The sequence below is a fragment of the Sciurus vulgaris genome, assembly GCF_902686455.1.
Source record: "Sciurus vulgaris genome assembly, chromosome: 5".
Classification (NCBI taxonomy): Eukaryota; Metazoa; Chordata; class Mammalia; order Rodentia; family Sciuridae; genus Sciurus; species Sciurus vulgaris.
In genome coordinates, this window is record NC_136465.1 from 7,942,016 (window position 1) to 8,011,638 (window position 69,623).

General features: G+C 56.2%; 2 protein-coding genes across 2 annotated transcripts in view; one reads left to right on the forward strand and one right to left on the reverse strand.

Annotated features, from left to right (window-relative positions):
• Positions 1 to 8,242: 8,242 nt before the first annotated feature.
• Positions 8,243 to 27,365, reverse strand: LOC306661185 (uncharacterized protein C8orf74 homolog; the record flags this gene model as incomplete). Its single annotated transcript, XM_079140016.1, has 4 exons — positions 8,243 to 8,479; positions 10,450 to 10,859; positions 26,037 to 26,229; positions 27,318 to 27,365. The coding sequence occupies 4 exons, from the start codon at positions 27,363 to 27,365 to the stop codon at positions 8,243 to 8,245; spliced, it is 888 nt and encodes a 295-aa protein (XP_078996142.1).
• Positions 27,366 to 60,196: 32,831 nt separating this feature from the next.
• The window catches only part of RP1L1 (RP1 like 1), a gene marked incomplete at both ends in the record, with an annotated part of 13,029 nt that continues 3,602 nt past the window's right edge, over positions 60,197 to 69,623 (forward strand). Inside the window, 3 exons of the mRNA XM_079141827.1 lie at positions 60,197 to 60,793; positions 66,361 to 66,502; positions 68,322 to 69,623. The exon at positions 68,322 to 69,623 is cut by the window's right edge and continues 3,602 nt beyond it. Of these exons, the coding sequence (XP_078997953.1) occupies positions 60,197 to 60,793; positions 66,361 to 66,502; positions 68,322 to 69,623 (2,041 nt within the window). The remainder of the gene's footprint in view (positions 60,794 to 66,360; positions 66,503 to 68,321) is intronic.

Below are 69,623 nucleotides of genomic sequence, written 5' to 3' on the forward strand. Positions count from 1 at the left end.
CTGAGCTGTGTCCCTCGCCAGTGGCACAGCCACCCCAGGACGCTGCTGTGCACCTTTCTGTCACCAAGAGGTAGTGGAGCTTTCTCGTCAAGTATGGGCTGTGCAGTTAAGCAGGCGGTTTTCGCTTTCTGAGTGCAGCACTCAGGGGATTTTCTACAGACTTGTCCCTGCTCCCTGGCCTCTCCCCCTCAGTTACCGCCAGGGAGTCAGCCCTGCTTAGAAAGGACCTTCTGGTAGTCCAGCCTCAGATCCGGTGGCCAGGGACACAGGGATGCCCACTTTCAATTCCACGCTGGGTGCCAGGAGGGAAGTGACTCGTCTGAGGGCTGCAGGGTGAGTCAGCAGCTTGGCCCGGCTGCCCCAGAGAGCTGGGAACCAGCCCTGGGCCTGGGGCTGCTGCCCGACGTGCGCTGTCTTGCTCAGGAGGAAGCCTCTCTTCCCAGGCAGGAGGGGCAGAGACCCTGGGTGCCGGCTGGAGATGCTGCCCCAGGGCACTTGGGGGGTACTGTCCTGTGTGTCCCCTCTGTGCAGCGAGGCAGGCTGTGATCGTCCAGGGACAGGCTCTGTGCAGGGGCTCGGCCCTGGGTAAGCAAGCCACTTCAGAAACCTGAGGGCTCCTGACGCAGGCACGCTCTCAAGACAGGCCCCCTGTGTCTCTTTTTGGAACCTGGAGTACAGGATTCCCAACCCCCTACCCACTGCCCCAGCCCTTCTGCACCCACTAGATCCCACCAGCCAGCCCTAGAGGACCACCACACCCAACACACAGCCGCAAGTCTCCACCCAGGAGCCTTGGCTCAGCCTCCGGAGGCCTCCCCACTCAGCCTCTCCTGGGCCTCCTGACCCAAGGCCAACCCTCCTCTGCCCTCCTGTGGTCCTGAGGTCCTCGTGCGTGTCGGGGACCGCCTCCCTGCTGGCTGAGTGGGAGCTGCTGTGGCTTCACCTCTAGACCTGGTCTTCTGCAGGGGCAGTAGTGATTTGGGGATAGCAGTGGATGATGGGCCTGCGTTTGGCCCCAGCAGGTGAGGTTTTGCTGAGGAACCAGAGCTGAACTACCCAGCTTCTCTGAGCCCGTCTCCTGACGTGTAGGGTGGGGAGAATGATGTGCGGCGCTCGCCTTGGAAGGTACGCGCCACAAGCCAGAGACCGAGTTTGTCGTCTCATGTTCACGTTTTCCTCTTTGCCCTGCACATTGCCGAGGTTTCACAAGTGTCCATGAAGTGTGTAGTAGCACGCTGTCCTTGCAGCGGAGGACCACATGACCCTCAGGCCGGTGGCCATGACTGGCCATGGGTCACCCTTGGCACAATGTGGAGCTGGTCAGGATGCATGGCAGGGGCTGCCCTGGTCTGAGCAGCTTCCCTCTCTGGCACCCTCTGCTTACCTCCAGGGTCCCCTTGGGCTCCTGAGAATTGGGGCAGCAGCATTTCTAGGAGCTAAGATGGAAAAGGCACTGGAAGGGCAGTTCCTGTGGGGCAGGCAGCCGTTCTCACGCACCTTCAGCATCCCTGGGTGGAGAAGGCGGGTGGGATGGGAGCACTGGGCTGGTGCTTGTCCTGCCAACAGTCAGGACAGTGACTTCGACAAGCCCCTTCCCTGCTTCCTTGTCTCCAGCTGTACTATGAGGTACTAAAGTGGATTACCACACCTCTTGGATCTCTTCAGCTTGAACATTTGAGGTCTTGGAGGTCAAAAAACCCTCTAGTCTCAAAATCAAAGTAATAGCTGATTCCAGGAATTCAGCCACGGTGGCAGCAGCTGAATAGGGGAGGGTTACTGTAATTTCCATTCATTAATTGATTCATTACTCAGTTAATTGTAGACAGATTAAAGATGGCTGAAATGCCTGCCTCTCCTGCACTGAAAGCCCTGTCTTCTTTCCTGCCGCCTTGGTTCTGGTCAGCCTGACGCCACCTCTGTGGATGGAATGCAGCAGAAGTGAGACCTGTAGAAGACTGCCTACTTCCTTCTCCTCCTGAGGGAACCCAGCTGCCATGTTGTGAGGAAGCCCAGGTGGCCACCTGGAGAGGCCCCTTAGGGAGAATCAAGGCCCTGGTCAACAGGCCAACCGCCTTGGAAATGGATCCTTCAGTCCCATGGGATGTCCCAGTGGCTGCCACGTGGAGCAGACAACCTATCCTCATTTTCAGATAATCTGCCTGAATTGCACAATAGTGATTACTGTTTGAAACGTCTGAATTTTAGGGTAGTCTGTTATGCAGCAATAGAGTATGTGGGGTAACAAAGGTGGAGCTATGTGACTTTGAGAAGTGACCTCAGAGAGCAGGAGCAAGACCCAAAGGGAAAGCCAACCTGAGGTGTGGGGTCAAGTTGTCCACCATTGTGGGTGACCAGTGCTTGATTCCCTGGGTCCTGCAGAAGACCCATGGAGCTCTGTCTCAGAATTGTTCACCCCAGGCATAATTGGGAGAAGCATTGGCCATGGACTCTGTCTCCCGTTAGCTGGGTTAGGCACAGGTTGTTCTGACCATGCACCTCCAGGGTGTGCATGTGTGGATCCTGAAGACCCACTGCGTGACATCAGAGAAGACCCAGGACAGGAGACAGCAGACACTTGGCATAGGCTTGAGAGGAGGTGCCTGCATGCATGTGGAGTGAACTGGAATCTTGTGACATGGTTTTCTGTAGCCTTGGCTAGAATCAGAGGAGAGGCCAACTAGGAACTAGGAAGTGGCCCACAAGAGGGATGACAGGGACACTTGCAGGTCCATGCCTCTGTGCAGAGACTACTCCACGAGCCTACCAACTACAAATGGCAGCATTCCTTCTACAGATCCTGTGAGCCCCTCTACTGTTGTTCTGGAGACTGCGGCTGCTGACCGTAATCAGTGCTTCTGGAAGAATCTTGGGTGGTGCTGCCAGCTTTCACTGACAGCTTTGTCCCTTTGCTACAAAAGTTCCAAAGCCTTTGTTGACCTGTCTAGTCTACCCCTACTCACAAAAATAAACCCAGAGGCATTTGAGTCCTCTGGAAGAAAATAGGAAGGGTGGTTTACACAGAGGCTATGGGCAATTCAGCCGTGCCTCTTCCTCTGCTTTGAGGGTCAACGGAAAATGCATTTCCAGATTCTGCTGGAAATCTGAAACCCACAGGAAGGACAACCTCCTGAGAGACACTTCCGGAATGATGGGGCCTGCAAAATGTAGTTTCATCATATTGGAAGTCTGGTTCAGGCTTAGAAAACCCATGTCCCAGTTCTCTGCCTGGCCCCAATGCCTGAGAACCATGGCTGGGAGCCAAGCTCTCAACATGTGGGAGGAGGAAGTGGCCTTAGAAAGGACACAAAGATTGCCTTGCTTCTCATTTCAAAAACGCAGGTGCTGCCAATGACCTCCATGCCTCATCCCTTTGAGTATGTATAAAGGAACTTTAGAGTTTGGTTCTTTGGAGGATATTTTACAAGTGACGGTGTGAGAAACTGTAAGGGTAGGATGTTAGCGGTCCCTGAATCAGGACTCATGCAGCTGACGGAAGATGGCCCGTTGAGTGACTAGGTGGCGATGCTGCAGATGGAGTAGACAATTTCAGAGGAAGGAGCACGACGGTGACAAAGCAGTCTGTTCCATTTTGTTCCTGACCCCACTAGACTTTGGAGTGCAAGTTCCCAGAGGAGAGGTTCTGCTCCTAGGCTGAGTGGTTTTCACATGAGTAGACGCCGTGGTCGCCCTCGGAGTCCAGAATAAAAGGGTGGCTTTGGGGAAACGGCTCACCTGGGCACGTGGTGGTCCTGGGGATAGGGGCCCGGCTCTCTGTGGCAGTGGACGGGACTGGAGCTCTCATCTAGGTGGTTCAGAGTTTGGTTGCCTCTGCTTGACTTCACCCTCAATTAGTCAAGTGCTCTTGAGCAATAATTCCACCTGTCTGAGCCTCAGTTTCTTTATCTGTCATGGATGAAGCAGCCCTTGCCCTTCCTGTCTCACTGACCTCAGTCAAATAATGGGTGTGTGCATGTTGGCTCAGATAACCAACTTCTGGATGGCTGGGTGGAGCTGCCTCCCAGGTGACTGGATTAAGGAGGCAATCTCTCGATCTCTCCCCTGCTTCTCTTGCCCTGTCGTCTTCCTTCTCTTGGACTGGAATCTCAGCGGCAGGCTGTTCTGGCCTCCTGGTGCCTATGGCCTCACCAACAACAAGAAGGGGTTCCCGTCAGCCTTAAGTAGGAAAATTCCAGAATCAGTCGTGACTGAGGGTGTAGCAAGTGGGGGAGGATGGGGTACTTCAGGTGGTTCAGTGTGGGTCCTGTGCCCAGGACTGGCCCAATCCCTGTGGCCCATGACAACGGACTATCATGACTGGTTCCTTGGGACTGGGCTCATCCTTTGGCCCGGGAGGGAAGCACTGTGGCTGGGAACCCCCACGAGAACCCCAGGCTGTGCGCTCTGGAGGGCTCTGTCTCTTTTCTGTCTTTACATTTGAGGCCTTTTCCAATAGGCTATTTATCGAGTGCCTGTTGTATGCCTCAAACATACAATTGGCACTTAATAGCCTGGCAATGCAGTCACTGCCACCCCAAGGCCGCCCGAGATCTGTGCCTGTCCCAGCCGCGAGTATCTTGTTTACTTAATCACTGGCATCCTGCATGAGAATTCAGGCTCCTCAAAAGTGGGGGACCTCGTCTGACTTGTTTACTGTTGAATCCCCAGAGCCTAACAGTGCCTGGTACAAATAATTGGTCAATTAATATTCGTGAAATGAAGGAATGTCAACTGTCCCTGACGCACAGTGCCTTTTTGGGAGGAGTCCCGCTGCCATTTCAGGTTGCTCATCGCCTTCTCCACCCCTCTTACATCCTCATTTCTGCTTTCTGTCCCTCTGGGTGCAGCTGTGACTTCTGTATGCCCATCAGACAATTCTAAGTACATTTCTTCTCTGGAGGTCTGTGCAGTTGTTTTCTTAAAAAAAAAAAAAAAAAAAAAAAAAAATCTAGTGAGAATGTCACTTTCCCAAGGAGCATTTGTATTTGTATTATCACCTCAAAAGCAAGTACTTTTATCTTTGATGTCGAGTTTTTTCATTGGATTTCTGATAGCCTTTGCAATATTGAGAGGTATTCTGAACCCTGCCACAGAACGAATTTCCAAATGCCTCCCTTGGCCTGCAACAGATAGAAACCTGCACTGTATTGTAACCCACTGTTGTGCTGGATTCTACACAGAACTGGCATCTTGTAACCAGGTGTGAAATTCTTCCACAGTGTTGGCATCCACAAGCAGCTGTCACTGATCTCCGGATCATGTGTCAGAAAACCTGGCCGTGATGGAGAACAGGACCGCCTGGACTGCAGTGGGCACACTTGTCCCGGGGGAGTCCCGGGTTTCAGGGGGTCTGCTGAGTTCCTGCCGCCCTCTGGCAGATGCTCAGGCCTCTCGGGCAGATTGCTCGCTCTCCTTCCACCGTCGATGACAAGGCCGTGGCTCGCGTGGTGCAGGGCCCGCGCACATTACGGCGTTGTCATTAACTTTCCCAGAAAAGAGAGCGCAGAGATGCGTACAGTTTCACCACTCTTGCGCACTCTGCTTTTGCTAAACTCCTTGTTGCCAAAAGGGTTTATTGAAAAATGACAGCAACAAGCAGACACTAAGGTAACCAGCTGCAGAGTCACACTACTGCTTGCCGACGTCCTGCCTGCCAGCTCCCGAGCCGACTGAGGGGCTCCTCTTAGGTGTGGCTCACCTCTCCTGCTATTCCCACTGGCTCCTGAGACTCCCAGTGGCACACGAGGCTAAGGCCTGAGCGGCTGGAGTCTTTCCCAGCACCACCCAGGTCGGGGAGGTGGCCCTCCTGGGCCACTTGTGTGCCTGCATTCCATGTCTCAGGGAGGCCTTGTGCTGTCCCCAAGAGGGTTCCACTGAGCGGGGAAAGGGCTGGTGGAAAGGCAGGCCCGCTCCAGTGTCTCCCCATCCAGCACCGGGTGCAGGTAAGAACTCGCCACTGCACCCGGCGGGTGCTCACGTGCCTAGACATTCACACCCCACCAGATGCAGGGGTGGCCGAGGCAGGGAGTACCAGCGAGGGCTCCCAGCTGGTCCTACCTCCTTTCAAGCAGGACTAAATCAACTTCCATTCAGTGGTGACAAATCTGGCAGACCCAGCACGGGGACAACAGCTGTCACTCAGGACTGTCCCCAGCAAACCAGGAGAAAGGTCCCTCACTCCTCCGCTCTAGTGAATGTCCCGGCCTCACACTGATGTTGGGCCATGTCTCAGTTCATGACCTTCGTGCTGCCTGGTGGAAGTGTTTAAGCCCTGCCTGTGCATGAGGCACGGGGAGCCTGGCATCCCTGGGTAGCTGTGGAGTTCACTTGGCTCTGCAGGAAGACAGCTGCTCAGTGCCCCAGGCCTGACATCCGCAGAAGGCCCAGTTTAGCCCATTGTGCCTCAACTCCTGCCGGAGGGGCCCGGAGCCACTCCGCAGTGGCTTCCCCCTATTTCAGGCCCTGGTGACCCCCCAACCACCATCTTCATAATGCAACTCAGCTGCATGTGAACGTGTATTTAAAACTCTGGCCAGGCCTACAGGTTTGACTGGGAGCTGGGGAGAGAGGGCCTCCCATGCCAGCTCAGAGCCCCATAGCCTGGCATCTGAACTTCTACCTGCCAGTTAGTTTGCTTAGGGGCTCAAAAGGGCCTCGAGATGCAGCAGGCTCTCTTCCCCTTAGACCTTGCCCCTCAGATGCCGAGTGCCCAGGCCTCTTCCGCTTGGCCTTGAGTAGAGGTCAAACAGTGTTGGAGGCCAGCCCAGGGTGAGTGAGATGGTGAGGGCAGAGCCTGGTGACCCAGGGTTGTGCCCTGCAGAAGGGTCCGCAGGCAGGGCAGCACAGGCCGATGGCTCATCTTCCCCCGCTGTGCTGGAACCTCCAGCTGGTTAGAGGCTGCAGCCTTCTATACCTGAGAAGCTTGGTGAGCTTCCTGAGACCCCTTGGGTCAGAGGCAGGAGATCCGAGCTGCTGGTTCATTCTTGCTCAGTCCGCAGGCGGAAGCCCCAGCTGAGACCCACCCTCCAGGCAGGGGAAACTCGGCCCGGGGAATGCAGGAGTGCCTTGCCTGCCGCTGCGGACACAGGGCTGAAGAACCCCTCTTCCCTTTGAGCCCTGCAGCATCTGCCCCCTTGGGGTGGCTTGGCTGGTGTGAAGAGGACAGACCCGGCCAGGCTGGGAGTCCACCCAATATAGGTGGGTCTCTGCGGAGGCCCAGGTGTCCTGGAGTGGACAGTGCGAGTAGCCACTGTGCACAGCCTGGTCTGGTGGCCTGAGTGGAGAAGGGCTCAGCCCTCTGGGGTCCTTTGGTTGGACTCGGGAACACTGAAGAGGTGGGGTATGGATGGAATAAGTGAGCCCCCAACTTGGGAGAGAGCCCAGCAAGAGAGGGCTAGTAATTGCATCCTACTTGAGGGCCAGCCAGTGTTCTGCGGCTACTTCCAGTGCCTCTGTGGTGGGCAGTGCTGGACCCAGGATGCAGCGGCAGCCAGGGGCTCCCTCTCTGGCAGTGTGTGGTACAGGAGTCCTGAGGCCTGGGGTCTGGCCTGGTGCTTCAGCTCCCTCGATGGGTGGCTTTGAGAAGGTACTGACCCCCTTGAACTGTGCAACCCTTGGCACACAGGAACAGCAGCCTGGTCTTGCCTGTCGCCTAGGATGTTGTGGGAATGGGACCTTAGCCACGCCTACACACCTCCCACCTGACAGCAGGGGCCAGAGGCAGAAGGGACACAGGCAGAGTGACACAGCTGACCAGCACAGAGCAGGGCTTGTGCCAGGTCTCTGACCTCCTATGGGGTGGCGCTTCCTGGAGGTGTGCTGTTCTGCAAGTCCCCCGCCCCATCCGTCCCACCTGCGCCCGTCCTGCTGTGAACGCCTGGGTAAGAAGCTGTTCCTCAGCTAGGGGAAGCCCTGTGCCTGCTGCTGGTGGTGCTGGGCTCCCTGACCCTTCCCTGCCCAGGCGCACCCTGCTTCTGTCTTCAGCAGGCTCAGGCTCCGCCACCCCTGCGTGACTCCCCACCAACAGGAAGCCCTGTGCCCGTGTGGAGCTGAGGCAGGAACCCTTTCCCGTCACCAGGGGATTTGGCTGGGGCTGGGTTCGGGTGCTAGAAGATGGTTTCCAAGGTGAGACAGGATGCGTTTTGCTCCTCTCTTTTAATCACTAGAAGCCTCTGATTCCCTGGGTCCTGAGCACACCACATACCACCCCTCCCACAGTCGCCTCTGGGCACGGTGGGCAGGAACTTTACTTCTTAGCTTTGGCTTTCTTTCCTTTGTTCCCTTTGTTGGACTTCTGGTGAGTGTCCTCTCGTCCCAAATTGCCGGTGATGGGGGGGAAGGGGACAGGGGCATTGAGACTCATCGTCTTCTTCTGGAGCTTCAGGTCCAAGATGTCGAAAGTGACCTGGATCTCATGCTGCAGCAGCTCCTGCAGGCACTGGATCTGGATGTGGATGGCCTCGCTGACCAGGCGCTCCAGAGCCTGTGGGGGCAGATGCTGGTGAGCGGGGCTCTGTGGAGGGCTGAGGACAGGGCCTCCCAGACGGCCCTTCCCCAGCCCCATCCTGAACCAAGACGTGTCCACTGTCCTCCTCTCCACCCACCGCCGCACTGGAGGCTGCAGGAAGGGCTGTGTCAACTGCTCACTGCAAACTCCCTTTGGGCAGCCCCTCCCCGCCCACTTTCACATCTCAAAGTCCCAGGCACAGGCTTCACGGGACAGAAAGGGAATTGCTTCAGAAAGTGGCACGTCCTGTCAGCCAACCATGGGAAGAAGGAAAATGGAGCCACAATCTGCCATGCCACCAGGAAACCCTTTCTGTCATCTCCTGGCACTATAGCATCCTGGAGACAGGGACATGCAACTGCTTGCTCCAGTTTCCTGCCCGAGCAACCAGCCAGTGGAGGAGAGGTTATGCCTATCCAGCGATGCAGCGGGAGATGCTTGAATATCCCATTGCTGTAAAAAACCTGAGATTACATGGTTTAGCTTAAACACCACGCAGAATTTTACATTTGCCTCAAAATGTCCCCCCCTTTTTTTAAAATAAAAATGCTGCTCTTCCCATGGGTCCTGGGGAAGACGGGCTCCAAGTGGGTGCTCCAGGCCTTTTCCATGGAGTTGAGGGCCTCCAGCTCAGGCATACTGCCAGGGCACACATGGAGGGGCCTCGGGTTCATGAGCCCTGCCAGACGGGACCGGCAGCACAAGGAGGCTGGAGGGGGCTGGGAAGAGTGGGTAGGAGTGGCCACAGGGTGGGGCAGGTCTCCTCCAAGGGCCTGGCCCAGTATTCTACAGCGAGGCCCCTGGAGGGGGCTGAGACAGGCTGGTGCTTGGTTTTAGTGCGTCTCCATTGGATGCCTGTGTGTGTGGTGCTGGGGACTGTAGTACTCTACCATGGAGCTCTGGCCCCAACTCCATTCTTCTGCTCTGAGACAGGGTCTCACCAAATTGCCCAGGATGGCCTTGAACTTGCGATCCTCCTGCCTCAGCCTTCTGAGTTGCTGGGACCACAGGCATGCACCACTATGTAGGCTGCTGTTGGATGACGTCATGCACTGAGGTTCCATGGCATCTGGCTGGGCTGTTTTTCTAGAGACTTAGCCTTGGATGAGTATCATCTATTCTGTTGTATTCAGTTTCCTTAGAGATTTTCCAAATACAGTTTTGAATTTTAAGGGAATACTTCCCTCTACAGTTGACAATTCAGAAACCAAAAATAAATGACAAATAAAACCCCTTGGGAACACACAGCCCTCCCCACCCCTAGTGCCCACAACCCAGGCACACACCAACACACACATGTGCTTGTCTCTGTGTACAAAGACCGGGTGACCAAGACAGTGCCAGGGCCTGTGTACACCTAGAGCTGGCTTAGAATCTGCCAGGCTGGTCACCGGAGGGCCAGAGCTACCTACGGAGGTGCTGGCAACGGGGGGCCTGGGGTCTTTGTACCCATCTGTAGGGCAACCTGCTGTCTCACATTTACATGCCAGACTCTGCTGGTCCTTGTCTGGCCACACCCTCAAATCCCCCTGCCTCCATGCCCCTTCCTCCATGTCCCCTGGCCTCCACGTTCCCTGGCCTCCACGGATGCTGGCTCTGTGGGAAGATGAGGACGTTATGAAAATCTTCAGCTCCTCAGAGCCAAAGACCCACAATGACACAGTGAGAGAACTTGGACTTAGGGTCAGCCGGACCCTAGAACCTCTGTAAACTCTACCACGTTAGGCTGGGGACTTCAGGCAAAGTTCTCTGAGCCTCTTTTGTCTCACATCAAAATGGGGATGTGCGTTTCTGCCCCGCAGGGAGTTTCCATGGTCCTCTGCTTGCACAGCCTGCAGGAGGCACCAGGTCCCTCTGTGCCTTCCGTGTGGAAGACGGGGCCCATCTGTCTGAGTCCAGCCTGGCTGAGCCTCGTGGAGGCGAGCCCGCGGGGCGGGGAGCCTCACCTCTCTCCTCAGGGTCTGCTGTGGCTCTGCAGGGGCCACCTCACCCCCAAAGGCCTTCTGCAGCAGGTGGGCCTGCTCCAGTCGCAGTGTCTCCTGCAGCAGCAGCATGCTGGTGCGCCTCTGCACCTCAGCCGTCTGCAGCTCAGCCACTTGCTGCTCGTGCTTCCACACCTCCCTGTCCGTGCCCTCAGACAGCGGGAGGGGCTGGGGCGGCGCGCACACCTCCAGGCGGGCCACCGTCAGGTTGACCTCCTGGTCCTGGCCCAGGACGTACTGGTAGAGTCTGTAGTGGCGGATGAAGGTGTTGTGGAAGTAGTCGCAGAGGGCCAGCAGGTGTGTGGTGTTGAACTGCCTCTGGTAGTCTCCGAGCTTGTTCCCCAGAATCGTCACGGCCTCAGTGATGGAGCAGCCTGTGGGCACAGAGGGGCAGGGACAAAATCACCCGATGGCCCGATGGCAGGGCAGTCCGCCCTCAAAGCCACGACAGCTTTGTTTCTGTCTGCCGCTTGTTCTCTCTTGAGAACAGTGGAGCAGACAGTTTCCCTCTTACTCTGGCTTCCATATAGATAGATAGATAGATAGATAGATAGATAGATAGATAGATAGATAGATAGATAGATAGATAGATACCACATACATCATGTGTATATTTTTATATATACATATTTATATTTTTTGGTACCAGGGATTGAACCCAGGGACACTTAACCATGGACCCACACCCCTGCCCTTTTATAGTTTTTATTCTGAGACAGGGTCTCACTCAGTTGCTGAGGCTGCTTTGAACTCTTGATCTTTTGCCTCGGCCTCCCCAGCTGCTGGTGCACCACTGCGCTGGCCTGGCTTCCATGTCATCTTCCCCGCCTCCAGTGGTCACCTGTCGCTGCCTGTTTTGTCTTGGACTGTCTTAAGTCTTACTTAGCTGGCTTCAGTGCTCCCGCTTGAACTCTCTAGGAAGGAGACGGGCTGCTGGAGGAATTGGTCAGAGTGGGGCATTCGGGAGGGCGGAGGCCCCGGCAACCGCTGCCTGGTGGCTGGGGGGACAGAGTGGGGCAAATGTTACTGATCCCAGGAGAAGGACAGCTCTGAGGGTAGCACCTGGCAATGCTCCTGAGAGGGAAGCATTGCGTCCTGTCCCCTCCTGTCCCCTGCTGCTCTCGACCCTTCGGGAGTTCAGGGCAGCGGTCATGAGGTCTGTCTCCAGCTCAGCTGTGGTGGAGACACACAGAGTCAAGCCTGTGTGGGGGCAGGCCCGTTCTCAGGGACGCTGGCCCCGGGGTGCACTATGAGCTTGGCCACAGCCTTCCTGCACTCCACGCGTGTCCTCTGCAGGAGCAGCTGGGCCAGGTGTCCATCAAGTCACTGCTTTAACGCCTTTGGAGCTCCAGGGCCACTACGGAGGATGCAGTCCAGCTTGGAGCTGGGAGCTCACACACCCCTTCCCGGCTCCCGCAGACTCCTTTCTTGTTCACGCTCGGTGCCTCCCAGGCCGCCTGGGCGGTGTGGGACTATCCATCTTCCTCTCCCCAGAGGCCTGGGGCAGGGCTGCTGTCTTAGTGGTCAGCCGCCACTCTACTTTGGGCCTCGTTGGGATGTGCTGGAGGGAGTCCTGGATTCTCAGACTGCGTCTCCCCACAAGAGAAAGAGGCGACCTCTCGCAGGCTTGGACCCTGGTGCAGGGTTGGTGGTCCCTGGACTGGGCCACCCTCCTCTCAGGGCAAACCAGCAGGCTCAGACCGTCCTGTGCCGGCTGTGCTCCTGTCTCAGAACAGGGTCCTGGGTGTGGAGGGCTGGGCGCTGTCCAGCCTAGTCGTGACACGGGGCCTTTGCCTGCTCACATGTAAAAGGCAGAATGACCACAATGAGTCACAGGCTGTGGAGGACCAGATGGGGCCATGGGCCCCAGTGCTTTGCCTGGAGCCTGCCAGTCAGTGGTCAGCAGGTGTGTAGGAGAGAAGAGCTCGTCTGCCTCTGTGGAGAGCCCCCGGCCCATCTAGCCACCAGCCCTGCCGCCCCCTCTTCCCTTCTCCCTTCCTCCCTCCCTTCCATCCAAGCTTCATTTGCCAGCCCGCTGCTGAGCCTCTCAGCGGCGGCAGCCTGTCAATCACTTGGCACTGTGCTAGGTCCTGACAATGCTGGGTACTTCAGAGATGTCCCCTGCCCTTAGTGTGCTTGCCAGAGAGACCAAAGCAGATAATCATGATGGCTGAGGCCCAGGGGTGCAGCTCAGTGGGAGCATGCTTGTCTACTGCACCTAGGCCCTCTGTTCAACCCGTCAATCATGATGCCCAGAAAGAGAAGCAGCACTGCGCGGAGGCGAGCCCAGCTGCGGGCCGGGTCCTCCTGGGGAAGGTGGTACGCAGCTGTCCCCCAGAGGCCGCCAGGGGCTGGCCAGCACCCAGGGCCAGGAGGTGGGAGGACAGAGTGGGGCTAGCAGCAGCATGGCCTCCAGCAGGGCCAGACCAGGCGCCTGAGGCCCAGGTGGACAACAGGCGATGGGAGGGACATGAAGGCCACGCCTGGAGCCAACGCTTGTCTTCTGGGGGCTGGGGCAGGAGCAGGTCTGGGTGGCAGGTATCAACAATTGTCATGAAGCAGCCCGCGCTGCACCCAGGACCTTCTGCAGGAAGCTTGGGCTTGGGACTGCCCTGGGGGCCTATCACAAGGGCCAGCGCTGGGACCATGTGCCACAGGGGCCTGGTAGACATCTCATGGGCAAGTGCAGCAACTCCACTGTGCGGAGTGCAACCATGAGCTGCTCATTCATTCAGCTCCATGCGCAAGCGCTCTTCTTCCAGGCCCTTGGGAGGCGCGGAGCCTAGGGAGAAGCCGCACAGATAGTCTAGCTCTGCACAGCGCACCGGGAGCTGGGAGGGCACGGTTGAAAAAGCAGATTATCTGGATAGTCAGGGGGGGCCCAGATGGGTTATGTCAGAGTCATTTCTGGGCAGAGAGAGGTGGAGGAGAGAGAGGCAATGGGAGGCAGGAGATCACATGTGCAAAGGTCCCGTGGTTGAAGAAAGCCTGGCCTAAAGAGGGGCTGAAAGGCCTGAGAAGGGCTGGAAATGAGCAGGCCAGAGTGAGTGAGGCCGGCAGGCAGACAGGGGCTCATAGACCCCTAGGATGCCCTTCCCATCATGGGTCTCACCCCCAGGCTTGCCCCATCCCCCTCAGTGCTGTGGTCTCTCTCTGTAGAGCACCTGTCACTGCCTTACATCTGCATTCCACCTGCGTGCGTGCTCCTCGTCCCCTGCACTGGAACGTGGGCTCCCGAGCGGGCCACCGCAGCGTCCCTTTGCAGCTGGGTGAGGAGCTTGCCCGGCCCCTCTCCTGGACACAGGGAAACTCGCTGCAGGCATAGTGGACTTCATTCTAGAAGCATCACTCAGCGAGTGCCCCCACATGCCAGGCGTGGGGCAGATGAGGCCCAAGGGTATGACAGTCACCCGGTGGCTGCCGGGCGGGAGGAGCTCCTGGGTGGGTGGGCAGCAGGGTGCAGTGGGGCTGTGAGGGGCCACGTTGACTCCAGTTTCTGGAAGGCAGAGCTGGGTTCTGGGGGACCTGCTGGGGACGGAAAGGCTTGGGGTGGCAGTTTGGACAGAACTTGGGAGGAGCCTCTAGGCCACACCAAAGAGTTGGCCTCTAGGACATCCAAGGAGGAGCTTCAGGGCTGCCTGGGAGCCCCAGTACTGCTTCAGGATTCTGCACGCAGCTTGCTCTGGGTTGAGCACGTGACAGGTCGTCAAGTTCCCCACGTGAACACCTGCCGTGGAACTGCCCAGCCTCAGAGGCCTGGAGGCTGGAAGCAGAGGCCAGGTGGGGTTTAGAGGGAAGGTGGAGGCTCTGTGGAGGGGGCAGGAATGGCCAAGGGAGGGATCTCAGAGATGGGAATGAGGACCTCGCTTCTGACCGTCAAACCTGGACCACGGGCCAGAAGCTGCTGTGTATGAGCTTCACCAGGTGACATCCTGGGCTTCTCCAGAGTCCTTGGAGCTGAGTGTGCCAGAAGCTGCCCTACTTGTGTTCCAGACTGGCCTGGCAGCACATGGAATGGGGTCTCTGTCCCTCCAAGCGAGTGGCCGTGCCTGCCTTCTGCGCCAAGGCCAACCCTGCCTTCTCTGTTCCTCCTGGAGGTTATGCACTTGATTCAGAAGCCTCCGAGGCACGGTTGTGCTGGGTGCTCAAGCAGACGTGAGCAAGTACTCCTGGTGGCTTGCCACGCTCGTGGGTGTCCTACAGCAACCAGTGTGGACCTTGTCCTGAGTCAACAAGGTAGTACGGCCCCTGGCTGGATTCTAACCTGCGACCCCCAGACACTCTCTGGGCCAGTTCTGTGTTTCTCATCCAAAGCTGGCCCAGTGACTCAGACAGCAGAAGGATTAAGGCTCAGGGAGAAGCCTCCAGCTGAGCAGATCTGTGCCTGCACGTTGCTCTTCAATAACAGGGAGTGGCCTTCATTTGCATTGGCCGCTGGGAACTTCCTGAAATCCGTCCCCAAGGCCCTGGAGGCCAGCACCTGTGAGGGAAGCTGCGGAGAGGAGGCGGCGAGGAATGCGGAGGGAGGAGCGGAGGAGGCCTGCCGATGGGCAGGGGGGTCTCGGGCAGCAGGCCTGCAGCAAGGAGCCTCCCAGATGGACAGGGCAGGCCATGGGGAAGAGGGGCTGCCCCTCCCAGGTGGCCATGGCAGAAGGAGCCAGGTGCCACCAGTGCCCCAGACCAGCCCGTCTGCTTGCCCTGTCTTGGCTGCAAGGGGAAGAACCAGGTCAGGCCGCAGCCTGGCCGCTTAACTCTTCCCGAACCCCGGCGCCCAGAGCTGGAGAAGGAGGGTTAGCGGCAGAGGAAAGCATGGGCCTGCCCTGTCCACCCAGCCCTGTCCTGGGTCTCCTGACGGCTCTGGGTCCCTTCCCTGCTCTTAGGCAGGGGCTGCTGGAGACCTTGACCAGGTGGCAGCACTGTGACAGCAGGAGACAGGCGTTTCCCTCTGGGTCAGGGGCTCCCGGGGCAACACGCCATGGCTCGGCCAGCCACCCAGGCTCCCAGCCCCTGCCGGCTCAGCGAGGCCAGTGTAGGCACCATCGCGTCTACCTGTTCAAGAAACAGGCTCAAAGAGGCTGTGAGATTTGCTCAGGGGCACACAGCAGGTAAGTGGCAGAGCCTGAATTCAAACCCCAGGCATCTGGCTCCAAGGGGCTTCTTCGTAGGAGGTGGATATGGGAAGGGCCCCCAACACAAGTGACAATCTGCAATGGGTATTGCATCAAGATGCATGTTTCGTGGCCAGAGTCCTTTAAGATACAGGGGATCCTGGGAAATTAAATGGAGTTTCAGTATGGTCACAAGCTCAGCAGATCATCAAAAAGTGCAAAGTAAACAGCAGCGTTTCTCAAATCTCCCGAGGCAAACAGTCTCTCTGGACCAGGGAGCACACTGCAGGAAATACTGAGTGAGTCCAATCCCTTTGCTCAAAGACTGGGAAACTGAGGCCCAGAGAAAGGGCAGGATTTGCTCCAGCACAGGGGTCACCTGGCAGCACCTGTTCTCGGGGGCCGATGCAAAGCGACTTGTGGAGCTGCAGGGAGATGGACTGGGTCACCTGGTGCAGCCAGACATCACTCTAGGGAAGGACCAGCGATGTCCCTCCTGATGTCCTCAGGCCAGCCTGGTGGGTTAAGGAGCACCGTGCTGACCGGCATGAGCCTCCCCTGCACCCCGGGACCGGGCAGGCTGTTCTGGTCTGGACTCTCCACCTGTGTCTCACCATTCTTTGTCATCACTCACTGTCACGAGAAGGCCACACTGATCGTGATGGCAGACAGCCCTGGGGATGGGCATGAACTCAGAGCCCGGCCCTCCACAGCACAGGAGGGTGGCCCTGCTGAGGGGGTGGGGCTGGGGATTCACAGGGATGCTGTCCCTCTGGCCTTGGTTGCCTGGTTAGCTTTGTACTCTGGGGCTCGGCCTTCTGATCTGCACATGGAGGCAGCAGAAAGCTCACCCGGAGGGGTTAGAGGAAAGCCTGTGCATCCAGTGCTCACAGTGGCTTGTACACAGTAGGCACTCAATAAATAAACTTGTCCTTGTCCTCCTCCTCCTCCTTAGGCCTCCACTGGGCGTCCCCCACTCCGGGGAAGTGGGTGGTAATCTGAAATCCCTGGGCTGTCCCAGGGCAAGGCATGACTTTGGGGCTGCGAGTCCTGGAGACGGGATGGCCTCCATCCTAGGTGGTCACCTGGTGGTTCTGTTGACCACAGGGGCAGTGGGGAGCAGGTGAGCAGTGTGCCGGGAAGTTCTTTGTTCCAGGGTCACGGTGACAACAGGAAGGATGGCTGAAGTTGGCTGGGTCCCCAGTTATGGGGCTGGAGGGGAGAGGAAGGGACGGCCTTTCTGGTCAGCCTTTTACTGGGAAGGTGGGCAACTTCCAGACAACTCAGTCTGGAATGGCTGCTGGAGTGAGTGGTAGCAGGACAGGGTCATCAGGCGGAAGTCCGAAGAGATGGGTCAATAGTAGGAAGAATGTTCCAGAAGTGAGAGGCACTCATCCATGGAGTGAGTCTTCTGAGAAGTGAGAGCAGAGACTCACAGCTGTGTGTTCCAGAACGGGAGAGAGAATTCGTAAATGTGTGGTCGGATGGGGAACATAGATCGCGTAACCTCCTGGTCTGTTTCACTCAAAGAAGCTGCAGGGATTTCCATGGAGCTGACAGTCCCGGAAGCCATCACTGAGGTGTTGTGGGTGCCTCCCAGCCAAGCTCTGCTGCTGACTCCGGCTTGGTGAGAGTCACCCTTAAGCCTCGCTGTCACCCCTGAGGTGAGAGCCACCAAGTAATTCCACTGTGGCAGAACTTGGCACTGTGTGAGTCCGAGAGCCAGCCATTCCACACAACCCCTAACCCCCTGATATGGGGCCCCGAGACTGCCCGGAAGTCCAGCTGGCCAAGGACGGACGTGAGAAGTAAGAGGTGAGCAAGTGGTCACACCGAGGGTTGCGGTTCTGGTCTTGAGCATCCTTGCACATCTGCCCACACAGCTCACCCTCTCAGCTGGGCTTGGGACCCTCACCCCATCAGGGCCTTCCTGCCAGGAGCCAGGATCCGTCCTGGCCCCAACTTTTGGGAACTCCAGGTGACCTGGGCACACAGCGTCTGGGTGGCTCCCTGGTCCCTCGTTCTTCCTGTACCCCAGCAGCTCATCCCACGCATACAGGGGCTTCTCCTGGGCTTCCTGCTTCTCAGGTCATCGCCCCATGACCAGGTCCCTGTCAAGATGCAAAGTTGCCAGGTAGGGGTGTACTCTGCCATCAGACGGGTGTGGGTTCGAACCCGGAAGCCCCGACTCCAGGTGTGTCCGTGGCAAGACTCAACCTCCCTGGGCCTCAGTGTCTCCCCTTGTAATTCTGCATGTGATACCAGGCTGTGGCGAAGACAGACAGCATGGGAACAGCCAGACTCACGCCAGGCCACCTGGGAGGGTGGGTGGCCTCGCCGGGAGAGGTAGGGGCCTCCTTATGACATTGTCACCTGGTGAGCTGTGACCTCCCTCCGTGTGTATGCTGAAGTCCCAAATCCAGTACCTCAGGGTGACTTCATCTGGATATAGGGTCTAAAAAGGCTATTAGGGTTATGAGGTCACATGGGTGGCCCTCATCCAATGTCACTGCTGTTCTCATGAGAGGACACGCACAGGGAGCACCAGGTGTGGGCTCCGGGAAGAGGCCATCCGCGAGCCCAGGAGAGGGCTCAGGAGGAGCCAGGCCTGCCAGCGCCTTGATCTTGGGCTGCAGCCTCCAGAGCCATGCAGACTCAGACGCCTGGTGTTGAGTCACCTGCTCTGTGGGACTTCGTGACGGTGGCCCAAGCAGACAAAGGGGCTCGGTTGCCCCTTTGTCCCATGAATGCTCTTCAAAGACCCCAGTCAATGGCCTCTGTGGAGATTTCAGCAAAGACGTTGCCCCCAAAACCCCCCTGGGCCTGGGCTGAGGCTGTCCTGCCCCTGCTGGAGGGAGGAGGGTCCACTGCAGGTGGTGGCGCCTGCTCTTGGCTGTGCTGCTCCTGAGATGCCGGAGGCTCCTGACATGGGGACAAGGTTTGGGGCTGGCCGTGTAGACCCCAGGCACAACCATCCATGTCCCAGAAGAAGAGTTTCCTGGGGGAACTTGGGTTGTCATTGCCTCCTCCAGGCCCAGCTGTCAGGGACAGGTAGGTGGCTACCTCCTCATCCAACGGTGGCCTGGGTGACATTTCCTGAAGAATCAGGAGTGGTTGTGGGCGGAACTGCAGATACCAGGACCGTGATACACTCGGCCAGCCTCCCTGTACCTCCGCCAGCGAGTTCTCCTAGCCGTGGAATTTGCCCACCAGGTCAGCAGGCAAGGGGGTCTTCCTACTCTGGGTGTCTAGGTGGACCCAGGGAGGCCTGTGCCCAAAGTGGTAGAGGCGATTGACTGGGCAGGGTCCTGTGGGTGAGCAGGTGGACGTGGGCCACACCTCTCACCAAGCGAAAATGGAGGCAGGATGTCTGCCCATCCCACCCCCCAAACAACCGCAGGGCCTCCCGAGCACCCTATCTCTCCTCCCCAGCCTCCCCAGCCTAGGGAAGCCTGCCAAATCTGCCACCAAGATGTCCCACACTGGAAGAATTCTGCACCTCTGTGCCATGGCAGGTGACTTAATCCCCCTGGTTCAAGGGACAACTGGGTGTGATCTGTCCAGGGCTTCCTGGAGGCTGGCTGTGAAGTGCCAAGTGAAGAAGTCTTTCTTCTGACCTGGAGTTGAGGCCAGAACATCCTGGTGAGCCCTTTGCCAGGATGGAATCAGCTTATGCTTTTGAATAAATGGCCGCCCTTTCCCTCCCTCCGCTGGGGCCCGATGGGGCGGTGAGATAGGCTGAGCTGGCAGCCGTCCTGGCCCCGCTCTGAGTCACTGTTGTGCAAACATGACCCTCCTTAAGTGCTGTCTGCCAGCCTCCTTATCTAGTACGCAAACAGAGCTCAACCATCCTTAGCCCCGGATTAGCCACAACAGAGCAGCCCTGGAGAAACACCTGCCAAGAGGAGCCGCAGCCAGTGCGGATGCCGGCCAGAGCAGAACTGCCGGAGAGCTGGCCCGTGGGCCCCGGGGTCGGCGGTCTGCGTCCATGCCTGATGAGTTTGACATGCCCTGGAGGCCGGGAGGGAGCAAGATGGGAAGCCTGACCTGCCGGCTCCATCAGCTCCTGCCCTTAACACCAGGGGCCCTGGCCAGGGCGGTGGATGGTTCCCTCTGCTCACGCTGGTGGGCAGCAATGCCTCCTCACGTGTGCCCGTGTGGAGCAGCCGGGTCAGGGCCAGCCCTCAGGTAGCCGGGGCCTCCATTCTGCTGGCCATAACCCCACCCGTCTGCAGATGAAGGGAAGACAAGGAAAGACAGCACCCAGCTCCTCGTCCTGGACCGTGCACATCTGTGGTCCACCCGCCTCTGGACGGGGAGCTTCTGGTACCTAACACCGAGTGAGCGCTCACTGTGTGCCAGTCACCTGCCCTGAGCTTTGCATGCCCTGCCCCGTTTCCTCTTGCCGACTGCCCTCTGGGTCAGAACTGTTATCGTCTCATTTCACAGAGGAGGAGACAGAGGCACAGAGAGATACCCAACGTTCTCGAGGTTAGCAGAAACAGGCGAGGCGGTGGGATTCGAACCAGGCCTTCTGGCTGCAGATCTGGTGCTCTTGGCTCTGCTCCGCTTCCTCTAACACCACTGAGCACAGCATGGCTGGAGCAACCTGATGGGGCGGGCACCCGGCCTTCCCTCCCTGGGGCACCTCGGTCACTGTGGGTATCGAGAGCTACCCATTCATCCTTAATTAATCCAAGTTTTCATTCAACACCGACTGACACCATGTGCCTTGTCTGGCTCTCAGGACAGAGGGGACAAAAAGGAAAAGACGCAGCCCTCACTGGGGGTTCAAGTCTCTCTGGTTCAGCCTTCCTCGCCATCTGGTTGGAGGACTCTGGGGAGTTGAGTTTGAACAAAGCTGGTGGGACGCAGTGTGAACAGGCTCAAGAGGGTGAGCAAGGCCGCGCAGGAGGCCAGGGAGAGTGTGCAACGTCCAGGGCGGGGAGGCCTGGCGTGGCTGCAGGGAGCGCTAAACCGGGAGGCACAAGGCAGGAGGCTCTGGGTGCAGCCCCGACAGCGGAAATCCTGACAGCGGAAATCCCAAAGCAGCAATTCCCACGCAGGAGGAAGGACAGGCTGTCTGTGTGTGGGGACGCTGGGTGCTGGGGAGGGCGGTGGTGTGTCGGGTAGCACAGGACAGGGGCTGGATCAGTCATGTCCTGTTGCGGCTCTGCGCACGCAGCACCAGGCTTGCTTTCCAAAAATGACCTTTGTCAGAGAATGCAGACATCCAAGATCTCGATGACCTTCCAGAGCAAGGGCGTGCGCTGAGAGCCTCCCCCGTGCACAAAGTGCCTTACTGGTGAACCCTTCTGACTTGGGAATTTGCTTACGGATGGAGAGGGACTTCTATCTACTGCGGACGCAGCCTAGCACACTCTTAGGGCGCAGGAGGCTGAGGCGGGAGGATCCCTTGAGCCCAGCAGTTCGAGGCTAGCCTGGGCGCCACAGCGAGGAACCTGTCTCAAGACAACAACAAAAACTAGCATGATTGACTTTGGAAAATGGATGGCACTTTCAAAACCAACCTCATTTTTTTTTTTTTAATCAAACATACAATTCATGCCCCTGTTTATCTCACAATTCTAGAACTTATTTGCAGGCTTATGTATTACAACAGGGAAAAGCAGGGCACTTTAAAAATGCTTATCTGGAGATTTGGTAGACTTGGCAGAAGAGAGTGGATTTCAACTGAATCCCCAAACCCTGACGACATCTGGAATTAGGTGTGATCAAGGCTTCTAAAGGCAAATTTCAAGGTGTTACAATAAAGTTAGTTTTCCCATTCAGCCCAGAGCATTTGGCAGAGAATTCAGATGAGTGGATGCGACGACGATAAAAACTCGAGTTTACAAATGCATCCTTTGTCTGCGTTGGCATTCCTTCCAACTGATGAGCCTCCAGGAGCTTTGAATGAATGAAAGCTGCGTTTGCCCGAAGAAGCCAGTGAAGTTACTGCCTGGTTTGAAAATAATTATCTGCAAGATAGGATGAGGACACACACACAGGTGTCCCTGTTTGGTCTCCAATACTGTTGGCACCCTCTTTGGGATCTGTGCGCGAGTGCAAAGGGGGATGGATTTCCACATGCATGGAAGAATATCCAGCGTGGCACAGAAGATGGGATGGTTTCATAGGGAATGCCCATGTGGGCGAAGCTCCAGCCACAGGAGAATTGCAAAAAGAGCATCAGTCAGTAGAGAGCAAATGTGAGCATGTTCTCCGAAGGGAGCCACGTCCTAAAAGAAAAAAGGGGAAAAAAAATAACTAGGTTCTGACGGAAGACTTTGAAATCTAGTCAGTGATTGTAAAAATCAGCTCTTATACCTTTCTTAGCTCAGATTTTCTTTTGACCTTTTAGAATTTTCCTTCCCTTTTCTTTTTTTTTACAGTTTTTTTCCCCACTGATTTAATCTGTCCATATTAATCTCTTGTGCAGTTTGTCATGCTATTGGATTCTTCTTTGTATCATTTCCAATACAGGAACGCACCGTGCAAAGGCTTTGAGAGAGTCCTGATTCATCACACACAGTGTTTGTTTGTTGTTTTGTAAATTTGACTCCTCAAAGGTGCATTGTTCAATGGAGACTCTGTGTGCATTGCATCATGTAGAAATGTTGGAATTTCCTTAACACAGATGTCTTTTTTTCTTTTTTGTGAGCTGCTGTCTGCATACATTGGCATCCGTGAAGGATGAAATGTCTGGGGATCTCGGCTGTCCAGGCAACTCACACGATGTGGTGACCTGTCGTGGCTCTTGAGAGGTCTGCCCTGGTTGTTGGTCAAGGTGCTTCAGACAACCACAGGTGGAAGGCTGGGTGCACACCTGCCCAGGTGATGCTGGGTGCATCACCAACTGGGACCAGTGCCTCTGCAGGCATTTCTCTTTTGAACTGTTTCTCGTGAATTTGGGTGGTTGGCTTGCAGCTGTTAGACCTGTACTGTTGTCTCTCACATGCCGAGGGTCTGTGCCTTGGAAATGTTGTCTATTTTGTTTTGTAAAGTGGTTTGTCAAGTGTTATCTCACTTTTTTGAAGGGGGACAGGATCTTGTTAGATTGCTGAGGCTGGCCTCAACCCTCAGTCCTCCAGCCTCAGCTTCCTGTGCTTCTGGGATCGTAGGCATGTGCCATGACCCCAGCTCTTTCATGTCTTTGAGTTTCTCAAATTTCCATGCTAAAAAATCTTTCCAATAAATATTTTAAAATTATTTTTTCCAGAATTTTGTCTTCAGAATTTAGAGGTAAGAGATTTTAGACTTTGAGGACTTTTATTTTTCTGAACTTCAACACTTGGGAGTGTGGCCCAAACCCTGTCCTGCGTTCCAGTCACTCTGCCAAGAGCTTCCTAGCAATGAACATAAGCACCCCTCGGCCGTCCCCATTTCACAGATGAGTGATGGAGACAGAGAGGCTGAGGCACTGTCACAGCTGGGAAGTGAATCAGGACTCTAGAAACCCCCAGAACTCACCCTGAGACTGGCATCGACTGTGGAGAAAGCTCTGCCAGGCCTAGGAGGGGAATTTCAGAGGCAATGGAGGCAGCAGGTGGAGTCTAGCCTCTGCCTCTGAGGGAGCTGAGCTTGTGCGGGCTCCCTGAGTGTCTCTGTGGACATGCTTCTGAGGAGATGGCTTCTGGGCAGCCTCCCCATCTCCAGAAGCAGCAGGTGTCATCCCTGGAGACCCTGCTCTGGCAGTGTGGTCTAGTGTGGCTCCGGTGCCCTGCCGGCCCCAGCCAGCCTCAGGTGGCTCCCGAAAGTCAGCTCTGCCACCCAGGGAGAAGCGGGCAGTCTCCTTTCTTCCGACCCTGACTTCTGATGAGTCTGCAACTGGCTTCACCTGTGGGGCACCTGTGGCTAAAGACTCGCCCACCCCGTATCCTAGCCACCACCTGGCCCCACTCCCTGTGTGGCAGGGTCAGCCAGGGCAGCGCTGCCCTGAGGAGAAAGGGCCTGGCTGGGAGTCCGCTGCCCAGGCCTTGTCCTTTCAGAGGCTGGTCTGACTCCTGGAGGTTTGAAACTGGTCTGAGAGGTCACATGGGCCCATGCCACATTTCTGGACCACTCCCTCTGTCTCCAGTCCCTGGTCTTTGTCCCGCAGTCCCCCGAGCATTTATTCAGTGGGCTCCCGGCCCTGTGCTGTGGCTGCTCGTGCACAGCCCCCGCTGACGCGATCACAGGTGGCGCTGGATCAGGGTGCCAGACGATAACAAGGATGGGTGGGGGGGCGGGCAGCAAGGAGCGGGCAGCGGTGGGGAGCTGGGGTGGCGGGGTCTGCAATCACCCTGCCGGGTTAAGAATGACAGAAGTTTCCGGCCCAAGCGTGAAGACGCAGTAGTCACATTAGATAAAGCCTGACGGACACCATCAGGGCCTGTACCCTGCTTCTAGGAGCCGACGAAGGAGAGTCACTCGAGGCAGAAGTAGGCTAGATAAGAGGGAGAACTTCCTCATTAGGAGGGAGGTTGCCTGGGAAGGGGGCAGCTCTCTGACCCCTGGAGACGTCAGCAGAAGCTGGTGAGCCTTGGTGGCCTGGTGAGGGGCCACCTGCAGTAGAGGAAGAGGTTTCCTGCTTTCAGTGAGGTTTCAGCTCTGAGGTCTGAGAGGCCCACGAGACACAGCCATACTGGGCTGACCAGCCACACTGCCCTGAGATGCCCGAAGCTCCAGGGCTCCTGGTCTCCAGGCTGGGAGTTGGGTCTGCATGTCACCCAGGATCTCCCCGGGGCTCGGCCTGCAGAGGGCTCTGATGAGAACTGGAGTCTGATCTCCCACCTGCCTGGGGCTGACATTCTTCTTCCTGCTGGGCAGCGTGGGCTCTGGATACAAACCTCTGCAGAGCTGTACGATGGGCGGATCTATGCCTGCACATGGTGGTGGGCGAGGGAGGTGGGACCCAGAGGGTGCCAGGAAGGACCCTGACGGGAGCTGGGGAGGCCAGGAGTGGAGGCCAGGGCCGAGGGGCTCTGAGCTGGGCCATGGGTAGGGCCATGCTGTTCTCAAGCCCCAGCCGAGGCCACTGAGGGCATGTGGCCAGGCAGAGAGTGAGAGGGAACGTGGGTGTGAGCAGTCAAGAGGCTGATCCCCACAGGCCCAGGACGTGCATGGGAGGCCCGAGGGGCTTCAAGGAGGGACGCGGTGGATGAGTGGGCTGCAGAATTCAGACTCAACAGCAGTGGCCCCATCGAGAGACGGAGGAGGACGCGGTGCCAGTGGGGATGGAGAGAAGCTCAGGGGAGGACACCGCCCAGCGTGCAGGGACAAAGTCATGGCGTACTGAAGACAGGGAGCAGGGCGTCATGTGGTCTGCCTCCGGGCAGCGGCTGATAGTACCCAGAAGGCCCGAGGAGGACCTCCAACGCCCCCTACGTCATCAAAATGGCATTAGACTTTCTCGGGAGATCATTTCAAGATAAAACAAATTAAATGTAAAAAAGTCATAAAAATACCAGGAAGAAATTTTTTCCCAGTCAACTCGGGATACGTGGACCACACGAAGCCCACTCACTCCAGGATCCCTGCCTGGTGCGTCCTGAGGTGAGGACACGCCGGACCCTATGGCCAGAACAGAACGGGAGCCCCGGGGGCCCCAGGGCAAGGTGGGGCGCATCTCCTCGGCCTCGCCAGGGCTCTGTGGCCTTGGGCCGTCAGAGGCTTGCTGGGGAGCCCCCTGGGCGCACCCTGAGAGCGGCTCCCTGGGGAGATGCAGGTGCCGGGCTCCAGCTGCCCCCAACCACCAGGCGGTGGCTTCTTGCTGCTGCCCACCAGGGACGCACAGCTCTTGGGGTGGCCTCTCACTGAGGTCCCTGGGGTCACTTTGGCAGGGAGGAGTCTTTTTCACTCTAGAAGCCTTTTCCATTTGGTCCCCAGTTAGCATGCCGAGGGGGGATTCTCAGAATACCCCATTTCTCGGCAGCCTTCGCCCTCGATTTTGGAACCCCCTGGATGATTCTTGGCCGAGGTAACTGCGCCACGGGCAGCCACGGAAGGGCCATTCTGCGCGTGGTGTTTGCTTCACCAATGAGTCTGCCTTTCGGAGCCCAAGCGGTGGACGATGTGACCACGTGCCATCAGGTTCCTTTCCCGTGACGGCTGTGCACAGGGCAGGGGTGGCAGAGATGTGCCCCAGGTGCACCCCGTTCCTGCAGCAAGCTCAGACCTGCAGGGCCTCCCAGCGTGCTGCACAAGCTGAGGCCCGAAGGCGTCTGTCCTTCAGAGCAGTGTGAGAAGTCCAGCGAGGGCTTGGAGCAGGGCAGCCAGCGACCCCTGATCCAGGTTGAGAAGAGTGAACACCACAGAAGGGAACCTGCCAGCGTGGGCGGGCCTGCAGACCTGAGGTTGTGGCCATGGGGAGTGCCTGGGCAGCACGAGGAGGCCGAATGCTGGCCGGAGGACGGAGGGAGGGCCTGGGGCTCAAGGGTGCCCCCACCGGGGTGCCAGTACCTTTGGTTTCCGTGAGCAGCTCTTCTGTGAACCTGACCACCTGCACCACCTCCACCCACGGGAAGCCTTTGCCCACCGCAAAGATGACGCTGTCGTAGATGGTGTCCAGCAGGATGCTCCTGCGCGCGTCCCTCAGCTCGTCAAACTCCTCCCAGTTCAGGAGTCTCCGCAGGTGCTCCCGACCTTTCGGTTTCTGCAGGACATGGCACAGGAAGTGAGATGCTGTGCTCACGGGGCCAGGTACAGTGGAGCCCATGGGCCTCCGGGCTCTCCTGACCCCTGGGAGGGTGGGGAATGTGGGTTTGCCTGGGGAGAATTCTGCTTTGGTTTCCAGGCAGATTTCTTTCTCCTTTCTGGGAACTTGTTCTCTTTTGTAGAACTTGTTTCCCTGAGAGTTTTCATGCTGGCCTCTGCAGGCTCAGGTTTGTGAGCTCTTCCATGGCTCTCAAGTTCTGAATTATGGTCCTCATCCCTCTTCCCTACAATTCGATTTTCCCCCAAGACCACTTTCAACTAGTTACCCTATGGATCTGATTGTGAAATTCATACTAACATGTAAATGACTGACAGACGAGATGTTTGGCAAGGCGATGTTTTACAGAAGGAATGAATCTTAGTTGATGGGAACTCGGGCACTCTGGCGGACTGGGAGGAGAAGACTGATGGGGTGACTTTTCTCCTAGCTACAGGTGAGAGCACACTACTTTCAAGTTCTATAGCCCTTCCAGAAGGTTCTTACAGGCACATGTAGGAGATGCAAGTGTCACTTAAGGTGGCAGGGTAGAAAAAGTTGTGGGGTTATGGAGACCCACCACGCAAGAGGTGTTCGTCCCCTGGGCAAGGATGCTCTGGCTGGGAAGGCCCTGGGGGCCAGTGTCAGATCTGGCGGCAGAGGGAACCCGGACCCCTGTCCTCAGTCCTAGAAACTCTTCCTCCATGGCCACTGTCCTCCGCTGACCCAGGCGGGCCACCCCTGCACCTCTCCCCTTACGTCAGCAGAAGCCCCTGTTCCCCACGAGCGTGGGCGCACAACTCCTGAGACGCTCGGGGTACAAGATCCCTGGGGAGGTGGGGCAGTCTCCTCCTCTCCAGAACGGCTCCGCCATGCCTGGGGCTGGCCCTGCAAGCCTGACCAACAGTGCCAGCTGGGTGGGCGGCACCCACCCCAGGCAGTGTGGGGACGGGTGGGTGCCCAGGATGTCCCCGGCAGAGACCTGCCCTGGAGCCGCTCCCGGAACCCGCCCCCCACGGGACCCGTGGGGCCGCCTTCTCTTTCTTCACCTGAAATTGGAAGACTTCCTTCACTGCCTGGGGTGTCAGGAGCGCCATGCCTGATCCAGTTGCCAGGAGATGGGCCAGCACTGCGAGTCTGCGGAACCTGGGGAGGGTGGGGCGCGGCTTTGTTGGGTCATGAGGTGCCCCAGCGCCAGGGCTGCTTGCTCTGGCTCCTCCTCCCGCTGCGCCCCAGGTCCCCGGCCTGCGGTCCCCCTTCTTCTTTCCACCCTCTGCCTCAAAGCTGTTTCCCACCAGAGGGAGGCTTGGGCCTCCCCCTTCTCTCCCACGTGCACCGGGCTCCCCTCGGGCTCCTGTCCTAACGGAAGCCCAGGTCCCCTTCCTCCAGAGCTCCAGACGGGTCTTGTAGACGCTGGCTCGTCCGTGTCTTTACGTCCTCGGGTCCTGCAGACGCCTCCTCCCCAGGGCCTGGGGCCCCACTTCTCTACGGGCTGCTGACATCCAGTGTTCCCGGCGATGTGGCTCTGCCTTGGGGTGCGGAAAACTGCTCTGCAGAGGAGCCCCAAAGTTCAACAGCAGGGCGTGGCAGGCTGGGACCAGGGGTTGGCTCCCTCTGCTGCCCGGCTTTGCCTTCTCCACCCTGGAAGTCCCTGGCACGCACGGGTCACCTGGGGGCAAGTCTGTCTCTTCCCTGCCTCAGTGCCCGTGTCCAGAGCCCGCTGAGGAGCCCGGGATGCGGCAGGTGGGTCGCCCCTTGGATGTCCTTTCCTGCTCCCTCCCCAAGAACCCCAGCCTCACCGCCACTCCAGGCCAAGGCCACAGGGCCCGCGCAGCGGCTGCTCTGTGTGTTCTCCAGGTTCCTTCCCTGGCAGAGGGGCGGCCCCCTGAGCTGGCCTCTCCAGCCCCTCTCGACTCCCCTCCCTTCCCCACCCACCTTGTCCCCTAATGGTGGCTGAGTCCTTTCTCCTCCCTGCACCCAGTGCCAGGCCTCAGTGGAGCTGGAGGAGGGATTCTCATCCGGGCTCTGAGCCTGGTTTCTGCCCCTCACGCCCTCCCGGCTCCACACACCAGTGACCACCTGGGACCGTGTTGGCGTCTTGCTTCACGGTCCTCCTGGCTGCTCACAGGGTCAGCCCAACAGTTCCCGTGGCTTAAAAGGCCCGTGACTAGGGTCCTCCTTTCTCCTCCAGCCCCGCCTGCTCACCCCGGGCTCCCTCCGGGACTTGGCCTGCAGCCTGCCCTTCTGGACAGTTCTTCCTTGCTCTGCCCTGTCGAGTCTCCTGCTGTGTCAAGGCTCATCTCTCCCTGGGACCCTCAAGTCCCTGGCACACGCGCCCATAGAATTCAGTTGTCACCTTGTAATCTTCCCCACCTCTGTGATGGTCGTTCTGAGGTCCAATTATAAGTCCAGAGGGAGGTCTGGTTTACAACTATTCTGTTCGGCATACAGTAGGTGCCCAGTGGCTGACTATGGCTCTGGTGATGTGGCATTGGTGTATCACAGCGTCTGACTTGCCTCTGGAGCTCTGGTGCTTGCTGCAGGCCAGGATGGTGGCCGGGACCCAGTGAACGTCGCGGGTCAACAAGGTGAAGTCCACGGAGGAGGCCAGTTCAGACGAGGCCGCCAGTGGGAGCCTGGTGTGGCCATGCCCAGTGATCCTGTGCCAAACACGGGTCCTCAGATCTCACCTGAGACCCGTAAAAAAGCCGCTGGGTCCCAGACTCGAGCCCAGCGCCCGAGGTATCTTCTACTTACTTTTGTGGAGTGAATGGAGTACTCAGCCGGCCTATTCCAAGGCCTGAGTGGTCATGAAAACAAACTGAGCAAGTGTGGACCTCCTGGAATTCCCAGCCACTGGAGGGTCGTAGTCAGTGACCATGGCAGCATCCCCGTAGCTGGGGACACTGCGTCATGATCCTCAGGGTGCTTCTGTAGGATGATGGAATGATCCTCGTTCCCATCCACGGAGGAGGAGGTCGGGGCAGAGGTCTTGAGTATCCTGCAGGACCACAGTGTCCTGGGACCTGGGTACTGGGACCCTGGTCACAACCGGTCATGCCGATGGCCACACTGGGGCATCCTGCTCAGGTGCTAGACTAGGGTTAGAACTAACCTGTTGCTGTCCCCTGACCACATCCTTCACGCTACAATGTGCCCCGTAGTCCACAGGTTTTGGCTGTCCTTAGTCCAGGGCAGATGTGACCTTGGTTTTCTTCTTCCCCCTTTATCAGAATCATCATCAACCTGCTATTAGTCTCCACTCTTCTCCTCGGGAAGCCCCTCCCGAGACATGGGAGGGACTCCAGGGCCCTCTTGCCCAGGCCTTGAATTCCAGGCAATGGGAAGAGACTCAGAGGCGAGAAGAGGCATCACTGTCAGACACTGGATCAGAACTTAACTCAAGCCTCCAGCCCCACATCAGTGCCATTTCACCGACATCCTGTCACCTGCCTGATGGTCAGGTGTACATCAATTTGATCAGGACATAGTGTCCAGGTATTTAATAAAACAGTAAACTAGGTGCTTCTGTGAAGGTGTTTTGCAGATGTGGCTGACCAGTTCATTGACAGTAAAGATGGCCCTTGACATGGTGGGTGAGCCTCATCCAATTGGTTGAAGACCATTGGGAAAATTTTGTACTGACTTCTGCCTGAGTTTCTAGACTATGGACTTGCCCTACAAATTTCATATTTGTCAGCCCAGATGATCAATGAACCAGTGTCTGAAATTGTCATATCTCTCCATCCATCCATTCTTCTATTTATCTATGTGTATATCTGCTTGTCTTTCTATTATCTATCACTTATCAATCTTCTATTGATCTGTCTATCCACCCATCCTATCAGTCCTGTATCTCAGGAGAACTCTAATTGACACATTGTTCTAAAGGAAGTTACATAGCCACATACCTTTTAGTTTACATATACAGATGACATGTGTAAATTTAGAGAAAATACATAAAGCAATAAGATTATCTAAAAAGAATTTCTCCCTACTAAGAATGTCCAAGGACAAAACAAAACAGGCCAGTTAGCAGATGGACTGGGAGGTGCTGGCATATGGTATCAAGAGCAGGGGCTCTGAGAAGGCTGACTGTCCCCAGTGCTCGGCCCCCTTGCCTTGCTGACAGAACCCTGACAGTTTTGCAGGGAGACGTCAGTGTGTCAGTGAGCAGCCACCTGCTGGCTGTTTCAGCTGGGAGTGGCCCAATAAGAAACAAGCAGAAGATTTTGAGGTGGAATATAAGGAAAGGACTTAGGAGCAGAACACCCACAGGAACACACACACACACACACACCCTCCCTTTGCCGCCTAGGACACGGGTACATAGGTAAGGCCTCGGCAAGAATCTTGGACCATGGGAAAGGCCAACCTGATCCAGAGTCCTTGACCTGGACAACCTGGGACACAGAACAAAGGCGAGCAGCAACTCCTTCTGGACTTACTAGAAGGAAAAAACAAATTCTTCACGTTCAAACCTCCATTCCTGATGGCCTCAGCCTCAACAGCCCCCGAAGTGTGCAGGCTACGGCACAGGTGGTGTGCCCTGGGCGGCAGAACCCAGCGTTGCGCGTGATGATTGAGGATGGTGGCTAGAAGGACGCCGCGCAGCAGAGGCTGCAGGCGAGCTGCTGGGACCCTGAGGTGCACCTGCAAACGTCTGCTCAGCCGCGTCACCTGCTGGCCCTTGCAATTGGTCTCACGTGCCAACCAAGGCTGTGCCACGGAGACATGGCAAGAAGAATTCAGACCATGGGCAGGGAAGTTTGGGGCAGGAGAGGAATTCACACCCCTCCAAACTGCAAGGCAGGCGCGGCCATTGGCTCTCCTGACACGTGCCTCCACGTGCCTCGACCTGTGTTGACGGACGGCACTGGAATGGCTTTGTGCACATTTTTAAGATTGTTTTTTAATGGCAAAAAACACATAACCTAAAATTTTCCATCCAGGATGGGCACACTGTGCAGACGTCACCCCCTTTCCTCTCTAGAACCCCTCGTTCCCCAAGGTACCCGTTAGGCCCTGGCTCCCCACTCGCCCTCTGCAGCCCCTGGCACCCGTCTCTGCGGTTTTGCTCAAGGGACCTCACGAGCGGGAGGCTGCAGAGGGTCCTTCTCCACTCAGCACAGGCTCCGTGTTGTGGCACGGGTCGGAACCGCCTTCCTTTTCAGGGCTTACCAGTATCCTGTTGCCCATGCTCGCTGCATTTGGTTCATCCACTGGTTTGCAGATGGATGCTTGGGCTGCTTCCTCCTTTGGGCAATTGGGCATAAGTGCCTATGAAGAGACCTGGCAGATCGAAACCCAGAGCTGAGTGGTTGTAAGTGGTGACTTCAGAGTGGCCACCAGGGCAGAGGAAGTGAACCTTCTCACCGGCAAGCGCCCATCTCCTGCAGAGCTAGGACTGACTTCCAGCTGAGGCCTGTTGCCTTAGCCATCACCTCATGTCAGAACCCGTCCGGTGACTGCTGAGGGCTGGGAGTTACTCACCAGCCGGCAAGTGAGGAAAGCAACTCTGGGCCTGAGCACGGTGTCTACGTAAGGCCTTGGGCTCCACGTGCTACTTGCATGAACTCAAATAGAAGCAATCAGAACCAAAGTGGACCAGGTTCTGAGAGAACCGTGTCACCACAGAAAGCCCACCTGGCTTGCAACACCCCAGATGCCTAAATCCCTAAAGCAATTCCCAGGCCTCCAGATCCATAGCAGCAGAGAGGTGGGCTCCAGAGGCGGGAACCCTCTAAGGAAGATCACCCTCCAAATATGCTTCTGAGATGAATCGAGGGAGATTAATAAGCCAAGGAGAACCTTCCAGAGGAGAGCATGGGGGCCAGAGATGGAGGGAGATTCCAGGGCGGGAAGCAGAGACGGCTGAGGTTGCAATCCCTCCTGGGAGTGAGCGCCCTCCCTATTTTTAGATAACTATCAGGGACCCATGGCTTCTGGGTGTTCCCCATTATTCTCTTTTCCTGATGGGAGGTTTTTTTTTAAACAATTCTCTTCCTTTTCTGTCATTGCACATGGGACATATTGGGGACAGACTCTCTAACTTTTTGTTTTAAGCTTTGGTCTCAAGGATCATACTAGAACGGACTGACAGGAGGCCACCACCCAGATTCCTGGTGAGGGCCAAGTGCTAGCAATCGTGGAAGGGATTACGTGCATGTGGCTCAAAGGCAGACTGCAGGGGGACCGTGGGTTTCCACCCAGCCCTTCGTTGCTCCTAATCCTTGCCAACGGAACCCCAATTTTGTTGGCAGCAACAATGTACATGACTGAAAAAAAGGAAAAAACCCAAACCCAATGGTTCATGGGGCGTCATCTCTGAATGGCATCACATTTGCCTTCGTCCCTCTCTTTCTTCTAATCGAGAATGCAGAGATGATGGCTGGAGTAGCTGCAGCCAGTCCTGGGACAAGCACATGAGCATCCCATCCTGGGCCCCAATGACAGCCTCACCCGACTGCATCGGTCACTGGCTACCTCTGGGCTTTCTGCAGTGCCAGACACAGGGGAAACAGGCACCTGTGGTTTAAGCAGCTGAGGTTGGTTTAGAGTCCAGGTAGTTGCACTTGATCCCTTGGCGCTGTTGACTTGAGTTTCTGAGGTCCAGTCAGGTCACACGAGGTCGTGCGGAGGCCGGGCAGTGAGGCGGACTCCTGTTCACAGAAGCAAAGCGATTTGCCAGAACCAGGAAGTGGGGGCGTCGAGGCCTCAGGATATCTCCCCTGGTCACCCCCGTGAGCTGCACGTCCTACTTCCTGCCAGGGCCCTGAGAAAGTGACAGTCACCTTGGGAGACTTTTCCAGGGCCAGGAGAGGGGTGAGAACAGGGTGCTGGGGACTGTCACTAGTGTGGAAGAAGCCCCTTCAGGGACACACCATGCTGACACGAGGCCCGTCCCAATCCTCGGACCTAAACGTGGGCTTCCTGAGCTGGAGGCCTGCTGGGTGGGGGCCACGATTTCCTGGGGGTGGGCCTGCACAAGGCAGCCCTTGTCCAGGCGGTGATGATCCAGCCTGGTGGGAGCGGGCAGGGGGGCACATGGGGGTGCCATCTTTAAGAGACTCCATGCACCTGCCCCTCTTCACCCTTTATTCCCTCAAAAGTGCCCACTGAGCACCTCAGGGCGGCTGTGCTGCCTGGAGGGTGAGGTGCAGCACTGGCGGAGACCCCCCAGGAACTCGCATTCCGCCGGCGCCACCTCGCTGCCCAGCCCCGGGCCTCAGCGAAGCCGCTGCGCTCTGCTCCTCTGAGGACTCTGGAGCCCTGGCCTGCCGCTCCTCGCCGTGCCTGTACTGCTCCTGGTTCTGTCTGAGGCGCTTCTCCCGGGTAGCACCTGGGCTAGCTGTCCTGGCTCAGGCTCCGGTGAGGCCCACTGCCCCAGCCCAGGCCGGGCTCTCAGGCAGCAGCCACTGCCTCCGGTGCAGAGCGCTCTCCTCCCAGCACGGGTGCCATCTGCACCCATTCCTGGCTGCATCTTTCCCATTCGGGGTCTGTGAGGCAGGAGCGGCCCCTGACTGAGACAGGGACATTCCTGAGAAGGTGGGTTTGCACTGGGGACCCAGCAGAAGCTGCTGGGGACTGGGGACTGGGCAGAGAGAGACCAGGTCAGGGAGCTGTGGGACAGGTTGGGGACTTGGGGACTGCTTCTTCCCCTAAGTCAGGTAAGCAGGTGGATGAGGAGACAAAGAGCCCTGAGGTGAGCTGGAGGTCGCGGTGAGGCTGAGAAGAGCCGCAGCTGGACCCGACCTCAAGCTGGGGGAGAAGTGTGCAGGTGGGTGCAGATCTGGGTCCCTCCCTGGGGCCTTTCATTCACCATGGTCACGGAAGGATGGTTGTGGGGGGATACCGGAGGGGGCAAGATCCTCGTGAGCTAAGCGGCCCTGCACCAGAGGTGGGAGGGATGTTCAATATCTGAACAAAAATGAGCTTCTCTGGGCAGGGAAGATGGAGGGCTCTTAGTTCATGTTGTGCTGCTATAACAAAATGCAGTGGGGGTGGAGGGCAGTTCATAATGTACAGAAATGCACTGGCTCACCATTCTGGAAGCCAGAAGTCTAAGACTGAGGGACTGGAATCTGGCGGGGCCTTCTGCCTGCATCATTCCACAGAGGACAGGGAAAGAGAGGGCAAGAGGCCAGGGATTGAATGCCAGCCTCTAGGCCTTTGGTCATCTGCATTCATCCATAGTGTGGCCTGAACTAGACCCCGTCCACCAACCTGCATGCGCTTTGGGGGACACATTCAAACCTGAGCAGTGGGGGTGGCAGCCGGGTGGACCACCTCATGTGCTGCAGCAGCGTGGGCGAGGAATAACGTGGCAGGAGGGTGAAGGTAGGAGAGGCAGGGACCCTGGAGCTCTGGAGAGAGCAGAGAGGGATCCTGGGGCCTTGTGCAGAGCGGTCAGGACCAAGGGCTGTCTTGGCCACCCTAAAATGTACCCTTGCTGGGCTTTGTGGTGGCTCCAGCTGCCTCCCCTCGCCCAGCAAAGCCACAGAGTCCACAAGCACAGGGTCTCAGGATGGAGAGATCAGGATCAATTTGGGGCAGAGAGAGGCAGCAGCCCAAAAGCCAGTTTGAAAGCTGGGGAATTGGCAGCCGTGAACCAGACTCAGGTAGGACTAGTGAAGGCTCAGCCCCCAGTACCTCCGAGAAGGGAAGGGTTGGAGACTGAGTGGCCCTGGTCTGATCTTCAGTTTACAGCAGCAGGCGCAGGTGCTGTCATGGCTTGAGGTGGGGTGGGGGGGTTTGCAGAGGTTTGGAAGAGCAGCTGCAGGGAACAGGCCATGGATACCGGGTGGTCCTGCATGGTCCAGGCCCCTGCGGAAAACTTAACCAAAACCCTTATGGTACAGATGCTTCTTGATTTACCATGGGCGTCTGATAAACCACCCTTAGTTGAAAATAGTGTTAGTTGCGATGGATTTGAAACACCTAACCCGCCCAGCATTCTGGATTAGTAACAGCCTACTGTGGAGTGCGCGTGTCTCCCAGGGAATCCCGGGGCTGACTGGGAGCTGCAGCTGCTGATGCCCAGTAGCAGGAGCCCAGGAAAAGAGCAAAACCCCAGGGTACAGCCTCTCCTGCATGCATATCAACCTTGACCATGGTGAAGTAAAAAATCAAAAGTTGAATCATGGTAAGTCAGGGACCACCAACGTTCACTGGGAAAGTTGGCTGCTGGAGGGAATGAGTTTCTTTGAGGCTGAAAGTCCCAGAGGGTCTCTCCTGGAAGGAAGGGTGTGGCAGGGAGGGAGGTCAGAGGCTGGGGAGGAGCATCAGGGCAGAGAGTGCTTGGGGGCCTGAAAGGCATAGGGGGAGCTTGGGGACCCCAGAACATTAGCCAGGAGAACGCTGCTGGTTTTGCAGCTCCCACGTCTGCATAAGAAGGACTAGGTTAATATTTGTGGAATTTATGGAAGAAAGTATGGATGATAGTAATCCTGCCACTAATGGCCTTGTTGATTTACAATTTACTGCTGGTCAGGCACTTTGGAAATGAGCCACCATCGCAAAGTCTGGCCACTGCTTCTGGTACAATGGAGGTGCTCAGCTGGTAGCAAGTGTTGGGGTAGGAGGAAGACGCATAGGTCAGAAAGACCAGGCCCCACACGTGTGACTTTGTGGCCTATTGGCTAAGTTGAGTCACCCAAGTGCACATGTAGATGTCCTAACCCCCAGGGACCAGAGAAAGCAGCATGAGGTCTTTGGAGATATATTTAAGGTAAACAGGACCATGAGGGTGGGACCTGATCCAGTCTGCCTGAGACTCGTAGGAAGAGTAGATGGGGACACAGACACAGAGGAAAGACGGTGCGAGGACACAGGAAAAGACGTCTCCAGGCCTAGAAGGAAGCCCTCAGGAGGAACAGGCCCTGCTGACACCCGATCTGGAACCTCCAGCCTCCAGAACCGCGAGAGAGCAAACGTCCGTTGTTCAAGCCGCCAGCCCGGTCCTGAGCGATGGCCGTCTGAGCAGACATGCTCACCCTGGACACTAAGGCCCACGGGTGGGAGGGGTGAGACGCGCACATCCGAGGTGGGTCCTTCCCTCCAAAGAAAGGGATGGACGCTGGCCGCAGGGCAGAGAAGGCTTCCTCAGAGATAAGACCCTATTTGTTTTTTTGTTTTTTTTTTTTTTGCGGTGCTGGGGATTGAACCCAGGGCCTTATGCTTGCAAGGCAAGCACTCTACCAACTGAGCTATATCCCCAGCCCAAGACCCTATTTGTTTTTTAACAAATCTGTCACGGGTCAATTCTTAAAATAATACAATAAAATATATAATTAGGTAAGAGACACATAAAATATGGTCCAAGTGTCTTCACGTTTGGATATCAATACAAGGTCAAATCGCCGTGTCTAAGTGCCTCCTCTCAATATCTGTCCTTGTCCCATGTGGGTGACAGACTGCTCACCACCTCAGCTAGTGGCACTCGCTCTTTGTAGCACTGTCTAAGGCAATGCCACTCATCTGGGAGTCTGGCTTTAGAGGCCACACATGTGGCTAGCATGTCCTGGGAGCTCTAAGGGGCTGCCAGTCACCCCTCCAGTACAGATGTGGCTGCTGGGTGGCCTGGCCAGTGCGGCTGGGAGACCCTTCTCTGCATTAGCAGAAGGAATGTGAGTGTCCTTCCCTCCTCGGAGTAGAGGGGCAGTGGGGACGAGAATCCAGATGGTAAGGAGAAGACAAGCTCCCCACCCGACACCCCTTGATCTGAGGTCGGGGTGTGGCGGGTCTCCTTCCGCAGCAGGCAGAGCTGCATGTGGGCCCGCCATGCTGCTTACCGTGGTGTCTGAGGAAGGCGATGGTGGAAGCAAGCGGAGCAGAGTGCGTGGCAGCTTCCCTTGAGGGGACTGCTGCTCCTTGGTGGAGGGATTCCGTCCGCGGCAGACGCTCCTATGGACCGCCACTATGATCTGGGCAGAGGGCTGCTGAGGTGCACCCGGAGAAGTGGCGCGGCTCTGGGAGAAGCAGAGAGGCCAGGCAGGGAGGGCCGGCAGACTGGCAGAGTCCCGCTGGAGCCTCACCCCGCTGAGGCCCGGGTGTGAAGCGACTCAAGTCCTCAGGAGTGGGCGAACTCTCCAGGAGCTCCCGATCTGGGCGAGTGGAAAGAGGAAGGTGGATGGCTGAGCGTGTCCGGGGGGGACACAGCTGGGAGAAAGCAAGGCTGGGCCAGGAAGCCCAAGAAGACCTCCCAGCAGGCGGCCACGGTGGGCCGAGGGCAGAGGATGGGCGTGTGGGGCTGGAGAGAAGGGAGCCCGCGGGCAGAGACCGTGGACTGAGCATGTCCACTCCACAAAACCTGGACAGTGGACTGGTGCGTCCCTGAGGTGGGGCAAGATGAAGGCGTTTTGTGGGGGGATTTGTGGCAGGAAGCCACACAGATGTCAGGTCTTGACAAGGACAGGGAGATCCTGCATTGCCAGGTGCCACACTCCCCGTGATGGAGGGAGCAAGGACCACAGAAGAGGGAACAGCGGATGGGGGGCCTGCTGCTCTGCCCTTCAAAGGCAGAGGGGACTGTGCCCAGGGATTAGTGGGGGTCTGCCAGAGGCAGCTTACAGAGAGCCAGCCCACCCCTGGGAAGGCCTTGGGGTGACGCAGGGCCCTCTCAAAGGTGGCAGAGGAGGGGCTGACCTTCAGCGAGCCAGGCTCCAGCTGGGAAGCAGGATGCGTGCTCTGGAAGCTGGCAATGAAGAAGAGTGCTCTTGTGACCAGACGGGTCCCGGGGACACCACAGACACGTAGGTGTAGGAAGGAAGCCAGCGGTCGGCGTGTGCCATGCTGGGAGGGGTCGCCTGGAGTGCTGCCTTTCTTCTGTGGCTGGGAGGACAGAGAAGGGCCCACGGAGGAGTGGCGGTGTGGGGCTGTGCTGCCAGCTGTGGCCGCAGGCAGTGAAGAAGCCTCTGCGGGCTTTGCTCTGCCTTTACGTGCTTTGTGGCAGGAGCTAGCTGTGACCCTCGTCACCGTAGGACCTGGTTCCCTCTCCGCTGCAGCCTCCTATGGCTCCAGCTACCATCGTGTTTCTCTCCTGCCCTCACCGGCGGCTTTCCGACCAGCAGCCTGGAGCTGCCTCCCCTCCCCTCCCCGCAGCCCTTCCGCCCTCTCCTCTCCTGGGACAGCCCTCCTGCGGCCCCTGGGCTCCCTGCACTCCAGACAGGCCTCTCCTTTGTGGCATTTCAGCCCCTCGGGCTGGGTTCTTGGGCTGGCGCCCCTGCCTCCGAGCCCCTCTCCCCATTCCCTTCGGACACTCCAGTCTCTTTCTTCCTCCTTTTATGACTTGGGTCTCTGCTGTGTCCTCTGCAAAACACACAGCATGGTGGGCCAATACTGCATGGAGGCTGCCCAGTGACCTTGGGAAAAGTCTCCTTTCCCAGACTCCGCTTCCCTGTGCGGACAGTGGATGGCAATCACACCCGCCTCTGGGGTTTGTGGCACTTGCTGTGCTGAGCCACGTGCCAAGGTGGACCCTGACTGCGGGGCGGGAGAGAGCGCCACTCTGCTTTGGAACCCTGGTGGCCTGCTCTGGCTTCATTCTGAGAGTGCTTATGCTAAGTCCTGGGACCAGTGCAGAAAACCCGTCCCACCTGGCATGAACTCACATCCGGCTGCTGGCTGTGTGGACTGCCTTTTCCTACATCCCACGTGTCATGCGCTTATAATCTTGGTTTATGTGTGTGGGGAGTGGTTTCGTTTATTTTTCTTCCCCTTTTCCTGTGACCTTGCTTCTGTGGTGGCTTGGTGGTTGTCCCATGTGACTCCTTTGGTCCCAGTCCAACCTGAGCCTCCTAAAGACATCACTGGAGTTCTTGTTCTGCAAACACTTTGGGGATATCCCTGCTTCTCTCCCCCCACTGCTAGGCCGATGGCTTCTTATAAACAGGGGCTTCTCAATCTCAGCATGACTGACACCTTGTCATGTTGGGCTATCCTGTGCACTGTAGGGTGTTGGAGCATCCCTGGCCTCTGCCCACTGGCTGCCACTGGCAGCCCTTCTCCATCTGTGGCAACCCAGATGCCTCCAATCCTTGGCACATGTTCCCTGGGGACAACCCCTGCCCTAGCCATCGAGGTCCACCGTCCCAAAGCCACACCCCCAAGCAAGGGTGGACATTATCTTTTGTAGCTTCTGTTTCTGAGAGGTGGAGGCACCCAGGCGGCCCTCAGGTCCAGCTCTCCTCTTGGCTGTGTGTCTTCTGCTCAGTGGGGATGTTTATCTCTCTCTGGGTGTGGCTGGAGGTGAGCTTGGCTCTAGCTTTTGGTTTTCCCTCCTTTCCTTGGGTCTTCTATGGTGATGGCATGGAGCCCATTCAGACACAAATACACTTCACTGAATGGCTGCATCTCTCCCTTCTGCCCTTTGCCCTTCGGGAGCAAGGTCCTCCTTCCAGATGTGGTAGCGCTTCTAGCTTTAGTGATTTTGTAGCACCTCTCATCAGTGACCCTCACTGGGCAGGTTCCATTGGGCCACTCGGGTGGTTGTCAAACTCTGGGACTGACGTTTCACTTGAACTGGTTTCTCTTGCCTCTGTGATTTGATGTCAGCGTCTCTGAGCTTCTTTGCCTCCTCAGGGGGCAGCTGGAATAAAGCAGATGTTTAGAAACCTGGAGTCCTCCGTCTCTCATTGATTGATACGAAGGCCTCTGAAGCTCAGCACGGCAGGTGACTTTTTAGAGCTTCAGAAAACTTCAGCAGGTTCTCTGTAGGACAAGGCCTCCTGAGCACACATGGCCATTCCTAGAGGCAGGACAGCCCAAGGTCCTGACCGCCTGGGACGGTCCAGGTTTGCTCCTGTTGTCCCGAGGTCCTTGACAGTGTGCCCATTCACTCTCCAAAGTGCCTTGCTTTGATGGATAAAATGAGGTTCCCCCCGCACGGAGGCACCCAGCCCCCTCCCCTTACTTCATCCATGTGCAGGTTGGGCAGATTACAGTTTCCCAGTACTTGCACAATGTTTCTCCACATTCCCCTGAAATAAGTTGGTGAAAGGTCTCATCGCCCTTGGGTTCTTCTGCATACCTTCAGTCGAATGGGGGTTTATCAAAGACCAGTGGCCTTTGCAAACTTTGCATTGTTCGACAAAAGTGAAGCCAACACGTACCGTCTGCAAGTTCTCCGTGCTGCTCCGTTCTGTGCTTCACATGAGGAATCTGGACTTTACCTGTGAGATTTGATTATGTCTGTTGTAACTTACTGAAATCACCAGGGGCTGGGGATGTGGCTCAGAGGTAGAGGCACAGGCCTGGGCTGGATCCCCAGCACTGCAGAATAAATACATAAACAAAAACTAAAAATAAAAAAATAAAATTAAAAAAAAAACACTTGGGTAGGCAAGGCCAGCTTTCAGCACCGAGCGATCTCCACGCCTGTGGTCACCGGGACTGGTCTGCTGTGTGTTGGCCGGAAGCAGACCACCCTGGATTCCACTGCAGAGCCCCACGGCCAGGCTCTGCCTCGGTAGCAGCTCATCCTCAGTTGCAAGCGTCTCCACAGGTGGCTCTTTCATCAGATCAGTCTCCAGTGAGGAAACTGCCCAGCTGGAGTCACAGTTCACCTCCTCCTCCAGGCAACCTTGCACCTCAATAGGGATTAAAAAAAAAAAAAAAAAAGTTTTTTCTGCCCTCAGAGGGAGTGGATTTGATCCTTCCAGGCTTCGGTAGTTCCCCCCGGGTGTTGCTGACATAAAACTAAAATGATGGATTTAGTCTAAAATGAGCTGAAACCCTCTGGGGAAGCCAGTTATTCACCCCTGGAGAGGAAGAGTCCCTCAAACCCTTTCTGTCTGCCATTCCTGGCAGGTCTCCATGGACCTAAGTCCCGTAGGACGCTGCAGCTTCTCTGCTTTCTTCAGGACCCTGGGAGTCAGGGCCTTTTCCCTGGCAGCCCCTACTAGGACTCTGGTTCCTGCCTGGCGTGCAGGTGCAATGGGTGCTGGCCACCAGTGCAGGCTGAATGGAGCCCCCCAGCTGGCTGGAATGGAGCCACACCGTGCTGAACAGTCCCAATGCACATACCCTTGGGCAGAGCGGGGGGAGCAATCTGTGTAACCCCACAAAGCCAATTATTCTCTCTGCAGATGGCCTCTTCAATAATCCTCTTGGGTTTGTCATAATCCAGTTCTCTTCTGGGGAGCTGCTGGGTGGTGGCTCTCGGTACAGTGGCCATCTGCTCAGCAGAGGAGGCTGAGCCTGCTCTGGTGCTGGAGTTGAGGAGAGCCATCTTGAGACCTGTCTGGGGGAGGGCTGCCCCCAGGGGCTCACACCAGCCTCAGCAAGAGGCAGAGTCCTCCACCCCTGACCTTCCTTCACTGGACGCACCATGTCCACGCGCTCCCCGCATGATGGTGAGTTGGCAGCTGCCGTGACCTGCAGGGTCAACCACGGAGGGGCAGGGCGTCTTCGTGCCCTGGGAAGTCCCAGAGCCAAGGAGGCGTTTCTTGTGCAGGATGCTGGCGGTGGTGCCAGGTTGGGCCTCTTCCCCAGGCTGCCAGCCCTGGGATCAGAGCGTGTCTCAACACGGCCCCGCAGAGCTCAGGTCCCCGCTTGCTGATTTTCGGGGTGTGAGCATCGCATCCTGTCTGCTTCTCCCACCTGGACCTGCAGGGGGAGCAGTGCAGCTGCTGGGGCCGGGGAGGGAGGGATCCCTCCTGAGGACCCTCCTGGGGTCACCCGAGTCGGGGGCCCTTGACTCCCATAGGTGAGAACTGCTAGATGAGGGGCTCCAGGGAGGGAAGCGGGTTTGCTTCTCAGAGGACCCAGACATTAGGCAGAAGTCCCTGGAGAACCAGGGGCATGTAGAGAGGGGCAAAGAAGCAGGCTTGGGGTCCCTGGTGGAATTTCTCTACTGCTTCAAGGGTCTCATCTGTGCCCATTTCTACAGAAGAAACTGAGGCACAGAGGGATTAATGGAAGAGTCCCCGCATGTGCTGGGGCTGCTCTTTATGGTCCTGATGCTCCTTGGTGGGTAGGGCAAGTACTGTTCTCCTGGCCCAGGTTCTCTGGTGAAGAAGCCAAGGCTCAGGGCCCTTGGATGGTCTGCAGACGATCACGTGGCCATGTGGTTGCAGTGTCCCTGTGCCTCTGCTCTGTGCTGTCTCCAGGGATCACACCCCAATGCCACCTCACCCCACCTCTGCTGAAAGCTCCCTCTGCAGAGGAGGTATCCCCACCCTCCCTGGCTTTGGCATAGTGACAAGGAAGGGGTGAAGGCCACTGTGTCCTGGTGTTGCCACCTTGGAGGGAGAAGGCCCTGGGCGGGCATTCTTCCTGGCCTCCTCTGCCTTCAGGAAGGTATGCTGCCCAGAAAAGCATCTGACAGAGACAGCAAGAGCGTCCCTCGGGGAGGGTGACCTGCACACTCTTTATTTACCCTCTTAGTTACAGAGACATCTTCTAGAAATCCTCTTACGATCAGAGTGACCTCAGACAGGCCTGTTCTCTTCTTCTAGGGGGAAGGAGATGAGCTGGCCACCGCGCTCAGAACCTTGGTGTTTCAGTGTGTGTGTGTGTGTGTGTGTGTGTGTGTGTGTGTGCGCGCATGCGCATGCATGTGTGTATGCATGCACGTGTGTGTAGATGTGTTAAGGTGTGGTGTCAGCGTGCTAGTGTGTGTTGGTGTGCTCGTGTGTGGCGCGGGTTGAGGCAAAGCCAGTGCGGGAGACCTGCAGCCTGCTGTTTGCACGAGGAGCCCCAGGCTGGCCGGCTGGGGGGCACTCTGCTCTCTGGGCCTTGGGCTCCCAGGTGGGGATGGAGGGGTTGAACCAAAGGAGGCCTTGGTTCCCTCTTGCTCCACAGCCCAGGCACCGGTGAGCAGCCGCCTTCTCCGCTCCAAGTTAAACAACCCCAGTCCTTACAGCCTTCCCCTGTAAAACACATTTTCCAATCCTTTAATCATCTTGGTTATTTTCCTCTGAACTCCCTCCAAGAGACCTGTGTCATTGGATAAGTATGTCATATAAATTAGTCAGTAAATCAGTCTGTCAACAACAGCTCTTGAGCAAGCACTACATGTCCTGGTGGAGTGATACAACACATCCACACAGGCAGAAAAGAGGGGTCTCACCTGCCCCAGACCCAGGGCTCATTTGTCCAGCAGTGGCCTCAGGTGCTAGGGATACACCAGGACGTCATTGTTCCTTTTTGTTTTGGTACTAGGGATTGAACTCAGGGGTACATAACCACTGAGCCACATCCTCAGCCCTTTTTTGTATTGTTTTTAGAGACAGGGTCTCTCTGAGTTGCTTAGGGCCTTGCTAAGTTGCTGAGGCTGGCTTTGAACCTGCAATCCTCCTGCCTCAGCCTCGTGAGCCATCATTGTTCCCCAAAGTTCAGGGTTTCCTCAATATTAGTGTCTGAAACGCTGCATGTAGGCGCCAGTTGCGCCCACCCTGTCCAGGGGTCTGCTAGGCACTGTGAGGGTAATGACAGTGAGCAAGAAGCAGTCCCTGGCCACCAGCTGAGAGGCAGGTGCACGGGGAGAGAGTAGGGGCAGGGACCAGGGAGGACAGAGGGTCCTAGAAGGGCCAGCTGCAGAGGGGACGCTGGTGTGAGGATGACATTATTTTTCCTGATACAGTATGACAGATAATAAGGTCAAGTTGCTGAAGCACTCAGAATTTTGAGAAAACCAGATTTTATTTGAAGAATGATTCCACCCTCACTAGCTGTGTGGGCCCCGGGCGAGTCACCTGATCTCTCTGAGGGCCAGATTCTTTAAGGTCCCCCAGGAGGAGTGTCTAGGCTGGGATGAAGCCCTCATGGTGTGTCTGGTGCATGGTAGGTGTCCCACCACACCCCTCCCCTCCTGCAGACTCACGGTGGACCAGCGTCTGAGCTGCCCAGCTCTCTGGGTGCCGTGCGTATTGTCTCTGCCGTGCAGGCTGGGGTCTGAGTTCCATGTGTCTTGCAGGTGACGTGTGCAACAGGACTGTCCCTGCCATGGATCCTTAAGTAATGTCCTTCACCCTGGAAGGACAGTGTGTCATTTACACTGTGTCCCGTGCTTGGTGACTCTATGGCCTTGGGCAGCAGTGGTCTAGCTTAGGACGTTTTAGTTCAGCACCAGTTTGCTGTGCTGGAGAGGGCACGGGCTTCTTGGCCGAGACCTTGGCTGACCAGTGGGTTTACAGAAGCCCAAAGGCAGTGAGGGTGAAGTGCCATGCTTGAACTTAGCAGCATCAACACTGGAGGTCCAGGGAAAGGCAGGTCCTCAGGGCCCCTCTCCTGAGCTCCTGGTTCAGCGAGTCTGGGCGGCTGATGGTTTGCGGTTCTGAAGAGCCCGGGGAGGCTGGGGCTATGAGTCCAGGGTCCACAGCCTGCTGAGGACACCGAGCAGGAAGAGCAGCCCTGGAGAGTAGTGGAGCCCAGCCCCGTGGGCCTCCCTCCTGAGCCTGCTTCTTCAATTATAAACCTTCCTTAAAGACTAGACTATTACCTAAAGGTAATAATTAGATACATTATTTTATAGCACTTTGTAAACTATAGACTACAATATAACTATTAATAGCTTAATGTTCCCCTTCAGCTTTAACTCTCCTGTAAAGTGAGGATAATAATAGTGATTTTTATAAAGATTAGGTGAGATGATCTATATAAAAGCACATTGTGAAATATGAAGAACTACAGAGACTTGTTCTCCTGACCTTCCCAGCCTCAGCTTCCTCACCCACAATGAAGGCTGCGCAGGGGCCCATCCCATGTGCCAGCCTTGGTCACGCGGCAGCTCCTTATTGTAGCTGTGGAGAACGCACGTTTGTGTTTAATGCCCTGGCTCTGAATCCTCTTGGCCCCTTTGATTAAAGCTTCATTTTGGGGTACTGTTACCCCAAAATGCTCCCATCTGCAAGAACAAAAGCTCCCAGCTAAAAGTTCTTTAAGAACTTGGGGTCTCTTGTCCCATCCAACAAGTCCAGAGGTAGGGTAGTTCGGGGTTGATTAATTCACTTGACAAGTAAAGACTGGAATTCTCTTGGCTTTCTTCTTGTGGTCACGTGGTGGCTGCAAAAGCGCCAAATCTTACTTACACGCAGGACCTCATCCAAAGCAGAAAGAGGTGAGTCTGTGACTTGTGTCCCTTTTGTTGGATGCAAAATATTTCTCAGAATCTTCTCATTGGCCAGGGACGTATTACATACCCCACAGCAAAGGAAATAGAATTGCTTAATTGGCTTAGTCCGGTCCATATCCAGCCCCAGTGACTGAGAGGCCCTGGAAGCACATGGCCACCCAAGCAGACCTCTATGGGCAAGTGAGGATGTGGCCACCAGGACTGCCTGCTCAGAACCTCTCGTGGGAACTGTGTCCCTGGAGTCAACAACCCCGCCCATCAGGGGCCCCTGCTGAGGCTGGAAGCACAGTCAGCAGGACCCCAGCAGGGCCTCCATGGAGGCCCTTGTCGCCCTCACAAGAGGAGGCTGGGTCCCTGGGGACCAGGGCCAAGCGTCCACAGCAAACCAGCCTCCTGCTTGGTGGGGTGGCCCAGGGTCCGTGGGTCAGGCAGCCTCCCGCCTGCTGGACTCAGCTGGCCACAGGGGTTCCTCAGGCCAAGCCCTGGACCCTGCTGTTCACAAGGGAGCAGCGCCATGTTGCCCCATATTGGTTTCCTCCTGAGTCTAGCTCAGTCCTGGTGCCGGCAGGAAGCTCCTGCCAAGTGCCTGTGTGCTGGGAGGACAGAGACCCAAGGACCCTGAGCAGAACGGCGGTCGGCGGTCGGGTGGAGGGAGGAGGAGCCTTTGGCAGACGGACTTTGCTGCACTCAGAGAAAGTCGCATCCTTCCTCCTCCGTCAGAGTCCGGCAGAGGGCTGAGTCTGGCGTTTTCCAAGGGGGTGGAAGCTCCAGCAAGGCTGTCCCTCCTGGCCAGGCAGCCCCAAGAGGAGGGAGGTTGGGGACGAGGGGTGGCCACGACTCTCAGTGCCCCTGCCCCGCATGCCTGGGGATGCATGTCCTTGCCCTGAAGCCCCCCATGCCTGTGAAGTGTGGGGAAGGGGCGAGGTTGGGACCCTTGGGTGTGGGCAGGATGGAGGCAGCCTCGCTCTGGGAAGGCAGCTTCGGTCTGGGTGCATGGCGTCTGTCAGCGTCGAGCAACAGCACTTTTCCCAGGGAGCCGCCAGCTGTCCTCACAGCCAGCACAAGAGCCAGAGAACGGCAAAGCCAACGGACCTCCTCACTCTCCTGGCCGAAGCTCCCGTTTAACTGGACGTCACTTGAAAGGACACGGGGAGCGCGGGCCTCGGGGGCACGTGCCCGACCTGTCCCTCCATTCCTATGGCACTCGTCATAGAGCTTGGAAGTCCCTACAGGAGAGGCCGCAGGGGCTGCTCGATCTCAGAGACGTGGCTCTCAAGTCCGAGACGTGGGGCCTGCCTCCAGCACCACGCGTCCCAGAGAGGGCGGGGGTCTGCACCGGAAAACAGCCGCCGTCGTCGAGGAGCAGAAAGCAGCGACTGTCCACAAGGATGTGGAGACCTCACCTACCGTGACTGGGCGTGCGAAATGGTAAGGTCCTCAAAAAATGCAACCCGGGATTGCCATAGGAGCCCGCCAACCCCACGACTGGGCGTAGACCCGGATGGGAAGCAGGATCTCGAATGGAGACATGCACGCTGTGTTCACGGCAGCACTGTTCACAAGCCAAAGGCAGAAACAGCCCAAGTGTCCGTCAGGGGCTGAGTGGATGGACGAACAGCGGTACAGCCGTCCAGTGGAGCACTGTTTGGCCTTGGGAAGGAAAAACCCTGACCTGGAACCTGGAAGACAGAGAAATCGGCCAGCCACGAAGGACAAGCCCTGCACGATTCATCACACGAGGCACCTAGAGCAGTCACGGCCATGGAGACAGAGGGGCCGCGGGGGCTGGGGTGGGCACCGAGTGAGGGCCGAGTGGGGCAGGGTTGAAGCTCGGGATAGTGAACAAGCACGGAGGTGGCTGTGCTGGGCCTCCAGTGACGTAGGTGTGCTTACTGCCACCGACCCCCACGCCCTGAAGTGGTCACATGCTGAATCCTGTTGGGTGTGCTTGACCGCGGCGGCCTCGACGGTAGGAGGCTCTCACAGAAGCGACTGGAGGCAGAGGCCAAGGAGCTCCAGGTTCCCTCGTCACCAAGAAGCAGGACGGCAGCAGGAGCCACAACACCGTGAAGTCCCATGGACACCTGGCCGACTTCACGGGGAATGGGAGGCAGGACATGCTGCGCAGCTGTCCCCACCTGACCCGGGCCGGATGCTCTCAGGACCCAGCATGGCCTTCCTCGCACCCCAGACCACTCTAAGAAGCCGGACCCTGTCGACAGGAAGGTTCTGCCCCTTCCCCATTTCCCGCTCCTGCTCTGGCCACGTCTGCCAGCGTGGAACAGGCTGCAGCGGGTCGCACTGCTCTGTTCTCGTAAATCAGTTTCCCGTCACATTCCGGTTGCTCCCATTCTCCCAAGTTTCGTGAATCTCTCAGCACATTCCTGGAACCGGATGCCTTACCACACACCACCACCTGCCCAGGTGCGAGGAGCCAGCGGCCCGGCAAGGAAGGGCTGTTTCCAGAGCCCATGTGAGGTCTCTAGCTGCACCAGCAGGACCTTCTGGTGCAGGGTTGGCTCTCATCTGTAGGAAGCGAGACCAACCCCAGCCTCAGCTCCAGTGGGAGACAAAGGGAAGGCATGCCGGCCCCTTCTCCTCTCTGCTCCCCGCTCCTCTCCCTCCTCCTCTTCCTTCTCCTCCTCTTTTTTCTGCTCTTCCTCTCCCTGCCCCTTCCTCTGTGTCCTCTCCCTCCTTGCCCTCTTCTCGTCCTCTTCTTCCTCCTTCTTGCTGCCTCCTCCTCCATTTTTTCCAAGACAGGATCATATATGCGTTTTCCATCTGAGAAACTGAGACTTCATCTCTCATCACTGGTCCCAAGTATTCAGGTGGCTCACGGCTGATCGGCCACCCTGTGGCAGAAGGTGAACAGCAGAGGAAAAGACCTGGCGTTACGCATCTGCTGTGAACCAGGCACTTTCAAATACATACCACTTGGCCTCGTTCATCTCTTTTTCAGATGAGGGAAGCTTGAAAATTTACCCCAAATTGCAAAACTAAGAAGAGGGGAAGAACTGAAGTCTGTCCTGACCCGTGTGACACTGCGCTCTGGGCCTTGGTGGAAGCTCTGCGTTTAGAAAGGAGAGAAGCTCCTCCCTGACCTGCCTCTGAAGGGTACTTGGATGCTCTGCAGGAGCCAAGCGTCACTGCACGTGGGTCCTTGGGTGCCCAGCACGGTGCCTTCTGTTCACTGTGTGTGACGTCCGCCTTCCTCTGCTGACGAGTCCTCCGCAGCACAGGCACGCCTCTGCCTGTTTATCCTCCACCTGCCAGGGGCAACGGGTGACTCCGCCTTTGACAGAGAAGGTGCTAGGAGCATATGCAGGTTTTTGTGTGAACCGAAGCTTGCATTTCTTTGGGATCGCTTGTTCCTATGATCTATGGTAATATTGAAAATACACCAAACAAGTTAACGGTTAATTTTTTTAACCTGTGGTTTTTCAAGCGTCTTCTCATGTCGTTTTTGAATAAGCATCTTTGTTTTTGTTCTTGTGTTTGTGTGCGGATGGGTGAGGTTACACTGTGGTGACAAGTAACTCCCAGAGCTCAGTCCACACAGGGTTATTTCTCACTGACACACAGTCACTGTCCGTTCGGGCAACTCTCGGAGTCTCCAGTGGTGACTCAGGTGTCCCAGCTGCCTCAGCATTTGGGCTCTGCTGCCCCAACTGCCCCAGCATAGCAGTGACACGCGTCATGTCTGTTCAGGTCTCATTGGCGAGAACTGGTCATGTAGACCAAGGAGGGAAGACCATGGCCCGGGACTGGACGATCTGTGGCTCTGCATCTGTGACATCTTGTGTGAAAACCGTATTTAATTTTATGGGTTAATATTGAAGCACAGTTTTAGAATATTATAATCACAGATCTCTTTCCCTCTTCTTATAAAGTTCTCAGAAACAAAAGTCTAGAATGTTTTCCCACATAGAAAAATACCTTGCCATTTTATGAAGTAGAGCTTCTGTCATCTGTGACATTCACTTGTGTGAAGTGGCCTGTCCTCAGGTCACAGGAGGCCTCGCTGCAAGAGAGACATCATGCTTCTCGGACAGACGGGCACCCTGTAGATCACAGGACTCTGCTTCCTGGACCAGCGTGGTCTTCTGCCAACCTCCCTCTAAAGCCTTCCATCCAGTTTTCAAACTTTCTCTGAATGATGGGTGTCCTTCCAAGGTAGACCATTTTTGCTTGTTTTGTTGTTAAGTAGAATGAAAAGTCAGATAGGAAGAAAACGCCCCAAGGCCTTTGCTCATGCTGTCACTTGGGCTGGAAATGCTTTGATTCTGCCCTTTGCGAGGTGAAGAGCCCTTCATCTTTCAGATTTGCTGTGTAGGGACCTTGATGCAAGGCAGTCTCAGCAGAGCCTGGTCAAGCTTTCCCTGAGGCCATGGAACAGAAGGGGTCATGGTAAGTGCTTCAGTTACACAGTTTATAAAACAAATTTTATGATCAGCAAGAAGCAAAGTAAAAGAGATGGGACCACGCAGCACGCCTGGTCAGGAGCTCATCACCAGGATGCGGGCTTCCCAGCCCTGGCTGGACCTGCTTCTCTCTGGCTCTCTCGCTGCATCTCTCTCTCCCTCTCTTGGATGCACAAACCTTTCTCAAGTGAGGGGACTGCGTGGGCCAGGTCTGGGGTGAGCAAGGGCCCAGCAGAAGCGATGCATGCTTGCCCTCTCAGAGCCCAGAGGCGAGATTGCACCCAGCAGCCCTGCGGCAGCTTCTGGGTTAATCTGCTGAGCCACCACGGCTTTCTCAGTGTCCAGCTGGTGCCCCTGCCCCTCCCCCGCCAGCCCCTCCACCTCTGCTTTGGTCCCAACTATTCCAACCCTCAAACAATTTGAGTAAAATTTTTTATATAATTTTGTGAGAAATAAAAACCAAGGGAATGAATTATTGCGATTCTTCCTTTGTTTTTTCCATGAGAACCGGTCTCCAATTCCTGCTTCAGTCCTTGCCTGGCAGGGAGGTTGCTGCTGGTGCTTGTGTGTTGTCCCTGTTGCCAAGGCAATGCAAGCTGCTTCGCTATTTGCTCTTCGATGAGCCCTCAGTGGGGACTCCTGCGCCAGCGCCCAGGGTGTGTGGGAATGTGCCTCATTTGCATGGGCCAGCTTAGCATCCTGGTCTTTGTGAGCCAGACCTGCAAATAAAACACCAAGCCCCGTGACTGTGGACGGTGCAGGGGTTTTCTGACTGTTCTTTCTTGCTGTGAACTTGGGGCACACTTCCCGAGGTGTGGCTGGACCTGCTGAGCTGCTAGCCTCCCAGGCCCCAGCTCCTGAGGCGGGTGCCATGGCCTGCTCTGGTGGCAGAAGGGATCCAGCCCTGGGGCCGCGGGCAGGAGAGTAAGGCCAACCCAAGAACCAGCTCCTTATCAGGAGGATACAGAGTTCTGAAAATCCCCCACCCCCGGAGTTTGTGTTTCCTTTTGGATCTTGGAGCATCTTTTGATCTTGAACCGAATCCATTTTTCCTCTCTCTCTTCCTCTTCCTTCCCATCTCTTTCCCCTCCTGGTCTCCACCAACTTGGAGAAATGAACTCCTATGTGGGAGACAAGTTACCCAAATACGGCTGCATTAACTCTTTCTCGGCAGGAAATCTGAGCTGAGCTGTAACTGCATCCAGTACATTCCTAGTGGGGGGCTGGCTCTGAACAGGGACCTTTCAACTGGCTTTTCTTGAATATTTACCCCTCTGTTTGATGCCATCAGTAGTGTAGAGGCATTTTCTGGTCCCTAAGTAATATCACACAGACACAGTTGGTATCACCAAATTTTTGCCCAATTGACCTGATTTGGGGTCCTTAGGGAAACACAGGGGATCGTATGCTTGACTCTGGGGCAGGAGAGAGTAGTCACTGGCAGGATTCATGGCTGAGCCTGGAGGGAGGGGCATGTGAGGCTGTGCTGGAGGGAGGAAGCCCCGGGACCTGACTGGGACAAGTTCTTATCTCAAGTTCTACCTGTCTCTCTGCCTTGCTGCCAGGGTCAGCGAGAGAGTGGGTGAGGGTGCTCTGTGTGCTGCAAAGCGCGTCCCACACACGCCCTGATGCCTGGCCTTGGGCGAGCCAGGCCTGAAGGTTGGTCTGGGCTGGTCCAGGCTTGAGCTCTCAGGGAGCCGGGAGGACAGGCTGGCCTCGTCTTGGTTGCTTCCTGGACATCCGAGCCCAGGCGGCCCCAGCATCAGCTGAGGGAGTGGGCTCTGACCTGGCCGAGTGAGTCACCTGACCCCAGCACAGAGCATCTCTGATTGCTTGACCGCTGACCTCTGGCAGCTGGAAGATGAGATGTGGCTTTGGGGAATAGGCTTGTTTATAATGCCAGAGACAAAGGGCGGAAGCCGAGAGCAGTGGAAGCAGAGCTTCCTGCGGCCCAGGCCTTTCATCCGAGGAGGAGTCCATGGACGCAGGCTCCCTGTGCTGAGATGCATCGGAGGGGGCAGGGAAGGAGGAAGGCCATCCCTGCAGCAAGGCTCAGCCAGTCCCCACCACTAACTTGCAGGGCAGGTGTCCATGTCCCCAGATACAGAGCACCGTCCAGGTCCAGGAGGAAAATCCACTTGCCCGAGGTTTCCTGGTTGCTAAGAGGCAGCCCTGGCTGACCCTGACCTCTCGGGCCCCCTTAGCCTCTCGTAGGCATCAGCATGCCCGACAAAGCACAGATCGCTTGCCCCGAAGAGCCGAGACGCTGGGCGTCCTAGACCCGCGTCACAGTCTCGGAAGGTGTGAGCAGTGGCAGCACCGAGTGTCCCGGAGTCTCATGACCTGATGGACAGAGGAGGAGACTGAGGCCCAGGGAGCAAAGCAACTCCTCCATAGCCAAATGGCACGCAGGTGTCCTCCACAGGGCAGGTGGTCAGCAGAAGCTACCGAATACTCGAAGGTGAGAGGCACAGCCAGACATAGCCCAGTCCCGCCACCCTGGTCCCTTGGAGTACTGTGCACTCTTAGGCCGCCAAACCCTGTCGGTGACTTCCTCCACAGTTCAACACTGTGGCCCGGCTTGGAGTCCTGCAGTGTTAATTGACCCTGACCCCTTCTATTGCTGCTCTTAAACAAGTAGCGAAGAAGTCAATTAGTGTTAGTTTTGAAGTCGTTCCTACCCTACCGAGAAGTTGCAAGAATCCTGCAGAGAACCCACATCCTTCCCCATGCCCAGGCACCCAGGACTCTGGACGCCTCTTCCTGGGACACCCACAGCCCGAGCCGGGAGGGCCAGGACAGGAGGGTGGAGAAGATGGGAAGCGCCTCCTGCCATTTAGACCAAAGGTTTCCACCTCAATCCCATGGCTGCCCGGAGAGAAGGACAGTAGGAACCTTCCTGGCCAACAAGCTGGCCGGCCACCTTTCCCACGCTACCAGGGACGCAGCAGCTCTGCAGTAGGTGCTCGTGGAACGCAGGGACACACTGCTTCATACAGTCACACGTGTGTCATTGGCTACGTCCTTCAGGACACCCAAGAGAGGATGGAAAGTACATCAGCACTGGGCTCCAGGGAGGGCGAAGGCGACCGTGGACTAGCCTGGGAGTGCCGCCCAAGGGTTCGTGAGCGACACTAAGCCCCATTGTGAGCTGCTGGAGGTGGAGACTTAATCCAGCTGTGGTGTTTACAGGGGGGCTTTGGGGGAAGTAATTAGAAGGAGAAAATGTCATCAAGGGGAAACCCCGTGTTTGAATCCTGGTGGCTTCACAGGACAAGGGGGAGAGACCAGAGAGACACACATGCACCTGTCTCTCACCATTGGATGTCCTGTGCTACCTTGGCATTCGGACAGCAAGAACCATTACAAATGAGGCTCTTCAATCTTGACCTCTAGAACTGTGAGGCACGATAGATCTCTTTCCTTTATAAAGTGCTCCAGCCTTGGGTATTTTGTTATAGTAACAAAACAAACTAGTGCAGGGTAATTGATTCTCCATCTGCCCCTCCAGATCTTGTCTTAGTTCTTTGACCTAGGAGGTTTGACTTCCATGGATTCTCTTGCCCTCTGGCTTCTGATTGGCTTCCACCAATGGGAAGCACCAGTGGGAGATGAGAGAGTGGGAGAAGAGTGAGAATGGAGTCTTCCTTCGCTCCCCCCACCTGCCAGCCTTGGCCACCTCTGCATGCTTCCTCAAGTCCTCCAGGCTCTGTAGTGCTGAATCCCGCGGCCCAGCAAGGCTGTTTCCTTGCCTGCTCCTTCAGCTTCCCACCGTGGTCATCTCCTAGCCCTGTGGCTGTCATTTGTTGGGCACGGTGTTAGACAGTGTTGTGCACTCTGCCTGCGTCTCTTTCCTAAACTCTCTTCGATTAACCTCTGATGTTGACTCTCACTATCAGATTGACCCCCGAGGCACCAAGGTTCCTCCAGCTCCTGGGAGTCCAGCCCAGCCTACTAGAGAAGTGAGGGTCAGGGCTGGGGTGGTACTCGTTGCCTGCCAAGCCGGGCAGTGGCCAGGAGAAGCTGAAGATTCTGACTGAAGGGGTAGCTCATTCTTGGCTCCAAATACGGTCTGAGCCACCCGGGAGTCTCAGGCCTGAAACTCCTCACCTGGACCTCACCGTCCACGTTGGTTCAGCCTCAGATTGAAGATCCGATAGGGTCACATCCAGTGAAGCTTCATGTCTACTCACTGGGCCACTCAACCAACATTTTCTGAGCACCCAGAGTGTGCTGCACACTAGCGACCCCAAAAGAGCCAAGGGTAGCGCCAGCCCTGACTGTCTCCTGGTCCAGTAGGAGAATAAGCCCTGTGCAGGCTGCAGATCTGCATGGGAACAAGAGGCAGAGGTGCCAGACCTTAGGGGTGGGGGGCTCAGGTGGCCCAGGACATCCCTGACCTGAAGTTCAGGTGGAGGAGACTCATAAACCAAGAAATGGAGCAGCAGTAGCCGATGGCTTAACAGTGAGTTAGGCTAAAGGAGAGAGTTACTCATTTTTGATGTCCTACTGTGTGACAGGTGCCTTCTACCCTTTCTCTGCTTCCTGGGAGACACTACTGTCCCCACTATGAAAGGCAAGGGAACTGAGCTTTGAGGTCGGAAGTTGCCCAGCAAGCTCCAGGTTTCAAGCCTGTCTCTCCAGTCTCTTCTGCACTGTACCAGACCCAAGAACTGCCTCCATAATTTCTCTGAGAGGAAAGTCTGAGATAGAAAGTTCTAGAATGTCCGTTTCCATCCCAGTGATGGTCTGTAGAGTACAGTGTCGCCCAGTTGTAACTAAACCTAAGCAGTGGGATTCCCCACTGTCTGTTCTGATGCCCAGGGGTCTGGCCAGGGGTCTGGGGTCATTTGGTAGACCACTGATGGGCTGTGGGGACGGGACTCTCCACCCCTGCCTGAGCCTCCTCCTGGGCTGGGGTCTGCCCCATCTCCGTTGCTCTCCTTCCTCTGGTGGCCTTTCAGGTGTCCTCTGTGCCACTCATATGAGATCCACGATGGCAAAATGACAAAAACGACGGCAACATTCTCTGGGAAGCGAGCTGCTCTGCGCGGAGGCCTGTGGTGTCGAGGAGGGCAGGCCTCGGAGACCACCAGCCCCAAACACACTCTTCCTCCCGTAAAACTGCTCTTCTCGGGTCTTGTGGTCACAGCTGTGAAATGGCCGACTGAACCCCACTCTCCCGCTCCAAGGTCCCTGAGCGTCATGGCTCTGCAGACATTCGCTGAGCACTTAGTCTGTGCCCAGACGGGACACGAGCCAGGCCGCGCCTGCTCTCAGGGTCCACGAGGCCGCCCACCCACCCGCTGGCGTTTGAGGCCCTGGGAGAGCAGCAGTCCCAGAGCTGACTTCCTGGGCAGATAGTCCTGGAGAGGGCTAGTGGTGGGGCAGGGCAGGAAGGCCTCCAACCCTGCGTTTTGTTTTGTTGACAGTTCCAAGGATTCCACTTCCTGGGCCAGTATCAGGTTTCTTGCCCCAGGTCTTTTCCTGAGGTGTCATGACTGAGTCCTTCCTTTATCACCAGATGGAAGAGGAACTGTCACTGGGGAATCTTCTCCGGTTGGCCACGGCTGAGCCGGAGAGTCTGTGTTCCCAGGCCACTTCTTTCCTTGGGTCTGCATCACACCATCGGGACCCACGGCCAGTCCAGAGCTCCACGCTCCCCAGGCCATCCACCCTGCTCCTCTCTGACCAGACAGGGTGTCTTCACCTGGGCTCTGACACTCTCTGGGGGCCTCTGGGGGTGGCTTCAGAGGCCTGGTCCCCGAGATCCTGCACAGTGTCTTGTGCTTACAGGAATGGAGGGCATGGTCCTGGTCCAAGGTTTTGCCACAGTGTCAAGGGAGGTGGGGCATTATGAAGAATTTTGAGAACCGATGTCTTTGTTCCTGTCTCAGGAGGTCTTCCAAACGCAAGCCGCCGTCTGTGGCAGCTTTTCCAAGTGGCTGACCTCGCTTGGCACGATGTCCTGGAGGCTCACCCACAGCACGGCACACAACTGTGTCCTTCCTCTTAACGGCTGCGTGAAGCAGTCACCATGCCGTAGGTCACGGTTCCCTCTCTGGCTCACCTGCTGGTGGACACTCGGGTCTCTGGCTGCTGTAGACTTTGGTGTACAGACGTTCCTTTCGGTCCCTGCCTTCGGTTCTTTGGAGTTTACCCAGAAGTGTCACTGCTGGATCACGTGGTAACCGTACAGTTAAGTTTTTGAGGACCTGCATACTCTCGTCCTCAGCGACTGGACCATCTTACTGTCCCTTAACGGGTGCAGCTGGTGCCAGGCTCCTGGTCAGCCTGTATTGGGCTGACTGATACACACAGGTTGGGTTGGAGGGTTTTGCATTTTAATATCTTTGAAAACAATGGGGCGCTCACCTTGCGATGGATGGCGTGCCTTTGTCTTAGTCTGTCACCATTTTTCCCCTTTCTTTCTTATTGGTTCTTAAAACCATGGTGCTCCTCACAAACCACAGCAAATCCGCGTCACTGGCAGGTGGTGTTGAAAACAGCCTGTGTAGACCTGTGCAGCAGTGGGGACCCCACAGATGTCCTGGTGCCCTGCTGGGTGATGGTGACTCTCGTTTCACACCTGGGCGCTTCCCCTGCCTCTAGGCTGTCCACATCAGCTGTGGCTTCTTTCAGGATTCAGCTGGAACATCCTTCTGCCCTCAGTACCTACCACCATCTCTCCTTCCTGCTTGTCCTTTTAGTCACCTTGGTGGCACTGTCCCTCATCCCTGCAGCCTGCACCTTGCCTGCGACTTCTCTCACCCTCTTTCCCTGCCTGAGTCCGCCGGGCTTGCTGCCCGGCTGGCCACCTGCCCCTGGCTCTGGTCTAACCCCTTCTGGGACGGCTGCCCACTGAGCCACTTCCTCCCGAGGTAGCCCTGCCCAGATCCTACACAGGGGCTGGCCATCTCTTTGATTTCCTGTGACTTCTATTTTTTCTCCCTTTGCCCCTTAATCTTTTTTCTTTGCTTTCCCTGCCCCTAGATGGAAGGCCTCTGCTTTCCCGCTTCCTCCTGAAATCCCCAGCCTCCCCTCCCGCTCCTCCAGGCTCCGCCCCTCCCCTCTGCAGCCTCCTCCAGCCCCTGCCCTGCCCTGTCCCCCTCTGCTCCCTTCTTCCCTGTCCTTTCTTCCCATGGTCCTTGCACCCAGAAGGGCCGGGCACCTCCCTTCTCTGCTGACCACATATCCCAGGTGGCAGCTGATGCAGGCAGTGCCGTCTTCTCCCTGCTGCTGTGGGGTGGATCTGGGATGGAAGGTCAGCCAGGTTCATGAGGGAGAAGAGGAGCCCGGAGGAGGTGAGGAACCCTCCCTCCAGCTGGCCAGGTGTCCTCCCAGCTCAAAAGCCTTCAGCTCCTGCTCCGGGACACAAGCCTTGAAGGAGGAGTCAAGGAGGGGGAGTGATAGGTGCCTTGTTCTGAGTCAGCGGTCGACAGTGCTTTGTTCTGCATCTGAGGGCCTGTCTGGTGGTAGAACAGGCCAACTGTCCCCTGTGGTCCCTATGACAGGCCTCGACCCCCAGCCCCGGCCCCTTCCTAACTCAGATCCAGCTTCTGCCTGTGACAGGCCAGTGCTTGCTGCTGAGCCTTCCTGATGTCCACACCGTGGGCTCCTCCCACCCCACGTGGCAGGTTCCCAGTTCAAGTCCTTAAAGTGCAGCGGGGTGGTTGGTTCCTGCTACCGAGGAGTTCACATTTGGGGTTGCAGCACCATGACGCAGGTCTGCATGGAGTCTACCCAGTGGATCTGGCTCCTGGGGAGCCTCAAAGCTTCCCCTCCTGTCCTGCCAACCTCCCACCCCAGCCAGACAGTGGTGGTGCCAAGGCCATGCCTATATGTCGAGCTCGTCCTAGCCTCTTCCACATTGTCCTTCAGTCTCCACTGCAGCCTCCACGTGACGACTTCCTAGAAGCCTCCCCTGACTCGCCCTCTCTCTGCTTTCTGACACGTCCTGCGTGTGGGGTCCCTGCTTGTTGCAATAGTGTGCACGAGCGTGTCCGCTGTCACACTAGAAGGTGGGGATTCTGCAGCTGGAACCATGTCATTCCTGTGATTCAGGCAGAGTGTGAAGTGCAGTAGACACCCAGAAACCTTGTTGGCTGCATGTGAATGAATGAACACCAAACCCGAGAGGCAGGTGACCTCTGAGCTGGAGGACTTGACTCCTTAGGTCTCTTCAGAGAAGGAAATCTTCCCCATTTGGTCTCCTGTCCCCTGACTGCAAGAGAAGGCCATACTTGCTGGTGACCCTACAGGGACTAGGCTGTGCCCGTCTCTGTGTCCACGAGGCTGGAGGATGGTGCCGCCTCCGCCTGCCACACGTAAGGTGGTGCCCATGCACTCGGCCTCGCCTCCTGGGCCGGCCTCCAGCCCTGCTCCTCCACGCCTGACATTCTCTCTGAACACATGCACTTCTAAATACATGCTGTGTGCATGTATGCGTGTGAATAGGTCTGAGTGTGCATGGCATGCGTGTGTGCAAGTGTGGATGGGTGTGAATATGCATGAGTGTGTTCATGTGGGAGGTGTGGAGTGTGTAAGTGTGGATGGGCATGTGTGTGTGTGCGTGCGCGTAGGTCACACGAGGGCAGGTGCGTCTATCGGGAGCGCAGTCAGGACCTCCCTGTCCCTTCCCAGGCTGTGTGCTTGTTCACCTTCGTAGGCACTCCAGCTCCTGTCCACCTGATCTTTGGCATTTAGGATCCCTCAGGTCTCTTTTTATTTCAAAAATCCAGTTGAAGATCAGAAATTCCGGCTCAGAAAGATATTACATTCTAGAAGAACGTCAGAGGGAAGGGTGGTCGGGCATTGAGCATCCAGGACCCCTGGAGGGCCTTTGCCTCAGCTCCAGGCCAGGTGTCCTCCCAATGCCCTGCAAGGCTGGTGTCCCAGAGTCTCAGTAGAGGACCTCTTTGCAAGGGGGTGGGGTGGGCAGCAGGAGAAGAAGCCCCGGCATCCTGGGGGACATGGTGATGTTAGAGACGTGGCTATGTGGTGCCGGGAGACACAGTGGTGCTGAAGGACATGATGAAGCTGGGTGACAGGCACTGGGGACACCGTCATGCTTCCTTTACCTCTGGGTTCCTTTGGAAGGGCCAAGAAGGATGCCCATAGTCACAGATGGAAATAAAAATCAAGTGGGAAGAAAAGCTGGCCCTGAGGGTTTGTCCTCGAGGCACCTGCTTCCAGCAGCTGCAGGGACATTAGCTGGAGGCCTAGAGAGAGCAGCTTGCAAGGATCAGTGGGGACGCAGGAGGTCGAAGAAGCCAATTACAGAGCTGCGTCAGAGATGAGGGAGGGTTGCAAGGCCTTTTTGTAGACCAAGATTGTGAAAATGAGAGGGGTTCTTCCCCTTCTGGTGCATGGAGCTAAATGGAGGGAAGATGGAAGGGAGGAGCAATGGTCCCAGTAGCCGTGCAAGGATGTTGATGGCCCAGAGGGGAGGCCGCTGGCCCCTGTAGGGAGCAAATTAGTGAGGGTCACAGTACGACACTGAACAGCCCGTAAGCTGGGAAGCTCCTCATCTGACTGTTGAAGGGGCCAGTTTACCAACAGGCGCAATTAATCAGCATCATTCAGTATGCATTTCCTGGGGCCTGATCTGTGCCAAGTCCAAGGGCGGGCGCCCGGGAGAGGGCAGGTTCTGCCTTCCAGGCCTTGGTGGAGTGGAACAGGGGGATGTAGCTTGGAGAAACTGCGCTGGGTGTGGGGGTTGCTGGGGTGTGGTGGCCGAGGAAGGCTCCCCAGCAAGGGGCAGGGGGGCAGAAGGATGGGCCACCTGGGAGAACCCTCGGTTGGCAGGAAAGAAGCAGAGGCTGGAGGAGGCGGCACAAGTGGCAGAATCACTTGAATGTGGGTAAGGCCTGGGCCTTTTCTGCAGGTAGGGGACCACCTGCAGGTTTTGGAGCACAGGAAAGCTGGGTTTCAGGACAGGCTGACTGGCAGGTGCGTGGAACAGAGCACGGTGATCTGGAACAGGAAGGCTTCCACAAGAGTCCCGTGTGAGCCCCTGGGGCTCCCCTGCCAGGGGTGGACGGAACAGGAATGGCGAATGGCCTTGGGCCTACCCAGCCGGTCTGAGCCCATCTTCCTCCCGGGAAGTTCGCCCACAGGTTCATCGGCAGCGTGCCAAGACCTGGGGGTGGGGGGTAAGAGGCGGCACGCAGCCTGAGTGGCGAGGAACACGCAGGACTTCTGGTGGTGCTCCTCTCTGGGTCACAGAGCGAGCTCCAAGGTCCCTTGTCTAGTCCACTGTCCTGAGGGGTTTGGGACCAGCGCCTTCTGCTCCAGCCCTGCCAGTCGAGTGGAGCAATTTGGAGTGGGTAGGAAGCACCTCAATAAAGAAGGGGAGACACAGGAAGCAGAAGCCCAGGAGCCACCTGACTCCCTCTGCCTTTGCCATTGCAGCTGCCTGGGCCTCCACGTCATGAACAGCTCTCCAAGGCATGCCCAGGCCCCGAGTCACCGGCAGTGCCTCCTGCCCTCTGTGGCTCGCACTCCCTCCGTCACCCACGTCACACCAGCCAAGAAGATAACCTTCCTCAAGCGAGGGGATGCACAGTTTGCAGGCGTTCGCCTGGCTGTTCACCAGCGCACCTTCAAGACCTTCAGCGCCCTGATGGACGAGCTCTCTCAGCGCATGCCCCTCTCCTTTGGAGTGCGCTCTGTCACCACGCCCCGGGGCCTGCATGGCCTCAGTGCCCTGGAGCAGCTGCAAGATGGTGGCTGCTACCTTTGCTCGGATAGAAAGCCCCCCAAGTCCCCGGGACCAGGCCAGCCTCAGGGGACTGTTCTGCAGTCACGGGATTTGGAAGGGGTGCATGAGGTGCCAGGAACATCCTCTTCTTGGAAAGGACCTAAAGTTCCAAGGAGGATAACGCTGGTTAAGAACAGGGACCCCAGATTCCAGGAGACCGTGGTTCTCAGCCACAGGAACACCAGAAGCCTGGTGGCCTTTCTCAGCAAAGCCTCGGATCTTCTGCACTTTCCTGTGAAGCAGCTATACACGACCAGTGGGAAAAAGGTAGGCTGTCAGGGCCCATAAGTTCTTAAACAAGGCCCCTGATCTCAGGTCAGAACACAGACGGGGCAGGAAGCTCTTCCTGACTGCTCTGTGCTACCCAAAGACGAGCAGCCGGAATGCTTCAGTCAGGTCAGTTGTGGGAGCAGGTACCGCTTCCCGCGTCTCCAGATCCCATTTACTAAGCACCTAGGAAGAACCAGACTCTTATGCTTTGCACTCTTTATTTTCTTCTCCAGTCCCCTCAGCGGTCTCCTTTCATGAGAGTTCAGAGCAATCAAAAACACGTTCATATTCTTTCCCAAGTCACCCCGTCACTGCACCCCTGTTTTCTACTTCAACCACAACCACACATGGTGTCCTTTAGGTTAAGACCCATGGAAGTCCATGCCAATAAAAATATCTTAAGTAAAATGGTATAAAAATTTGAAAGCAAGCAAAAATAGGAAATTGGTTAACGTAGATAAACCTAATATCGTTACCGAGCAGAGGTGGGAAGAAGATCAAGCTTTTGTCTCATAAGGCTGGTATTTAAAATTCCCCTCCTCTACCCACCCAGGGTTCCTTCTGCCTCCCCCCAAGGCCTTGGCTAGTTATGGTTATGTTCCTAGTAGAGTGACTGAGCCACAGTCCTGAGAGGTCTGAGCCTTGGAGGTCTTCCCTTATGGGGCTGCTGTGGCCTGTGTTAAATTGTATCCCTGAACATGGCAGTCAGAGAAGGTACCCAAACAGATTCTGTGTAACAGTGACCCTGCTTGCCCTTGATAATAACCAACTACCCCATCCAACCCAGGAACCCTCTAGTTGCCTGTTGGTTCATCTTCATGAGCAACTCCATACAACTAGGTGGCTGTCTCAACTTTCAGCTCCATGGAGCTGCCATGCATCCCCCGGGGGGAAATTCTCCCTTGGGTACTGAGGCCTTCAAGCCAGCAAATCCCTAAGTTGCTGGGATGGGAAGTCAAATGTTTGCAGCCACAGGTGCAAAGAAGGGTTCCTGACTCACAGGTGTAACAGGAGAAGAGCCACACTTACTTCCTCCCCGTGGTTGCCAGTGATCTGCAGTCTGGAGACACAGAACTCCATCTTGGTTGCCAGGTTGAAGCACATATCAACATCCTGTCAGATAATACCTCAGCATTGTAAAGGGATGCTTCCCAGCTGGCTCCCAAACGGAGTCTTCCAGAGAATATTCCACTGTTCCCAGTGCCGTGGCTGCTTTGGGGTGGTGGCATATACCACCTGCTGCACAGTGAATTCCACGGATGTGAACCCACTAAGTCTTTTTTTTTTTAAATTTATTTTTATTGTAAACAAATGGGATACATGTTGTTTCTGTTTGTACGTGGAGTAACAGCATACCATTTGCATATTCATAAATTTACATAGAGTAATGATGTTTGATTCATTCCATTATTTTTTTCCTTCCCCCCCACCCCTCCCACCTCTCTTTTCCCTCTATACAGTCCCTCCTTCCTCCATTCTTGTCCCCCTCCCACCCCCCATTAAGTGTCATCATCCGCTAAACAGTGAGATCATTCCTCTTTTGGATTTTTGAGATTGGCTTATATCACTTAACATGATATTCTCCAATTTCATCCATTTGCCTGCAAATGCCATAATTTTATTATTCTTTGTAGCTGAGTAATATTCCATTGTGTATATATATATATATATATATATATATATATATATATATATATGCCACAGTTTCTTTATCCATTCATCAATTGAAGGGCATCTAGGTTGGTTCCATAGTCTGGCTATTGTGAATTGAGCCGCTATGAACATTGATGTGGCTGTATCTCTGTAGTATGCTGAATTTAAGTCCTTTGGGTATAGGCCGAGGAGTGGGATAGCTGGGTCAAATGGTAGGTCCATTCCAAGTTTTCTAAGGAATCTCCACACTGCTTTCCAGAGTGGCTGCACTAATTTGCAGTCCCACCAGCAATGTATGAGTGTACCTTTCTCCCCACATCCTCTCCAACACCTATTGTTGCTTGTGCTCTTGATAATTGCCATTCTAATTGGGGTAAGATGGAATCTTAGTGTAGTTTTGATTTGCATTTCTCTGTTGAACATTTTTTCATATATCTGTTGATTGCTTGTACATCTTCTGTGAAGTGTCTGTTCATTTCCTTAGCCCATTTGTTGATTGGGTTATTTGTACTCTACTAAGTCTTTTACTCTAAAATCAGTTATTTGGATGGAAGTGATCTGGGGATACAGCATCGAAAACCCACGGAAAGTGATACTGGAAGAAGAATGATGGACAAGAAACAAAATCTATCCAAAATGCATGTAAATCTAAGTGATAACATATGTCTGACCATCTCATAGATAGAGGAGTTCAATGTCATTAGCTCCCTCCCAGGAGGTTGGCTGAGGCCCTCATGGTATGATGCAAAGCATGAGGTTAGCATGAGTCTCTGCTCTTGGCAGATGGGACCCTGAGAAGGTGTAGCCAGATCTATGTGAATGGAGAGGAGCTTGCTTTCCTCCTTTGTGTGATTTAGCCTCTCTGTTCATGAGCTGATGGAGCATGCCTGGGGCAGCTGAAGAAGGGCAGCTGCTGTCCACTGTGCAGGTCAACTTTTGCACATGATCAGCTCCCTTTGACGAACACGCAGAACATCAACGTTCTCACCCTCTGGGCCGATCCTGAGAGATCCTTTCACAGATTCTTCTCTACGCTTCCCCACCACCAGCCCTCCAGTCCTGCTTCTTCCAAGTCCCTGATTGCTGGATTGAACTGCCAACCACTGCCCATAAATGGCAGAGAACCTCTTGCCATTGCTCCTTCCAAGAGGACAGTCAACCGAAACACACTGTCCCCACACTTTCCTTCTTGTTGCCCTTCATGGTGCTGGATGGATCTGTAATGCTACCACTGCCAACTCTGTCAGGCTGGCATATTCTGAGGCCCAGAGCCCAACCTGTTCCTCGGTGAACTGGTCCTAGGGAATTTTCCAGGAAGCCACAGGTGTGTGCTGAGGGGAGGCACTTTTGCCCGAGCAACCTGGTCATGCCCCGTTTTGAGCTTCTTGAGCATGACTCAGAGCCTATCGTCCTCCTGATAACCAACTCTTGCTCCAACACCTGCTTCGTGGCTCAATGGGCTACTGACACCAGGTCAGCTGGCTTCCAGCGAAATCAGTTTCTGCATCTGAGTTTTGGCTACAAGAGAAAAGAGATTCCTTGGCAATAGTTATGGAAGCTCCCACGCCTTCTGGCTGTCCTTGATTGGTGGGTTTAGAGGTTGAGCTGCCAATTTCTTTGGCCAGAGCAGCAACCTGCTGCTCAGTCCTCATATTCTTTAGTTTCATTATAAGTCTACGATGGCAGCCAGGGCAGCTGAAGTTCTGCTCTCAGTACACTGCTTCTACTTATCCAAGGCCACCTTTTAAGAACCTAATTTGTCACTGTGCACCATGGGCTATCAGTTTCCCATTGTCCCCAGCTTATCAACACCTTCAAATGCAATGAGGCCAGATAACTAACCCCAGATTCTCATCCTGAATGTCTAGGCCTGCAACCACCTCTGATAACACAAGCCAAGTCAGCCGTGGCTCTGTGCAGGAAAGAGTCCTCTCTTGGTATGTTATGCAGGAAGGAGTTCTGCACAGAGAGTTTTGATGTTTCAAGGTTCACTGAAAGGCTGGAGGCCAAGGCTGCATTCCTGGAGAAGATTCCAGAATATCACTGAATTAACCTCTAACTCAGTGGGCAAAGTGGACCACAGAGTGACTGTCACTGGGATGATTTGGCTCAGTGTCACCCCTCCATCTCTGTGACCCAGCTTGGGGAAGGTGATTGTGTCACAGGAGCCAGTGAGAGGACACACAAGGAGGGTGGCTTTTGCCATCTCTGCAGCATAGCCTCTCTGCACCTGTTGCTTGCCAGCAAGTCAAAAAGTGAAAGAAGATGACCTCTGCTTTTCTGCCACAGTTCCTGCCTTGGGCAGGTGCATCCAATGAGTGGGACCGATTTCATGTTGAGAACCCTAGCTGCAAGGGAGATCTGGAAGTAGGCTTCCAGTTTCCTAAGCTCTGCAGTTCTGGAAAGCAGCCCAGACGTGGCCTGCTCTAGAGCCTAGCATTCACCACACGCTCCCAAAGGATAGCTAATGCTATTTCCCCATTGGATAGATAAGAAAAACAAGGCACAGAGGCTCAGTAACGTGTTTGTATTTGCACAGCTGGCAAAGGATATCGTGAGAATCTATGGTTTCAAAGTCACAATGCAAAAATGCTCTTGAATTATTGAGGACTTACCATGCCCTAGCATATGCCATATACAGACCACAAAGAATAGTCCTTACCTTGGGTTAGCTAACACTTTAGAGGGTTAAGCAAGGGAGAGAGAAGGCACAAAATGTTCATGGGAGAAAGAGGTATTAGGATACATTCATGCCAACTCACCGCGGATCTATTAGCAGTTCTGTAGACATTCTGACCACGCTGCTCCCCAGAGAAGGCTGTGTCAAGACTTCACTTTTGGGTCTTCTGCTGGCTGAACTCCTGATAATGCTCTTTTGTTTACAGACCTAGATTCCACCTGCCCCCCAGGGATGGAAGCACCATTCAGACCTAAGTTCTGTCTTCTCTCCTGGAGAGTCTGTTTCCCTAGACTCATGGCTACATCTATAAGCTGAAAGAACTGGCTCGTGTCTGTAGTTTTGCGATGGACTAGAAATCTAAGTCAAAGAAGAAATGCATCTAGAAATTGAAAACACACTTCTAATTAACTGGGCTGAAAGATCTGGAGTACAAGAAATTGATGTCATTTGGGGGGGAGAATGTAAGAGTTCTCTCTTTCATTTCCTTGTTAATGAGAGTACTTTTCTAACTAGAGAAAAGGAAGAACATATTCTTCACTTTAAAGATGAAATGAATCCCCCAAGACGGCTAGTAATGGTAGGAATAGTGAAAACCCTCACACATGCACCTCTGGGGCCCGGTGGGATTTTTTTCTAAAAATGGGGACTGTTTCCTGGCTGCTTCACTCTGAGCCAGGATTGGGTGGGGACACTGCTGTCGGTTTGGGGGCCGTGGGGGTTAGCAGTCTGGACACCTCTCGGGACTGAGGCAGGGAGGGGCTGCGGGGCCAGCAGCTCTGTCCCCTCCACTCTACTTGGGCAGAGGCAGAGGCAATGGGCGGATTATACTGGAAAACGTAGGCCTGACACCAGAGAGGACTCTGCCTGGGAAAATGGTGGAATGTGGAGTCAGGGCTGGAGCTGGAGGGCTTTCTGCCGCAGCACTTGAAATGCATTCTGGAGGGTGGACATGAGGGCAGGGAAGAGGCCCGAGGGCTCTGACCTTCTTTCCGTTCACAGTGGCCAGCAGTCAGGCTCCCACCTGGTGGAGGGAGAGCTGCAACGGAAGTCACGTGGGAGGGTCCCGGTGCTCAGCTGGCAGGGAGGTGTCATGATGGGTGACAGGCTCTGAGGCTCTGGGTGTGACTTGCAAATACCGGGAAGGGCAGAAGAGACTGGATTTCGACTCCCTGGGCCTCCGGGGGCGGGGGGTCTCTGCGGACAGGGTCTCTGCTCACGCTGTCCTCTGCAGGTGGACTCTCTGCAGGCTCTGCTGCGCAGCCCGTCCACACTGGTGTGTGCTGGGAATGAGGCCTTCAGACCTCCGGCTATGGAAAGTGCCCAAAGAAACAAGACCGAAACTTTATCTGGGCTGACATCAAGGCACAAAAGCAGTGAGTTTGTTTTAGGGTTCCTCCAATTTGACTTGCGCTGAATGGTGGGTTGCTAGGGCCGGGCAGCTCTCCTTTCCGGGCAATTCAGGAAATGTGCCCTTTGGCCTCAGTTTTTAGGTAGTCCCGTCATTTGGAGGGTCTCTCTTGTGTCTTTTCCCTTCTTCTTAATAGCCATCAACCTTAACTGGGTTGGGCGTTTGATGCTGATTGGAGAAGGCAGGGTGTGGTGTTTAAAGGTAACAAATTAGGAAACCTTTTTTGGGCGGGCACCGGGGATTGAACTCAGGGGTACTAGACCACTGAGCCACATCCCCAGCCCTATTTTGTACTTTATTCAGAGACAGGGTCTCAGTAGGTTGCTTAGCACCTCACTGTTGCTGAGACTGGCTTTGAACTTGCTATCCTCCTGCCTCAGCCTCCCAAGCCTCTGGGATTACAGGTGTGTGCCACCAGGCCCTGCAGAAATCAGGAAATCTTGAGTTGGAAGTTTCTGGGTCTAAAATAACTTATTGGGAAACACAGTGGGCGTGGCTTCATGGTGGTGAAAGGACCTGTGCGTGCAGGATTGCATCCTCCGAGAGCCGTGGCTGTCTGGGGCAGGGGGCCCCTAGCACTGATGCCATGGATCATGCATCCAGATGCAGTGCAGCCTTTGTCCACACAGCCAGCCTGCCCAGTGCCACAGCCTGGGCACAGCTCTGCTATCAAACATGCTACGTAAAAAGCATGATCAACAAAGGCAGAATAAAAGATTAAAGTGCAAAGATTGGAAGGACAATGAGCAAAGCTTAGCGAGTAAACCAAGTGCTGTCATTTATGAAAATCTGCCAAGAGAACACCCACTACCATACCCTCAGTGAAGGTGCCACCCTAGGGGCCGGAGGCACAGGTATCAGCCCAGGTCCCTCCCAGAGGAGCCCTGGGCCCCCCTGCTGCCCTCTGCTGCCCAGCTGTGCTCACGGGGTTTGCATGGCTGGCCACGAGCCCAGTTTCTGCCCTCCCAGCCCTGCCACCTCGCCTAGTTCAGGAGATGAGAGGAGAAAGCCCTCAGCGTGTCCATTCTTCCCCGGGGCCACTTTCTGTCCTCAGTGGCTCCTTCTTGTTTTCCTTGGAGGGGTGAAGGCTGGACTACCAGGGTCTGATAGTGTGGGTCCAGGCCCTGCCTGGCCATCATGTATCAGCCCAAGAGCTTGGAAGTGTGAGTGAGATCAGTCACCACGAGTCATCACAGGGCGTTTTCCCGCGTGTGCTGGGGTTGCAGGCGGCAGGGTGCCGAGCGTGCCCCCTGCGCTGTGGCTGAAGGAGCCCTGCGCTGAGCCCGCTGTGGCCCTGCTGGCTCCGTACTGGTGGCTTTATGTGCACAGCTGGCCACGCACCATCATGAAAGCACACCTCCCGGACCCACGCAGCACGCTTCTCTTAGCGTTCAGAAAACAGTTCTGCCCAAAGCTGCCCAGCAGGAGGCTAGCAGTCTGGAAGCTGGACTCATGGGGGGAGCGTCAGGGCTGTCTCTCGGGAGGCTTTCTCCTGGGAAGTCCTGCCACCCCATTCCCTGGACTCCCCATGAGTCCAGCTCATCATGCTGCTGCCCACACACTGGGGCATCCCTCATCCGGGGCCCTCCAGTGGTCCAACAGGCCATCTGGGGACCCTTCCCTGAGGTTCTTCCTGGCAGGCCCTGCAGGCGCCCGTGGGCAGCTCTGCCGTCCTGTGCGGTGTGGAGGTGGCCGTGTCATGTGGTGGCGGAGGCTCCTGCCCATGTCCTCTGCCGCCTGCTCACTCTTCTCTCTCTCCTCTCTTACTCTCCACTACACGCCAGGTTGCTGGGGGCCGAAGGCCAAGCAGAGCGTGATCCATTTGAGGTCCAGGTCCAGCAGCAGGCCACCACAGTCCTCCTTGTCTGGTCTCAGAGACCCCGCAGCACCCCTGCATGGTGCTCCCAACAGGCACCCTCAGGACACGTCTGGCCCCTTGGTGGCTGGTGATAATGTGGAGAAGAAGGTCTGCATGAACGAGGATGGCAGCCTGTCTGTGGAGATGAAAGTCCGCCTGCACCTCCTGGGCGAGGACACGCTGCCCTGGGCCCACAGGGTGGGAAGGGCCAGTGGGGAGGGCCCAGTCCTGGGGCAGGTGAACCCCTTCTGCTGCAGATGGGGACAGCACCCGTGGGGCTTCTCAGAGTCAGGGGCACAGAGACTGGGTCCCTGTGAGGCAGGATACCAGGGAGGCCGGCAGCCACGGCCCAGCTTCGAGATCTGGAGGAACCCCCTGTACGTCCCTCAGGGCGGAGGGTCGGCTCCTCGGAGGTCAGGGCTGGCCCAGCTCTCTCACTGCAGGGGCCGCTGGAGCCGAGGGGCCAACAACAGGGAGAGAGGAAGCAAGGACAGTGCCAGTCCTGCCTCCAGTGCTGGGCACACTGAGGGCTCTGAGCCAGACTCCTGCAGCCCCAGGACCCCAGAGGGCGGCGAGGGCAGTGACAGCCCGTGTCCAACCTCCACGGCTGCTTCCCAGTGCGGAGATGAGAGGGAAGCTGGCCAGGGCTCCTGCCCAAGGGAAGCAGGGCTGGGCGGCCAAGGGCTCCATGGCTGCCTGGGACCCGGGACCCCAGTTGCAAAGGGGGCCCTTTCTGACTCCTCAGCCTGTGCCAGGTCTCATGAGGAGTCCAGCACGTGGGGCGGCCAGCACGAGGGCTGCCTGAGCCCAGCAAGGGCCAGGACTTCCCAGGAGATCTGCCGGGACGGTAGCCCTGATGCTCCCACCCGGAGTCTCCCATCTCTGAGCAATGGGCCTGTGACAGGGCTGCCGCTGGCTCCTGGCCATTCTCACTCTTGGGATGCAGAGGGAGGCTCCCCCCTGCCTCTCGCCTGCAGCCCTGCCCAGCTGGGGAGGAGGAGGAAGAGACCATCCAGTGCAGTGTCCTCGCCTGGTCTTCCTGGCCTCAGCCGAGTGGTCCAGAGAGGCTGTGCCAGGCAGTGTCATCACTGCAGGTTGGCCCACTACCTGCCAGGCTCCTCTGTAGCCCCACAGTCACCAACGTCCTGCCCAGGTGGTCCAGCATCGCGACTTCCTCAGAACTCATCCAGAACCAGGAAACAGGCCTCCAGGGACCCAGAACCATCCT